General features: G+C 38.3%; 3 protein-coding genes across 3 annotated transcripts; 2 read left to right on the top strand and 1 right to left on the bottom strand.

The window, feature by feature from the left end:
* Positions 1 to 18,320: 18,320 nt before the first annotated feature.
* LOC124172160 (zinc finger protein 271-like) lies at positions 18,321 to 43,478 on the bottom strand. Its single transcript, XM_046551576.1, has 8 exons — positions 43,078 to 43,478; positions 42,821 to 42,958; positions 40,290 to 40,457; positions 29,096 to 29,215; positions 28,043 to 28,171; positions 23,717 to 23,848; positions 22,936 to 23,008; positions 18,321 to 20,208 (listed from the first exon to the last, which is right to left on the bottom strand). Exons 1-8 carry the CDS (start codon positions 43,243 to 43,245, stop codon positions 18,449 to 18,451), a joined length of 2,688 nt encoding a protein of 895 aa, XP_046407532.1. The 5' UTR covers positions 43,246 to 43,478; the 3' UTR covers positions 18,321 to 18,448.
* A 3,815-nt stretch (positions 43,479 to 47,293) lies between these two features.
* On the top strand, positions 47,294 to 59,155 carry LOC124172085. Its single transcript, XM_046551492.1, has 10 exons — positions 47,294 to 47,461; positions 47,576 to 47,713; positions 49,190 to 49,357; positions 50,069 to 50,188; positions 50,473 to 50,604; positions 52,145 to 52,270; positions 52,833 to 52,964; positions 54,736 to 54,861; positions 56,132 to 56,263; positions 58,919 to 59,155. The coding sequence occupies exons 1-10, from the start codon at positions 47,294 to 47,296 to the stop codon at positions 59,153 to 59,155; spliced, it is 1,479 nt and encodes a 492-aa protein (XP_046407448.1).
* On the top strand, positions 57,559 to 66,183 carry LOC124172164 (zinc finger protein 436-like). Its single transcript, XM_046551583.1, has 2 exons — positions 57,559 to 57,764; positions 64,371 to 66,183. The coding sequence occupies exon 2, from the start codon at positions 64,391 to 64,393 to the stop codon at positions 65,996 to 65,998; it is 1,608 nt and encodes a 535-aa protein (XP_046407539.1). The 5' UTR covers positions 57,559 to 57,764; positions 64,371 to 64,390; the 3' UTR covers positions 65,999 to 66,183.
* Positions 66,184 to 72,089: the final 5,906 nt, after the last annotated feature.

Genomic DNA, 72,089 nt, shown 5'->3' with positions numbered 1-72,089 from the left:
AGTTTTACATAAGTAGCCTTTTCGGGTACTTTTCGTCACAATTCCGCCGCTTTTCCAATCCTTACCACTCATCGCTACGGAATTGATGTGGACGATTGATGACCGCTGGCAGTAAAAACCTATAAACCCCCGGTAAACCCTCATACACCCCCCAAAAAATAAAATGTTGTATATAAGTCTACTTTTTGGGTACTTTTCGTGACTATTCCACCGCCCCCAACGACTCATCCCCACGGAATTTATGTAAATTGATGGTGACCGCTAGGAGTACACACATTTAAACCCCCGATATCCCCCTGAAATCCCTCCCAAATGTAAAATGTGTCATTTAGTCTCCTATTTGGGTACTTCTCGCAAACATTACACCACACTACCCGTCCCCTCTCAGCTCTAGATCCGGAATATTTGGTGAGGGCGAGCAACCGTAAACCATACGGGAAAAAATACCAGAAACTCCCGATCACCTCCTGGAACATCGCTGAAAAAAAAATTAATGAATTTTAAAGTCGCCTTTCCGAGTAGTTTTCGTCGCAATTTAACCGGTGCCCCTACCACTTATTAAAACCCCCGAAAACCCCGTGAAACGTCCCAAAACATTTCTAATAAATCGCCTCTCCAGGTAAAAGAATCGTCAGACCACTGTTCCGGACCCCTAGGACTTATCGGCACGGAATTTATGAGAACGATTTGTGACCACTGGTTTAACACAAGTATAAACCCCCGGTATTCCGTTGGAAACCCCGCAAAAAATGAAAAACTTGCCATCAAGTCTTCTTTTATGGGTACTTGTCGCCACTATTGCTCCGCATGGCACTACCCTTTACAATCATCGCTACGTGATCACTGTGGACGATTAGTGACCGCATGCATAACACATTAAAACCCCCGAATCCCCCTGGGCACCCCTCTCGGTGGAGAAGAGCATTAATGAAGACTAAGCGGAGCAGCCGCGGGGGGGCTCCTCGACCCCAAGGCGGCGAAGCCGCCCCACAACGAGGAACGGCGAAGCCGTTCCGAGGAGTGACTGGCGTAGGCGAGAGGGAGCTTCAGTAACCCTCGGGCGGCGAAGCCGCCCCGACGTTCAAGCGGCGCAGCCGCTGTAGACTCCACCCATCTCAACTCACACACAACCCCTGGGCGGCGAAGCCGCCCTCCAGCGAGGAACGGCGAAGCCGTTTCGAGGAATGAGTGGGGCGCCTCCCTACCCCCCTGGCCGGCGAAGGCGGCCCCTAGCTGAGGTGAGATTATTCTAACTTTAAAAGTCTTCGAGCGACCACAAATGTAGACGGCGAAGCCGGAACCGGGGTTTTTAAGGGGCGGAGCCCCTTAACGAGCGCGCGGAGCGTGCGAGTTTTTTTGTCTAAAGCTAAATGGTCCATAATGATCCCACGATTATCATTAAATATTCACTGCATAAAGTCATTCATGCAGTGAATATTTCATCAATAATTGACTGCTGGAGGCTAAAATTGAACACAATTTCTAACTATACCAGAATGTTTGACCATGGCTAGTTTCAAGAAAATCTGAGTCGGTGGGTGTCATGGCCTGGTTGATTGGAAATGGAATGACCCAGAGCCAAGTGTGTGGATTACCTTTCTAAGTTGATAAATGGTGAATTTAAATCCCCTACTTTCCTGAATACTATTGTCTAGTAAACACTAATTTTTGCCGGAAGACATCATGTCTTCATTCTTTGACACTGAAAAACCAACTGCAACATAAATAGCATCTTGCCAAGGGCTCACATAGAGGGAAAACGTTTATGGGATATTGGACCTATTACACTTTTCCGTATACTATGGACGAGGGCCTTTCATGTGCTCTTTTATTGTAGATTAACAAAATGTATGCTAAATTATCTTTTGACCGTTAATCGTGGTGCCTTTTTAGATAGCATTCGATTTAATGGCCACCGGTAGTTCTACAACATTATATTTCTCCAATTGTGTCACCAAGGCGTTAATCAACTAAAATATAGAGTTAATCTTCCCAACTTTATACCATAACTATTTCAGTCCACAAAATTTATCTTTCTTGATTCCTACTGTTGTCGACAAAAACCGAAGAGTGTCACCTTTAACTCTGCCATAACTATACTACGCAAGTCATCAAATACGAAAAAGTACTCACCCTGCAGCAATTACTGGGCAAACTTTTTCTAAGAACTGCGTGTGTTTCTAAACAAATCTTTTTGAAGACACTAAATTCCGTAAGTTTCTTCAAACACGGTGGACAAATGGTAGTGGGCAGCCCATCTCCCACAGCAATCTGAGATATTAATAAACAAATTATGCGTCAACAGAAGTCGTAATTATCTTAGAAAAAAACAAAATGCAGTAAGCACCATTGTAAAGAAAATCGATAACATTTAATGTGCCACTCACATGTAAGCCGACTAAGTCATGTAGGGCATCTTTTACAGGTATATTGCATGCTACATTCGAAGTGAATATGTTATAATAGTAATCATGATTCTTCCTACAAAGTCTGCAATTCCTTCCTGAAGATTCCGTGAAAATCCCGCAGGTGCGACTCATGTTTCCACTTCAAAATCTCATTCACTTTACACATAGGTCTATCGTCTAAGACTTAATCTACTCAATGACGAAGATCACAAAATCTCACAAATGCCTTGTTTCCACTACGAAGGGTCTACAGTGGTTAGGGGATGATGGGTAACCTGACCAGCGTTCCAACGGGAAGTTTGTCCGAATACTCTGCCGGGAACAGAAGTTTGGGGGAGGTAAATAGTTGAGTAACGAAATAGCGTGTGATGAAAATGTAGGTTCAAGTAGCTAGATTGTTGCCTTTGATCAACATTTATTTAATGCTGTGGCGAAATTGGATCCGCCTCCGGAACAAATGGAAGAAGAAATGCGCCGGAGGAGGAACCTGAGGGCCTATATTATAAATAGGTTACGAAGAAAACCCCGGCATTACATAAGAAGAAGTTGACGGTTTGTTAGCAGTCAGGGGTTTTGGGATGGAGATGTTCCCAAATGACCCGATGCATTCAAAAAACATATCGTATCCAGCGGGATACATTTCAAATGCTGTGCAATGGAATAAGGACTAGCATCGCTAAAATAAGTACGCGCACGCGAGAAGCTATTCTCGTCTCTTAAGGCGTTATGGTAGTGACGGCTGGGAGCCGCTCTGGGCGACCGATGCCGATCGTTTTTTCCTCTGCCGGAGTTCACATACCACTCAATTGCGGAAAAACTAGAAGATATAGAGACTTGCTGTTTTCTTTATTGTATTTAGGAGACGTGTATTCACATATAGGGAGGAAATAAATAGTAATATGTCCTCAGGTGATCGAGAAAATCAAGTTGGACTTTGGCTAGTTATAACTGGACTCCAAGCTAAAACATGAAATTTCTAAAACGAGTATTCTGTGGCTGCACCTTTCTTCCACAATCACCTTGAGACCCACAGTTCTATGTCAATTCGCTTGGCCTAAAATGGGTACACCGTGGAGTACTGCAGGCCCAAAACGGTGACGAAGGACGTGATTCGGGCCAATTCGAATTTCTTACCTCCCCTCGCCCCACTCCGCCCTCCCAACAACGGCAACGTCGCAGAAAATGGAATGGGGAGTGATACCCTCAGACTAAGGCCTCGCTTCCGCCCGTCTCGCTGACGCGTGGAGACGAAGCAAGTATCAGGTTACCTATCGTTTTAAGGTGAGGTGGTGAGGTCGAAGAGAAGCGAATGAAATTCGCTTGGCCTTTCTCGATTTGTGGGGTGTAATGGCTTCTGCATGAGAGGCTGTCTGGCCCGCCCTCCCACCCATGTTTGATGTCCGACTGCCGTGACTCCTCGGCTTCTTCGCTTTTCTCCACCTATCGTGAGAACCCGGTAAGAGAGAGCAGTCGCGTCTGTCAGTTGAATATCTGCTGTTTCAGAGGTTGTGTGTGTCTGAAAGTGAGCTGAAGATATGGCGAAAGGTAACGATAAGCGTCGCAGGAAAAAGAAAAGGAATATCGGAATACGGAAGTAAGTCACCGTATTATTCTGCATCCTCATTCCCTGCACAATTTTCCCCATAACAAAAATGAAGCTTAGGGACGGTAACATTTTTTGGTGGAAAATGCTGCTAATTAATTGCTGAATTTGTTCAAATAGGCAATAATTTATCATTATACAATCCAGGGCCGGCCTTAGGGTGGGGCGACCGCCCCGGGGCCCGCGTTCATGAAAAAATTAAAATATACTATAGTTTTGAAAACGCAATTTCAACTATTACTGTATTGTATTGTAAGGGCCCCGCATGAAGGTTCGCCCCTAGCCCCGCACCTGCTAGGGGCGGCCCAGATATAATCTTATCAACCTAATAGTTAGCTATGTATGATTTTACACTTTCCCGGCGAATAACTATAGAAAAATCTTCTCGGGATTGCGCGCGGGTTAGATTATTTAAGAGCGCCGACGTTTCGGGTACCGACTCGCTACCCATTCTCACGGCTACTGAGCCGTGAGAATGGGTAGCGAGTCGGTACCCGAAACGTCGGCGCTCTTAAATAATCTAACCCGCGCGCAATCCCGAGAAGATTTTTCTATAATAGTTAGCTGTTTAGCAGGTCAGGTTTCGTTGAATAACCTCCTGATAATCCTGTCTTGTGCATTCCCTTCATCCCCACTTACGATTGTCTCCTCTTCTAAATCAACCGTCCTTTTCTTTCGTTTTCTATCTCAGTTATTTCCACATGCTCCAGCCAGCTTTACTTCCTTGTTTTGGTTGTATTCATCAGTCATCTGTTTTACCCCTGCAGTATCGCTTAATATATCTCTCGTCTTCCCAACTGAAATATAATTATCTGCTCCACACCTACAAAACCCACAAATGCCTTCTTAATTTTTTATCTATTAGGGCTAAACAATACTCAGGTGATTTGTAACCATCCCGGCTATTTTTTAAATTTATAGAATACTAAGTCATCTTTTCCTACGTTTTAATCGCTCGATTTTTTACATTCCCTCATACCATTATTTCCGGGTCTTATACGTTTCTCTTCAAAATTCAATGTTTAGTTTATTACATGTCTTTTTACCTCTCTCTCTCTTTTATTTTTTTACATTTTCTTCTTCATCGCATTTTAGCCATCATTTCTAGTTAAATCCGTGGTTGCTTCTCTCGTCTTCCACTCCGATACCCAGCGTCTCCCTTTGTTTTTTTTTCCAGTGCCCGTTCACATTGATGCGATAAATACATCTTTCATTTCCTGTCTCCATTTATTTACAACTTCTACTTACTGTTAGTCAAACCTTTAGCTTAAAAGCTCATCTTCACCATAGTATGGCTCTTAATTCTCCTTAATCTTCAAATAATAACACATAATCACTAAAACTATCATCGTTCGGAAGCCGCCGAAAACTAATTCTGCTCACTTATTTCAATGACTCATCCCAAAATGGCCACATCCCTATCTTTTGTTCTTTGATAAACTTTCTATTTATCGAACATTTCCTCCACTTTTTCTCCTCTACTGACACTACCTGGCGTGTTCATGCATCTGGATGGCAAGTAGATTTTTAGTAAGTAAGTCTATTGAAATGTCTATCACTCTATCTATTTCCTAAAATACTTTATCAAATACAAAACTTCGTTTTTTATCATGATTCGCACTCACTGTCTTACTCTTTTATTCACATTGCCGTAATATTCATTACCTCTACATTCCTCTTTCTTCTGTCCCAGCCTGTTTCATTTACTCCAGTAGTATCCATATTGATTTTTGGAAACTCTCTTCTCACTGCATTGCAACTCTGTTCCTATCGTAAATCATATGGTGGGACAATTCCGGACAATTTTTGTATTCAAATAATTCCTGTTCCATCGCTGTTTTTCTAAACCTACTTTTGTCTTAGATCTTCACTGCGGGGTTTTTCCGTTGCCTGTATCGCATCCCCATGCTGCTGATCAGTGTACAGCTCATTTACGTCGAGGAGAGACTCAATGATCACCGCAGCTCTAAGACATCAGAGCACCATGACACTTCCACTCGCTTATTGTTAGCTAGAAGGATTCTACGTCTCTGCATCGTGTTGAAAACAAATGACGCACGACACACGGTTTTTCACGGAGTTTATTAGGATGTGAATGTTCACTCGCAAGTAATTAATGCAATGACTTAGCCAGCTGAAAACCCATTTCAATTCCGCATTAAAAATTATATTCAAATGAAATTGTGGCCATCTTGCGAGGCACTTCTTTCATCCATCTACGTTTTTATCGTTCTTTGCTGTCAGCGTCACCCGGATTGTAAAGCTAAAATAGTCGTCCAACATCGCTTTGCAAAAATTTGGTGTAAATATTTTCGCAGCAGTAACTGTTCGCTTCTTGAATGTACAACCCTGATATTGATTACCGTCGTCAATAAAAACTTGTATTGAGGAGAGGAGGCGAGGTAATCAGCAAAAAGAATCAAGTACCCAGTCCTCGAACCTCTCGCTCCCCTCCCCCCACCACCTGAGGCGGATACCTATATATATGAATTTAAATTACCATCTCTTCATAATCCCTCGAGAAAGCGACCAGCATCATTCGGGAAACGTTGGGGCCACCTAAGAATTGACGCGGCGATTAGCCCAAAAGCTTTTATTCAACATGACGAGTACCCGCGAAAGTTTTAACGAAGAATTACATAGGCACGTGTCCTATATTCTCCTCATACTATTTTAGAGGATGATTTCGCTGTCGCCATCAGATCTAAAACTGAATGTGTCATCTTCTGATGAAGGGTCTTTCAATCTTTTTGTTCCTTTGTCGGATTTTGGTCTAGGTTTTTTCATGGCGCCTTCACTTTCGCACCTTTTTCCTGACGGGTGCTGATTTCCACAGAGGCATTGGAAGAGAAGAAGTCGGGCACTCTTACACTTTATCCAGGTGACACTTGGAGTTCTTTTCTTCTAAGTAGGGTGAGGTGGAACAAACTCACCTCTCTTCTCTTGCAGTCATTGAAGAAATGCATTCTCAGTCATAGAAAATTCTGCATTTTCTCTAGATTTTTATTGATTTGGCAAATGGCTCGTAATCTGAATTTCGTCTATAGCCACTACTCCAGCTTTCTTTAGGCCTGCCTATGGGTTGCTTTATATATTTGCACCAATTTGATCTAAAACAAATGGAAACAGCGTCGGGAACTGATTCTTTGGAAGCACCGATCCTTTTACCAGCACCTTATTCTTTCCATCGGTCAAGAACGCCCTTCCACTTCATTTTGAGTGGCGAAAAATACACTACATCCAGTAGTTGAGTGAGGTAGGATGACTTAGGGGAGACAAACGAAGTATGCATCACAAAAATGAATAAAATTGATACTGAGGTGTGAAGTAAGATTGTATCCTGTTACCACCTTCTTCACTTCCTGTTTCTTAAAGAAGCTGGTAATTGGTGGCACAGTCCTTAAACATTAAAAGAGTGACTAAATTGTTGTGGGGAACTTGAGCCCAAACTCTGTATACACTCAAGAGCAAGAAAAGTAGCAGTGGGTTAGCAGGCTGGGCTCAAGTAGCCCGAATTTTTCGAACATGTGTACTAGTTGTACTTAACAACATACTGTACAGTTAATAGCTATTCAGGATAAAAAAAGGTCTCGATTTGCTTTAACAATACACCTGGTATGAAATATACGCACTTATCTCCAGTTTTAGTTATTCCTAATGTCTATACAGACGAAAGTTTGCTAAGTGAAATAATTAAAAACACGAGTGTAAGTTATATAACCAGTACTGCTCTCGGTGGTGACTTCCCTAACCTCCTAGACTCGATGTATTGTCTACCTACTGCCTAAACCTACCAGCAAATCACTGAATTGCGGTGCTATACTGATGTTGAGAGCACGCAAAGAACCAAACTTCATTTTTCAGTTTTGGGCTCAAGTTAGCCCGCAGGGCTCAAGTAGCCCGTTTTTACAGCATGCAAAGTTGCTTTCCACATCAATTCAATGCATGTAACAAAAATTTATCGATGACAAATTTTCGTATTATCAATAAATCGATGTAAAATTAACTATGCCCACCCAATCATCTGGTGTAAACAAAAACCGCTATATTTGTTCCGCGAAGGGGTCCCTCCGGGTTTTCACCCCACTTCATCTAACAAATATCTAAGGTCTTCACTGACAGACTGACTTTTTGCTGGCCAAATGATCTTAATGATAGAAAAGCAATAAGAACATTGAAGAAATTCTGTGTTCCGAAAGGAGGATGAAAGAGCAATTTAAAATGCAAAGAATAAAGGAAGACTATTTTTATGTATTCAGTGTGAGACTGACACCATTTCAAATGTTATTTATTGATTCTAGCTTGTGGCATGCTAATCATCGTAAAGTACAACAAGACAGAAATATTCCAAGAAACTGTCCTGTTCTGGCAAAGGACAGTGATGCTTCTGCTTCGGATTGTATTGAAATATCCACAAGGTAGGTTGAGAATATATATAGCGGTGGCCGGATGCGGCATTTATATCTCCTGTGAAAAGAATACTACTAGTCATTGCCATGTTAGGGCAACATGTTCTTATTTATTGAATATCGTTACATTTTTAAGCGTATCCAAGGATGAGGGACGAATAGAAACAGGAGGTAGGGGTTAATTCAAGCAGAAGATACCATCTTTCTTGCGAAGGCAAACTGCACCCCACGCCGCAAGACGTTTGAAATGGGAGAAGCTTCCACTCCTCGTCTAGGGAGACAATCCAACGTCGACGAATATGATATGGGCATACCGATGGACGTATCTCCTATCAAACCGTTTGAATCGCACCAAAGGTGATTATACTAGTACCATGAATAGTTGTTGGATACCTGCGTGAAGGAGGCGTTTACATTTTTTCTTTAAAATGTTTCTGCACGTCTCAAGCGTCAATCATTGAGAGTGAAGAATCAGGGCTGGATCCTCTTCATGACAGGAGCCGTAGTATAGTCCAGCATTTCTATATGTTTTCCCAGATATTTTCAGATAAACACCAGTTAGGATGCTCATTTATGGACTGTGAATACGTAGGCGAATGGATGACTGGTCTCCTCTGTCACTGGAAGTTTAAGTGTAAAATGTGCGGGAAGGAGACAGTGATCCACAGTCAGGATGATTCTGGCACTGTGATGGACGTGAACGATGCTGTAGTAACAGGGACAATTGCTGGTGGCGGCGGCTACTCAAATCTAAGCCCCCTTTGTGCAGCACTCAACATGCATTGCATGACCGCCAAAACATATGCAAAATATGAAGATAAGCTGGGATAAATAATATATAGTGTTGCATCGCAGGAGATGGCCACAGCAGGGCAGGAGGAAAGAAGAATTGCCTTAGAGGAGGGGTCATTTGACAAAGATGGTAGACCTGTAATCACGGTCATCGCTGATGGTATGTGGGGCAAGCGAAGTTATAAAACGAAGTATGACTCACTATCGGGGCAGGTAAGGAGTCAATATTAGGTACCTATAAATTATTTAATAAGTATGGGTTCTCAAATAGGCTAACCTATTTTTAATAAATTATAAGTAGTTACGCCTCGTGCAATTTTTAATCACTTTGAAAAATATTTCCGAGGTTGGCTACATAGGCAGATGATTTTCATGATGCTTATAAATTAGTGCACATACATTTTATATATAACGCGCAGGCAAAAATTCCCTGCTGGAAAAAAAATTAATCAGTAGAAAAGAGTAATGGTATTAATATCATTTTAAGATGAATGTTTCATTTTAGGCAGCCATAGTTGGTGCACGAACAAAAAAGGTGTTATTTCTGGCAGTAAGGAATAAGTACTGCAGTTATTGCGCTTTGAGGGAGGCACGAAGCGAACCTATAGACCCAGCTCACAAGGTTAATTGTGCTAAAAATTGGGATGGAAGCTCGACCAGCATGGAAGCTGACATAATTGCAGAAGGTTTCGCAAAGAGTGAATCGATGCATAATCTTATATTCCACCAATTAATAGGTTCGCTCCCTGTATTTGAATTCAATTGCTCAAAGGGAACGAGAGAATATTCCAAACAGTTCAAACACTTATCTTGTTTATAATAGGTGACGGAGACAGTAGTGTCCACAGACGCTTACTGGAGACCAGCCCATACGGAATTGCAATGCCCGTGAAAAAAATTGAATGCATAAGCCACCTTCTACGAAACTTCTGCAACAATATGCGCAAAATTAAGGATGACACGCAATACCCAGCCCACCTTCGTCATAAACTGGATGCAAACGTCATGAAGATTCGCACAGCTATTACCTGTGCTAGTATACACTGGAAAAATCAGAAAGGTATTAAAATTAGAGGTTATTCATGGCATATGAGACGAGAAAATACGTGTGATTAACCTTAATTTATTTTAACAGGTATCTCCATGCAAAACCGAATAATGGCACTTCGTAACGACATCATCAATTGTCCTAGCCATGTGTTCGGGCAGCATGATCGATGCGCCGATTACTTTTGTAAAGGGCCAGACGGGAAAGAGGATGAGGTTAACTTAGTGCCAGACTTCATAGCTGCTAATATGTGGACTCCAATACAGAAATTAGTTGAGAAGATGGCAAATAATTCAAGAAGTTTGATTTTTCGCGCTACTAATAGTATGTGCGAAACCTTGAACAGCGTAGCTTCGAAATATCTGAACGGAAAACGCATTAACTATGCTAAAAGTAAATCATTTGGAACCCGGTGTCATTCTGCAGTCGTATCCCCGAATTCCTCTTGCCATTTTCAAGGAAAGATTCACAAGGCAACAACGGTTGGTTACAGTCCTGGTAAGTAATTATCATAACCATCAAAATAATTTATGAATAGAGAGGAATGAAGGCATAGAAAAGTAGATTTAATTTTTTTGGAATGTTGACTGGGGATTCTTTGTGAAAAAAGTGTCAAGACGTTTTTATCTCAGGAAAATACACCAAAACATTTGAAGATAACAATATGAGGCAGACCAAGAGAATGCGGGAACGAAGAGCGCAAGGGCTGCAAAGTAAAAAGAAATTGAAAACAGGAGCAAAAAGAGCTGGGCCTGATAAAGATTACCGGATGGTGGATGATGATGCGCCAGAGCCATTAGAGTTATTGGAACGCATGAAGGGCGATTTCATTGAACAATTAAGCAGAATGACCGCAGAGGATAGATTAAAACTGCAGAAGTCTACAACGGTTCAAGTAGACAGAAGTATTTGGATGACGGAGCGTCGGAAAAGATTGTCCGCTTCCAATCACGGAGAGGTTTGCCATATGCGACCATACACCTCCTGTAAAAGGCTTGTGCATTCCATTCTATAAGTATCCGTATGCACTCCGGACATGATGAATGGAAGAAACATGGAGGAGATAGCGAAAGACCACTTGCGATGCATGGGGTACAAGGTGGAACCCAGCGGCTTATATGTTGATGAGGAGTTTCCATATCTTTCGGCTAGTCCAGGTAATATCAATGCTTTCTGTAAATCATTCAGACAAACCTCTTATATTACAATTTACCTAATGTAAACTCAGTCTATCCATTTAATTTTCTCTATTAGACGGTCTGATTGGAAGCGATACTGTGTTAGAAGTGAAGTGTCCTGGTGTCACCGCTGCCTCCTATCCAACATTTGAAGAAGCTTTTAATGCAAAAAGGTTATAAATAGTAGCATATGCAGCTAAATATATGAAATGTGTTTTTTCCATTTATTAATTTAACTAATTTATGCATTTAACAAATTTCCATTTATAGATTTGTAATTTCACTCATATTTTTTATTTAACGCGAGTCTACTTGCTTACCGAAAACTTATTTCGAAGGCCCCTTAATTTTGATTTTCTGCTGTTGATACTGCAAAATTTATCGAGCGTATATCACAACACGACACAGCGTTTTGAATATAACCAAATAGTATATGCAGTGAACTGATTCACCCAAATTATTTACAAAAATCATTATCATTACAGCTTCCCTATGTGCAGCTAAAAGAGGAAATATATCCTCAGAGAGACGCACAATTATTTTTATCAGGTGAAAAGTCAGCTAAGGATGACTAAAAGGGCCAGATGCCTTTTTTTGTGTACACGAAAGGTTGGAGCCGCGAATTAGAATTAATTTCGCCCAACAATGAATGGTGGATGAAGGAAGTGGAGCCAAAGCTCACAAAGTAATTTTTTTAAACTTTTACTGAATATCCAATAGAATTGAAATCTGGCACAATTACATCTAATTTTCTGTTATAGATTCTTCATGGAATGCTTGTTGCCAGAAATAGTCCTACCTAGGTACGGCAAAAGGCTTTGCCTTGAAGATATAAGAGAAGCTGCTCATATTAGCAAGGCGATAGTGGAAAAGGGAGCGAAGATATAATGTATCCCAAATGTAATTTAATAAAATATTTCACACAGCCATTTATGTCGTAATATTTTTAATCATTTGGGTTTCTGCTCCTTAATTTAAGATGTTTTATCCTATAGTATGTAAGAAAATATTTTTGATAAGTTCCTCTTCTCAATTTTATTTTCTCTTTTTACTCTTTCTAATCGTATCTCAACTTCCAAAATAAGTAACAAAAGTATTATTTATTTATTTTCACTCTAGCTGTCAGCGCAGTTTTTGTAACTGTAATTTTATATTTTGATTGTTTATAAAAAAAAGGCTATTCATCGTTCACCTCGATAATTTTCTCTTCCCATGCCAAGGTTGTCCAACTAAACCGTCCAAAATTCCTTCTCCTGCACTCGCAATCAATTCAATCATCACAATATTGCAAAACCACTGTATTTCGTTTTTTAAAAAACCCAGTATTTTATCCAACACTTCCTCCACTTAATATGGAAGACTTAATTTTGTGTTTTGAAAAGAATTGAAGAAGCTAGTTCTGAAGCTGCAACAATTAAACAAGCGCATGGTTAGAGGCTAATGATTTGACCATTACCGATTCTCCCAACGAAGTGAAACTTCAGAGGCACAAGACTTCACTCCGTGACACTTGGAAGTTTCCTACTAGAAGCGAAGTCGAAAATAATTTCTTTCTCTCCCTCTCCATGGCTTCACAGCTGGGTTTAAATGTCGAAGTTGACTCCTATAGCAGTCAACTAGGTATTACGCGCGACTAGTACGGGTAATCAGTGACTGAGAAGCATTGGGAAGACGGTAAGAATCGATTGAGGTCTTGATTCAACATATTAGTGATATTGAAGCACTTCAACTGGGAACGCAATAGGAGCCGATGGCTGTGTATGTATCGCAAGCGGAAAATGTTGATTTATCTACGACGGCAAATAATATAATTACATATTGCTAGTTATCAATTTACTTCTTGTGAGGGATCATTGGTTAGCCAAAATTTCATATAATTTTCTTATGAAGAAAAAGATGAAACTATTTATCCTGCGCAACTGTCAATTCTTTTGTTTTTCTATATGAAGCGTATTGGCACTCTTGAGACTCTTATTTGTTGAAATTAGCCGCGAATAATTCTTTTGGTGCTACTGCTAAAGCAGCCTGCTTCGACTTTTGAACCAAGCTTAGAGTACTAATCTGATACTCGTTAGTGAATCTCCCTGCGTTGACTGCGACTGGGGAGAGCTGGAAAGGTGGGCCTTCGTTTGAGGGGTCAAGGGGAGCGGTCCCCATTCCACTTTCTGCGACGTTGCCGTAGTTGGGAGGGCGGTGCGGGGTGAGGGGAAGTAAGAGATTCGAATTGGCCCGAATCACGTCCTTTGTCGCCGTTTTGGGCCTGCAGTACTCCAGGGTAGACATTTTAGGCCAAGCGAATTCACATAGAACTGTGGGTCTCAAGGTGGTTGTGGAAGAAAAGTGTAGCCACAGATAGACGGTTTAAAAATTCTTATGCTTTAGCTTGGAGGCAAGTTATAATTGACCAAAGTCCAACTTGATTTTCTCGATCACCTGAGGACATACTACTATTTATTTCCTTCTTATATGTGAATACGCGTCTCCTAAATACAATAAAGAAAACCGCAAGTCTCTATCTCTTCTAGTTGTTCCGCAATTGAGTGGTATGTGAACTCCGGCAGGGGGAAAAAACGATCGGCTTCGGTCGCCCAGAGCGGCTCCCAGCCGTCACTACCATAAAGCCTTAATGTATACTGACTTTGTGACAAGGAATCTTTTCCAGGTTAACTCACTTTTCGGTGCATGTTCTTCTAACTACTCGATGGGCACGTGAGCATTGGAGACTATATACTCATACCAACTCATTTCTTTCATTTTAACCGTCGCGAGTTATTACCTCCTTTTCCTATTACTAGAGGAACACTTGTAAAACTGGCCTACTATACGCAATAGAATAAAAGTACCTGAAATACAATCCGTTTTACAACGGAAAAGAGACGTTTGACGCTAAATCATTTTAAAGTTCACTTTAGGCAGAAAATTCTATTTATTCGTGATGGTACTTCATTTTGGGATCTGAAAGGGCATCCAAATGCAAATTTAATTTCCACACGGGTGCATCGAATTCACCGTGAAAATAGAATGGTGGAGTGCCTGATTAAATTTTGCAAAACCATGGGCATAAGACCGAGAGGAACATGAAAATAAGCATTTGATGAAGCTGTAGGTCTTTAATATTCTTCCATGGAATAATAACTCGGTTGTCTAGACAGCAATACAAGTGCTGCGCTTCCATTTGGCGCAGGGAAACGTTTAAGTAAAAAATTAAATACTTTCCACCGCCTCGAGTTATTGGGGAGTATAGTAAATAACTTGGAGTTGTGGACCTACACAAAATGCAAATTCAAATTAACGCAATAGAGTTCTGCGGAAAAAAGTCTTAATTTATCAGCATACTGGACTGCGTTTGCACGGAAGCCTGGAAAGAGTACAGGCTATGCAACGGAAGTAAATGTCACTGGTAGACTTCAAGTCGTATCTAGCAGGGACGCATCTAATAAGTGAAGCGAAGGAGTGAGTATATGACGTACCCCTATGCAATATACGTCCATAAACAGAAAGGCCATGTAATTCTTCGCGGATTCGTGAAGGAATAAATGACGAATTTAGCCAAAGACTTAATCTGCAATGGCAAAATTAATATCAATTAAAAAAGGTGAAATGCATGTCTCCTGTAAAAATATTCGCTACGACTCATTTCTTTCAAACCGTAAAGCATGCCTATTTTACAGAGAATTTAGGTTATATTGTACAACACATCATTAAAAACACGATATCGAACAATATTAGTTATCAAATATGACGTATAAGCCAGAAAATTGCCATAAAATAGCGTAGGATTATATTCGTCAATGAAAACGGCATATTCCCTCGACAGAGTATGTGGTATCAAAATATATGGCAATGCGATTTGCCCAACTGCGTATAGATACCAATTTCGCCAATGTTGCACATTTCTTTTCGACATTTCTTCTTTACCATAAGCAATTTTTTTGAAGGCCCATATTTTCAATTTACATTATTTAGCATATTATTAAGTTAAATAAGGAGAGAAAATTATATATATTTAGGTATATATTTACTCGGCCTTATGGGTTAATAAATACTGAGATATTTTGTCATAAAAACATGCATTTTTTTCCACAGTTTTAGATTATTAATTTCTGATATCATAAATATTTATTTTTTTAAATATCTTTTTGAAAAAATACTTGTATTTTTATGAAAAAATTAAATCACATTAAATTTTCTCACCGCTCTGATCCTGTGAACTCATTCTTCAATTATTAAAACAAAATGCAAAATAAATAATGAAACTTTGAAATTCTCTTCAATAAGAAACGAGAAAGTGTTCTGAAAGGCAACTCAAAGGAGGTCTCGAAGAAATATGATTCTTCCAATTTGCCTATCTGTGAACCTACCTAGTTTGGAAGGGCACTTTTGCTTGTAGTCTCATAACATGATTGTGGGATAAGGTGAGGTCAGCGACTGATCACTGTTACGACAGACACAGCGAGAAATGTCATTAATGCTCCTTGATTTTTGTCTCACAAGGGAGTAGGAATATTCTTGGCCTTCTTAAATATCCTATTTTTTATGATTTTCAGAATGCCAAATGCTGCTAGGAATAGGTCCAAGTTTGGTTGAATAGCCTTTCGTATAGATGAAATAAATTAATTTTAGTTCATTTTTTTCCTGTGAACCTAACTCAAATGCTATAGAATGCCCTACCCTTATACAGCTCCATTGGTGAAGTGGAGAAGATTATCTTATTCCATATATGGAGGCATAAAATGCTGCAGGAACGCTAGGGTGTGTTTGCTTGTGGTGATCAGCTTCCTCATCGTCATAGAACACAGCAATTTCATAATAGGGCATTCATAATCGTGCTGGCTATGGCAGTGAACAACTGAATGTGTAAATTGTATGAAGAAAACTTCTTTAAAAATAACATTTCCTAATTACCACATGCTGATGTTCCCTGTCACCACAAGCTTGAAAGTGTATGTCCTCGTATGAAATGGCTGTGTTCCATGGCAATTCAGGAGTTGACCACTAAAAGGAGAGGCCACATTAAATAGGGCACACTAGTGTTGCTATTGAATTTCATGCCTCCGTGTTCGTAATAAGACTTCAATATTATGTCAAATATAACTAAAAAATATTTCCCTGCCCATTAGTATCTGCTGCAACAGAAAATTTGAAAATGAATTAAATCTAGACTCCAAAAAATTGAATGCAAGTTTCTGGTAAGACCTCAACCCTTACTATATAATTTATGATGTAAAACTATAATTTGTTAATTCTCCTATTTTGATATTGGAGTCATGTGTGAGACTGATATTTTTCGTACTGTTCCTCGTGGGGGATCTATTATGCTTGAGGCTTTTACATAAGTATTGCTGTAATTCTATAATGTCCACTTGAAAATGATCATGCTATCTTCTGGTTAGCAATATGTTTTGTTTTGTATTGACGGAGACCTGTCTATTTCTTTCCATTTTGTGCTATGAACTATCCTGTAGCTCATTGTTTTTTCCAACTCTCATTTCCCCAGGTGGGGCTGTTTTGATTACAAAATTAATTTCTCTGTGGTGTGTTTGGTGCTTGTGATACCATTGCTGTTGTGACCTTTTAATACCGTTTGCTTGAATATATAATGGATTTTAATGTTTGCAGCGAAAATAAAAGTTTATTTTCCAAATTTTGTCAATGATTGATTTCTCTATTAAACCCAGACCTAGCAATTATTATTTGAATTTATCGGAATACCCCGCGGTGGTAGCAGTATCAACGTGATATAAAAAACCCGCAAGATGGCGCCACTGTCGCGTTGCTGCTCAGTTAGTTCTCGAAAGTACCGGTAGGTGTCCCTTGTGTCTGTGACGTCACCGAAAAGAAACTGTTGCCTTAACGTTGGCGACATTTAACGGTATTATTGCCCCTTCGTTGCCGTAATATTTATAGCAACGTATTCGGCCGTTTCTTTATCGTTGATGGAAAGTTGCCGTAATTTACGGGGCAACGTCCTGTTCTGTGCTAGCTGGGAAGGTACCAGGAATTCTACTGATTATGTAAATGGGGCCCTGGAAAATGAATACAATGTAAGTAAATACAAAGACGCTTATTGTGGGCAGGTACGGTTGTGGCAGATTAAAGTTGAGTTGCTTTCCCTCTTATGACTTTTTGCCTCTTCCAAAAGATTTCTGTGCAGCTGAAGTTAATGGCTTACTTCATTATAGTAAAGCGTTAAAAACTTAATGTTGCCTATATTTATAGCATTTAAAGTTTATTTTGAGGTTAGATTACTTAGGTATATGACTTACAAGACTTATGACTTAGGTATGTGAAAGGGCCATTTCACCATTAGGTTCGGGACATTTGTACTGATTTTTTCAACTCAACATCAAAATGTTATTTTCTCCTAATAATTTTTGTTTTCCGTTGAAAGGGTTATTAACTGTTAAGTGTTGGCCTAAACTTTTTCAAGATATAGTATTTGCTTTAACCATTTGTTGTTACTGATGCTAGAAAAAGAAGTGCCCGTTATGTACAGGACAAGCCGGGTCAACCACTTGTTTGACTCATGTTATGAAAAGTGGTATTTCAAATACATTTATCAGAAGGTTGATAGCAAATTTCAATATTAAAAGTGAGTATGTTTATAAGCATAATTGTCTTGAGCACTTATTTTTTATTAGCTGAGGTTAATTATAATACTCATAAGGTTTGGAAATATTAAAAGTTTCCTAAAATATTGTTACCATAGTATTTATGGAAAAGACAACAAGAAAGATTGAAGAGTTAATATTATTTAGTCCTAGAAAATGTAGTACAGTAAATTTACTTAAACATTAATGAAATTAGGTCGCACACCTAATGAATATTATTACATAATTTGCAACATTATATGACAGTTATTTCCCTTTCATTCAAGCATTACTCGTAACAACAAGAGTTATTTACCTTCATTGCTTATGAATACCAACTAATTAGACAACTAAAACCTAACCCTGTGTGTTTGAAAATGAAAGAAAAGGTGGATACATTAAGAGAAAGTCTTCTCACATTCATTGCAAGAATAAGCCTTCCTTCCGGTGCACCTGCATGTGTAAGACAAGGTTTCGTTTGGTAGTATAAGACTTTTCACATTCATTGCACGAATAAGGTTTCTCCTTCATATGAGTCGGAATGTGACAGACAAGGTGACACTTTTGAGAGAAAGACTTTTCACATTCATTGCAAGAATAAGGTTCCTCCTTCGTATGAGTTCGCTTGTGACGGATAAGGTGACTCTTTTGAGAGAAAGACTTATTACATTCACCGCAGGAATAAGGTTTCTCCTTTGTATGAATGCGCATGTGACAGACAAGACTGCTTCTTGCAGAGAACGACTTATCACATTCACTGCAAGAATAAGGTTTTTCCTTCGTATGAGTCCGAACGTGACTGACAAGGTTGCCCTTTTGAGAGAAAGACTTTTCACATTCATTGCAGGAATAAGTTTTTTTCTTCATATGAGTGCGAATGTGACAGGCAAGGATGCTTTTATTAGAGAAAGACTTATCACATTCATTGCAAGAATAAGGTTTCTCCTTCGTATGAGTCCGAATGTGACGGACAAGGTGACTCTTTACAGAGAAAGACTTACCACATTCGCCACAGGAATAGGGTTTCTCATTCGTATGAGTCCGAATGTGACTGACCAGGGTAGTCTTATGAGAGAAAGACTTATCACATACATTGCAGGAATAAGGTTTCTCCTTCGTATGAGTCCGAACGTGACAGACAAGGATGCTCTTTCGTGAGAAAGACTTATCACATTCATTGCAAGAAAAAGGTTTCTCCTTCGTATGAGTCCGAATGTGACGGACAAGGTAACCCTTTTGAGGGAAAGACTTTTCACATTCATTGCAAGAATAAGGTTTCTTCTTCGTATGAGTCCGAACGTGACAGACAAGGATGCTCTTTCGTGAGAAAGACTTATCACATTCATTGCACGAATAAGGTTTCTCCTTCGTATGAGTCCGAATGTGACGGACAAGGTTACCCTTTTGAGGGAAAGACTTTTCACACTGACTGCAGGAATAAGACGTCTTTACCGTGTGTGGAATAACTGTGCATGATTTCCCATCTACAATGAAGCTTCTCCTCACTTCCTCCACCCTTTTTTTATTCCTTGTTCCTCCGAAGTTATCCTTAAGAAGCCTATTTCCTTTTTGCCTCTCCCCTCGGCTTTTACAGTTCAGCTGATTTAAACTTTTGGAGAAGGGCTGACAAGAACTATTAGTTTCTCTTCTAGAAACAAAGGTTTTGAGGGACAAATCTTTTCTGATTGACAAATTTGAATCAATATCCAAATTACCAGAACCGAAATGAATCTCAAGGTGCTTAATTAGATCACATTTGGCATTGAATGAATCTCTGCAGTTGAAGCAATGATAAGATTTTTTCCTTGAACTGGCACGCTTCCCAGGATTTTTAATCATGCAAGTACTTTTCACTTTGCTTTCCAGTATGGCTGCCTCAGGGCCATTCTTCGCATTCTCATTGCTCCTGAAAAACTTTATGGTGTCCGCCTCATCACCACCATCTCTCTTCCCAGCAATAGCCATTGTCTTTCTATACTCTCTGAGTTTAGACTCATATATAGATTTCGAATGTAACCGACCATCATTAGGATTTGAGCACGTTATTTTGTCAGCACGCAAGGTATCACATTTTTTAGTGTCTTTATCCATCAATGTCTTTCCCTTCATTGAATGTGATGCTCTTATCTTTGGTTCAAGGACTGCAAACAAGGCTGAGGCTCTTTCAGGAGCTGGGGACTCTAGAAAAGAATTTCACATTAGAAATAAGTAAAGTCAGGCATGAAATCTATGATTCAATGAACTAATTTATAACAGTCATTAGACAGATATCAAGATAGCGACTTCAACCAATACTTCGTTTAGATGCTATACACATAACATGGTGTCAGTTAATTTTTACGGCGGTTTTTATAAATTTATTCACAAATGGAATGGTACTGCTCCTCAGAGAAATTGAGCAACATATTGCATACTAACATCAAGTATCTACTCCAGAAAACACCTCAATGTACAGAAGTAATCATAAATTGAATTTACAAATGGCATGCACACACACATAATATTGAATTGAAACAATTCTCATAATTTTTAAACGGAAATACTTTCTTGCAATGAAAGGCTAAAAATATGCAAAATAAAAATGGACAGGAACTATGGGGGTTAGAAGGTTTAAATTAAAGCTCACAAAAAATCATTGCTATCTCAATAAATCATTGAGCGAAAGATAAATGGGTATTAATATGGCATATTATAAGAACTTACTCTCAAGGACCACATTTATTAAAAAAGAAATATATGTGGTGCGTAAATAAGAACAACAATGGCAGCAAATGAATATCACATTCTCTGAGGGGCACACCTCTCTATTCTAAGGAAACTTTCGTGACCACTACACCTTGCATTATTTATAAAATTATTTCAAGTATAAAAGCATGGGGTATTAATGATCGCATACCTTATGTCATTATATATTATATAAGAATGGTCAGATTTGATGTCTCATGTCCAAATATCCACAGTTATTGCCCTTCATCGGATACATCGGATCCAAAGTTGGGGAAAGCATCAGATTAGGATCCAAAATTTTATACTATGGATTCAGTGAATTCACACCCCATATGAGAAGAGTGAAAGGGGTTCTTCCTCTCTCTTTGAATGTGCCCTCAAAGATCCACTAATATCTCTTTCTGCCGGTCTTAGTTTGAGTGCCTCGATGGTTCAGGATGTATTGGTATCAATAACCATGAGAACAGACCAGGTATGCAAAATGTTAGAATGACAAAAAACTTGTCGCATTTGCAAAATGCATCCAACATTTTAATAAAAGGCTTTGCATGCAATGACGAACTGAAATGGCAGACAGTACAATTTGTAACATATCAGTAACCTTCCCCCATGATACTTCCCGAGTCCGTCTTAGGGCCATCTACAGTCGTCTGGTTTCACAGGCTGACCCTCTATTCAGGGTTGAATTCACCATGGGTTAAGTCTTGCAAGCAATCACCATGAATACTGATCCATTGAAAAGTCTTAAAGAATATCTATTTCATTTCCTCACTTTGTCGATTCATAGACTTTATGTGAAAAAGCTGAAAATTGGCAAAAGATACCTGAATTCCAGGTTGCCCACATGCATCCATTTTTTAACTTCCCTAATAGTTTATCTATTTTCAGAAGCAATCATCACAATAATATTAATTTTGAGTACATTCAGAGTAAACTTTCATAAAACTCAAAGTACTTAAAATGTTAAGCAATGTACAAAATACTACTGGAACATCCTAATAAAAATAAACTTAGCTGTTATAAGTGAAATCAACATCCAAATAATTCAAACTTCTCATATGGACCATCAAAGATGGTGATGCCTTGTACTTTGCTGTACCACATTTAACAATTTGAATGAAGCTATAACATTGAAATCTTAGCTGACGAGAATAAGTAAGCATGGCCTAGTCACCCATTGTCATTACTCTGCAGAACTACAACTGCTGCACGCATGGTATTGAAATTGAGTTTAGCCTATTTTCAGCCAAATCAGTTTTTTCCCTTATCTCACTTTTCCATGAATAACAGTTAGGCCCATTTAAGCACAGTTGCCAAGAGCGCAAAGCAGTGAATTGGTTGGGGTGTCTTTCGAAGCAAAGTTTTACCATCATTTCAAAACTGAAAAAAACCACTTGAGCTCATTTCAATAAGTTCCATGTTAATTTTGTTTGTGGACACCACAATTGAATTGGTACATAAATGGAATCTTATGCTAATTATTCTTCACAAGTGATCTATTGGGATTTTTTTCTATTACCCAGCCTTAAAGACAAGATTTTTAGATGAAGTACATACACTGGAATTCCCATATGAATGCAGATGACTGCATATATTGCTGAATGTCAAAGAAGCATGACGAAAATTTAACTACACATTTGCCGACCTGATTATATTCTCAAGCAGAACTATAAATCATAAACTAAAGAAGTTTTAGGTGGACGACAAATACAAATACTACATCCTTCACAAGCAGTGTCTCCAAAAACCTGGTCTCGCAACTTAATCAATTTTTCTTGTGTTATACATAGTCCATTGGGAGCTGTTCTTGAATCAGCCACTATATGGGGTTATATAACCAAACAGTTTAAACTGAAATGCAGTTAAATATTTACAGGTCAAATATATTCAAGTGTAAGAGCTACTCTGCAAAAGGTGAGGGTTAGTCTAGTGGTTAAAGGGCCCAGTTGTCACGCCGAGGACCTGGGGTCGAGCCACATGTAAAAATAACATTTCCAATGAACTTAACGGAAATATTGATGAAAAACAAGCTTTTGTAAAATGAGAGTGTAGAAAGAAAGTACAAAAACAATCAAATTCAAAATTTTACTGAATTCTGAAATTCAGTTTTTCATCGCCTAGTCAGATTTATTTACAAGTAATTCTGTAAAGTGTCATTTTAAAACATAAATATCACTCACCCTCTGCCTCTGTCATAGACTCCATAGCATTTGTGTGATTCTGAACCAGCTCTCCAATCTCCGTAACAGTAGGCTGAAAGTAAGCAGATTTCAGATTTACAAATGACATGTCTAAGATAATAAAGAAATGAAACAAAAATCTTATATTTTTGTTAATCTCTGGCTTAAATGCAAAAATAATGAGGTGACAACACCAACGCTAATCCTAAACACTATCCAATATTGCACTGTCCTAAATACTATAATATACACTCCTTTCCGGGGAAAAAGTGTGGGCCAAAAGAATAAACAAAGGGCAAGGTACAAATATTGTGGGGCAACAGGTCCTCTTCAGAGTTAGTTCTTCTATTCTTGATTGTACAGGGGATTTCTTCGTGAATCTTCTTAACTGGGGGGATGTCATGTGGGATAACAGTTTTACTTATTGGCTCTCTGTCATGGATGGGGATTACCTCCTCGGTTGGCTCCTCCAGCATCTTCATTCACCATGGCATTTAAATTTTAATTCAAGGCGTCATCCGTTGACCTTATTCCTCTTAGCACAAATAATCACAAAGGATATTGAATTTTTTCTCCTTACCTTGTGAATGCTGATTCAAAGTTACCCATAAACCATGACTAGCGGCATTGTTCACAATGCATTGAGCCCAATTTTGAAAATAATGATATAGGTTTCAAAATCTGGGCTCAAGTGCCCCAGTTTAAAGTACTTGAAATTGAAGATTTCTCCCAAACATCACTTTCATCCATTTATTTAATTGAATGTGTATTTCATGCATACCTCAGAGGCATCTGTCCCCTCGGGAGATAGTTCGTTTTTGGCCAAAACCAACAGTGTGTCAAGGTCTATCACAATGGCCCTTGTGCCTTCAGCATCCACCTCTTTGCCTTGGGAAGATGTTGAGGCCTGTGCCTGCATATGAGTCCAAAATCAGCATATTTAAGACAGAGATACAGAAATATAGAAAAAGCTTAGTGAGTTCACAAAAATAATAATCCCTATTTATAGCATTGATAAATATCTACACACCACCTCAAAACATACACTTCTGTAATATTCACATCTTAACAGCTTTTGTTATGCATTTACATGCAATAAATTGTACAATTATCTACCATAGTACCTATTCGAAAAAGAAAAAATTCTCATGTTATCAAGAAAATGTGGGATTAGTCACAATTAAAAGGTCAATACTACTGTGTGAACCAATATTTGTCTAATGCCTCAATGTGTCTGAGATTTAGGTGTAATTAGAACTGCTTCAAGATATTGCTGCCTATATTACAGTTTACTTTGACTAATATTCTATGCAAGCAAAGTGTTTGTATTCAGTGGATTTTATTTACTAGATATTTTTACGACTCTCAAAGTTCTGACTAGTCTTTAAGAATATAGATATAACATTCAATTTTGGGAAAAATCACACAAAAGAGTACAGAAAAATAAAAGCATGCTTTGCTGAGACATGGATGAGATGTGGTTACTTACTTGACTATGGTGATTCATATTGTTAGTTCCTCCTATTGCAATGCCTGGACTAACTATAGAGCGTTCCACATTTAGTTGACAGTACGGGCCTTATGGATAACAGTGTTGCCAAGCTTCCGCTCCACAGGCAGGCATCCTAACAGCATATGCAACCACACATAATATGGCACCAAAATGATTTAGTTCAAAAAGGTGTTAGGGATCGCACGAAAGACGGCATAAATAAAGGAATTTTTTAGCGTAAATTACAATACCTTTGCTGCCTTATAAAACGAAGTCTTTTGTTATTTTATGTACGTACTTATTCAATGCACAAGCTGAATAATGAATAATCTGTAATGTAAAAAATAACAATAAATGGAAGGATAATAAAAATATTGCCACTCCTGAATGAGACAAAATTTCTATTCCTTCCATAATATGTAATATTTTTTGGCTCTGGCTAGTATTACATGAAAGGCGATGTTGTATAAGATGTCAACCTTTTATTTTTCAAAATTTTCCCGTACTTGGTTTATTGTAAATTAAATATCTTTTCAAGCTGACATCTTCAAAGCTAATTTCCTTAATGTTCTCTTTCCTCCACCTTATAGTAGGCAAGGATTCCAATTTCCTTGAGTAATAAGAGGCATTATCTACCACTATAATTGATCCTTCGGGTAAGTTTGCAAGAAGTGAGTGCTCAAACCATCTCTCATAACACTCGCCACCCACTTCTTCATGCTCATCCATTGAGTTTTTCGTACAGAAACACATGCGATGCTCCTTTTATGAACCCATTTTCCGTTCCTGTGTGTATAATTGCAAATCGTCCTCCTCAGGAAGTGGGGACCAAGCCCAGTATTTAGTCCAGCAAGGAAAGCTTGATGTGGATTTTCTAATTGTTTGTTTCGCAAACTAATGATTACTATTTGTCCAACATTAATCCAACTTTTGCCTGTGAATACATTTATCCTGTTTTCATGACCATATTTTTTTAGCTGCATTAACTAATTAATTGTGCCACCAACGAATAATATCATCCCATTCGATAAGGATGATTCTTTTCCCCCTGCGTTCGTACATGAAGCCTATGTCCAAAAGAAGACGATATTGTGTTGTCCTTTTGTAATCTGGGAGAATACTATCCATATTTACCAAGTTTAAGATGGGTGTTAAAGTCGGAGGAATATTTTACACGAAAGATTCATGTACCTTACTTCTAATTCCCGATCTCACCAAACCGTCGAAAATCACTGCTCTCGAATTTTTGTAAGGCTGTCTAATTTCTTTAGTTTTTGAAGGAGTTACCAATGGACCACGGGAGCTTTCCTTTCTCACTCTGTAAATAGTGAACTCCTAGCACCCAGTAGCCTTCGAAGCTTCTCGGCAGGCCTCACTTATGCTGAGAGATTTCCTTAAGTACGAGAAGACTTTGAGCACTAACTGTCTTTCGCGGCTTATGAGCTTCTCACCTTTTCTCCTCTTCTTTGTATCGGACATATTGATTACAGAGCGTGTATGACAGACATATCGATCACAGGGCATGTTACAGCAAAGGTAAGTGTAACACACACATCACAATTCTCAAATTCAGCAGACCACACAACACTTGTTCACTCCAAAAAAATGCAATGACAAACTGAACGCCTTCGTAAATTCTTCCCACGGCCCCTTCGACTAGGGTCGCTTTTGGTGCAGGTTTTATGGTACCCTATAAAAGGAACTCAGGAAAAAACCCAAGCCCCCATTTATAAAAGGGGTACACTGGATGGGGTAGTATTTCGCACAGATTATGAGATATTCTTTTTCTTCGTTTCCGCGATGTATTCAGATATAAACACTGCTGTTATGACGTATGAGTATTCTCTGTTTAGGATATCAAACGAATAGATAAATACATTTCATAGTATGCATTGACAAAAAACTCCTTTTCCTTCCCTCTGCGCGCAAGAAAAAGCAAGAAGCCCGGCACAGTGGCACCGTAATATTTTTCTTAAGATCAAAACCTTGTAACTCGCTTCAGAATTGATGTACGTTAATGATTTTTTCACCAGAAATAACCTTATAGTTTTCTTCACATTTGATACGCAGCATATAGGGACCTACGACGTAAGAAACGTAACTTAGTAAGCGACTACTTTTTACCTTGCAAAAATAATAATTTTCTTGTCCTAAAGGGTGTTACATCGGTGTAACAACATTTCAACTCAATATTTGTACAATTGGTGAAGACCTTCAAGGAGAAAATAATGTGAAGAAAATTTTGCAGAAGATTCAATTCAATACAGACAACGGTCAGGCAGAAATTGCGAGAAGAAGATAAAGTAAAAAAATACACGTTTCTGACGGATATTTAAGGAAATGTTTTTTATAGCTTTTGTTATAATTTTTATCGAAAAACTATTGGCAGCAATGAATGCATCATCTCTTTCTACATTAGAATGCAATTTTTAAGCAGTGCAAAATGCAACATTAATTTTCGTGCTGTTGTTGACAACACCGCGCTCCTGGCCTTATGAAGATTAACATGGGAAACTATTCTCCATAAGAGCCCATACTGTCAACTAAATGTGGAACGCTCTATACCAACCTTGGATTCCCATGGTAGCCTTATCAATTCTTCTGTGCTTTGCAGGTGATAATCAAAGTCCCTGCTTTTTTTACCCTACCATTCCTTCACCTACCAAGGTTACCACGCTGATCCAAGGGGTTATATTTCCATATGTCGGTAGAGCAGGTTTTATTCTGTAGTGAGCCAGGCAATGAATAGCTAAGGAGTATAAAGGAGCATTCATTGCATGCAAATAATGACTTCCAGTTTTACTCATTCCAATGCTTTCTAACCTAAAGTACAGAGGATATAAAACTCCTCTTTATGTACAAGGAGTAAGCCTTAAACGATTGTGAACATAATATCATTATAACATTTTCATTTTTGGTGCTTTTTAGGGGTGCATCGTGGGTAGTATCTGTATTAAATGTGCATTACTTTAAGCACGCCAATTTAACTTTTTAAGGCTATAATCTTAATAATTTTACTAAATTTAAAGTTTACCACGTCATGTGACTTATCGGCATGTGCAACCAGCTCTACACTAACTTATCTCTGTAAAAACTGATGTAAAATCCACAAAATCTGTTCTCATTATCTGGGTGTATAATATGATAATCAAGTCTCCTAGGAGCAACAAATTCAGAAGCTCCACAGAAATTGACATCGACCTTTTTTTGACTCTATCTGAAAAACTAGTTATTGATGCCTTAATGTCAATTTATAATAGTGAATTCTACTTGAATGTTGTCTAATATCCTTTTCTGTGGCCCTAGAACCAATTACAAAATAATCTTCAAAATTCATAGGAAGAAACAGAAGCTCATAGGTAAAATGTCTACTTAAACAGCATGACTCACTCTACTTCAAATACTGACTATATTACCTCACACTTGTGTGTTCATGCGTTCCGTAAATGTTTGTGCAAAAAAGTATATTTATAGTTGTGATGAATTTCTTCACATAAACATTTCTTTTCTTTCTTTCTTTGTGTTGCTTTTGTATCGTATATACTCCTTTACATGTCTCCTGTTGGTCCAAACAAAGCACTGGGTCAATTTAAATATTATTATTATGATGATTACCTGAATAGAGGCTTGGGCCACAAGGTCATTTGTGGCCCCATCAGAGCTATCATTGTGCACATATTCTCCTCCATCATCACTGGTCTCATCTGCTTTTACACAAGGGGACCCACATGCTCCCATGCCAATCTGATAGAAAGAGAATTAACAATTCATTTATGAGTTTTCACCAATTGGTAGGAAAAGCAAAAAGATCGCAACAAAAACATCAAATATAGGGTGAATGCACAAATTAAAAATTCCCTGAATTGCTACTCTAACCTCGGAGAGGAAGGCAGGATAAATTTATTGACCTACAAAATATGGGCCACCAAATAACTCCACCTTTTCAATTAGCCATGGGAAAATCTTCCAAAGAAGGAAGAACAAATTTATCAGCAATATTTTGAGACATGATGGTCTCATGACATCATTCATCAACAACTAAGAATCATTTTCTATATGTGCAGACGGAGTACAAGAATGTTAATTACATCCTTTAAAGGTAATCATTACATTTTACTTCAATCAAAGTTGAACATACAACATGCTCCATCAAAATAATTGATTCCTCTAAAAACCATCCTGGTTTGCCAACATTCAATACTATCTCCAAAGATGGCATCAGTTGCTCAGTGAGCAAAGGTGTGTGATCAGAGCAGCTTTATGCCCCTATTCTGGTCAGTACAATGACCCATTCATTTTGAATGACTTCTTCAAGAATAACATATCTCTTCGTTGCAAAAAAAAACTTTTGGCCCTATTGACTAAAAGTTTAGGAACTGTGATACCCTTGATCTTCCTTGAAAAAGCAACCAAAATAGACCAGGAAACATAGAGGCTAGACAAAAATTAGCACGTCAACATAGCAGAGAGGTTTTTCTTTCACCAACATGATGAAAAACAGTGAAAGTTCTAACTAAGACTGATGACACATCTAACATTTACTTATTCACATTTGATAAATGAAGGGAAAATGTATTGTTATTATTGTAAAATATATTGCATTATTCCATGGAGGACTGAATTTATGTAGTAGCAAAACTATGCTTAACAAAGCAAACGTGAACTTACCAAGTCATCAGTTGCCAGTGGGTCCAAAGCATTACTTGAAATTCCAGCTGGATCCAGAGTGTTCATCACAGGATATTTATCTTCACTGAGAGGGTCTTTGTTCTCGTCTTTCACAGTTACCTAGAAGATAATGATGGGTGCCAATCAATAGAGGCAAAATAAAAATGTGAATAATTATAAATAATAACAATAACCTCTCCTCTTTCATCTGAGATCACTCAAGCTGGCTGAAATCATGTTTGCACGAGATTTTATTGACAACCTAAAATGAAATTGCAGACATGACCAGTTTACTCTGCACACCTTGGTGTGGAATGCTTCTCAATGTGCTAGCCAAAGTAGAAGTGGGTTATTTCTACATCTTCCAACTCAGGAGGTTAAAGGTTCTAATCCCAAATGGGTGGCCTTCCTCCATCCAGGCCTTGGAATATTTGCCTGTCCTCAACTTGATTGTAGGAGAGGACTTTGAAGTCCTGAATTCAATCAATCAATAAAGATAAAGCCATTGTCATCATTTGTTTATATTTATTTGTTTCATCAACATTGCAGGTCCACCTGACCCTTGGAACATCATCAGCCTCAGCATAAACTGATCTTGACCTACGTGTGCCTTATCAAGCCTTTACAAGGCCATTTTTTAAACTAAACAGCTCATAAGGCTTGCATGCCTTACACCCTAAAAACACGGCCACTAATTGTCATTGTCATGACATTAACCCTTTCGAGACGGCGGAGTTTTCGTCTCAGCATGACTGATGTACAGAGCCCCAAGAGACTCTTCTTTCTCGTGGTACGGAGCATTTTTGGAGGACATTCGTCAAGAAGGGTCTCGCTGAACCATTTTTGACCCCTCCACGGTGGGACTCCGCATTATCTCGGACTCTGAGAGTAGTTGTGCTCCCTCCTTTCCGGGTTTACGACCATACCTGTTGCATTGGTTCGCAGTCAACTTATGTATTGCTTATATATATTTAGCAAATGGATAATTGTTGCTTGCACATAAATTACAGCCTTTGAATTGAATTCCTCATTTTTATCTGAGCATTATCAAATTTTAAACGAAGTTCTAAGGCCATTATTAACGCATTTAACGCAGCATCAATTTCCATGTAGATGTTTATACATAACTCGAGATGTAAGTTAATATTTGTCGTAGAATTTCAGTTAAAATTGTAAACGCTGCTCAAAAGACAAATAATCCATTCTTAGTGTATATTACTTGAGAAATGAACAAATATTTATTTCAAAAACTGACTGCATAAACCATTGAATGACCGCTGTCCCATACCGCTGAGAGGGGTTCTAAAAGACGAAGGGTCCGGGTATCTGCTCCCGGATCCCGAGGGTTAATCCTAAACCCCGAAGCGTTGGGTCCCGAGACAAAGATGTCGTGAACCCACGACCATCCTAAAAGGGGGGGAGCTAGAAAAACGTATACATACGGCTTTCGATCGCCTGGCCTGGAAAATCTCACACGTATATATATATATGCCCGTTGTCTCCCGGGTCAGGAGACGTCCACACGTATATGTACGTGTAAAGTAGGGAAAAGGTTAATAGCACATCGGAAATTCCAGTAATAAATACCATTTTGAAAAATTCTGGTTACCACTTTGAATGCAATGGAAGTTTAAGCAACATGATCTTAAAAAGCAGTGAAAATTTTCAGTTCCAGACTAGAGAGATCAACTGCAGATAGCCACTGTGGAGACCAGTCTATATGGGTTCACTTCATTTACACTTGTATGACTAAAACACTGAGCAATACAAAATCATACAGCACATCTCCCAAAAATTGAAATGGAGAAAAACACACCCTAATTTTTATGTTGATTTAGCCAAGTTCAAACCTTAAACTTCAAATTGATAACTACAATGACCGGCATAGGCGAATCTCACACTAAGTACCATCCAAAATTACTTTGATGCTTTATTCTTCTGTAAACTGACTTTTTGTGGACCAAGGTGATATTGAATGTGAGTCAGACATTAAAAACTAATCATTAAACATAAGTACAACAAAAATAGTATGATGAAATGCATAAATATTAAAAGTTTTTTTAGAATGAAATAAGCAGCAAATTAAGTTATGTTTTAGACCAAAAATTAGGTTATTCCCTATTGATAGAGTTTATTTCTTGCTCTACATGAATTTCGACAGATATTTCGATTTTTTTTAAATTATGAATAAATTATGGCTCAATATGTCTTTCTGGATGAATGGGTGATAAGTGTAGAGCCTTCATTTTTTCCCGAATTATGCAATAGGGTATATAGGATCACAATAATTAGCATTGACATGGTTTGAATTACATGGATTTTATTACCCCATCTAAAACTTTAGATGAAATGTCTCTTCATTGATAATTTTCCCATGAAACTTGTAATTCTCTACCATCACTGGCCCGAGTAGCAAATTTTGTGAAGCCATATCACACACTTCGCCTGAATCGACGACATCTGGATTTTAACAAGACATTCTTGAGATTATTGCATCATTAACGTGGACAGCTTTGTTTCCCCAAGCACAAAATGTCATCATTGCCATCAAAAAGTGATGATCGCAATGCTATTACTAAAAATAGTAACTTCGATTTACCAAAGGCTACTACCGTGAAGGAAGTTGTAAGTATAAGGTAGGCATCAATAATGACCACTTAGAGCAAATACCAGGGCAGATTGCTAGCAAGGTCTTTGTTAGGCACAAGTAACCATTACATGTGTGTAGTTAGGTGGAAAATTTATACATCTGTGAGCAAAGGAAGTAAATTTCACCACACTTTAAAATTACATAAAATGTATCTTAATATTTTTAACTTTTGGCACCTATGAGAGGTCATGAAAAGGGCTACCCTTTATTGATTTATGGCATGTAAATATATATACAGTAATAATGTCTGATCATATACAAGTCACATTACAAATTACCATGCTATCATCGAGACACTAGATGTACGTTGGAATCAAGGCAGTGACGACGTCTGCCTTGAACTTTCATTCCTACTCAAGTAATGAGAATGCAGCTAGGATGCTACCAATGGAGAGTGAAAACAGCATAATAGTCAACGTGATAACATTAAGGAGACACGATTCCATCCCATTGAAGTTTAATTCATTTTGTCATTTGTAGTGCATTATTGTTTGTTAAAAAAATGTCCACAGCACAACAATAGGTGCAGAGAGATTAGTGTTTTCTCATTATTTGCGATGGGGTGAAGTAAAATCCTCATTATCAGTGAATCCATCTTAAGATAGACAGAATTGCAAGAAGTCTTTCATTTCATTGTCACCTTAAGTCAGTTACTAAACAATTTCTAAACAATTACTTTAGTAATTTTTTCCTTATTATGAGCAAATCAAGATGTTCCATGAAAGAAAAATTATTTTCATCAAATATTTGTATATACTACAGGTATTTCTCACCGAAATCTATAGATATATAACAAAAAAATGATGTTACAGATATTTTATGACAGGATAGAAGAATATTCCAGGCAATAGAATTTCCATATTCTGGATCATAGACTGATTTTTCTCTGGGCTGTTTACATCTATGGGCATCAATGCAGTTGGCATGGCACAATGATGGAAAAATACAAGTGACGCAAGATTGAAAACATACAAAATCTTTAATAAGGCCGTTTTACACTAGGCACGGAATTGCTCAGGTTAGAATAGCATTTATTTCTAAAATGGCATGTATCTGCACGAATGCATTAACGGAATTAGAATAGGGACTATTTTGCCATCTCACATGCACACATTCTCGCATTTCCATCCTACACACGACACGAGTTTGCCTGCACCTTCGTACACACGTCAGATTGTGCTTGAGACAGGTAAAGCGAGATCTACAGCTTCAATCATGAAACATGAAAATAGCCGTCTACGGCCGTAACGTAAGGATCAAGTAGCAGGTCAAAACAAATACTTTGTTGGTTTGGTGGAATTGAAGAATCCATTGTAGTGACCAACCCGAGCCTCTAAACCGGAAACCCATTATAAGCACTCAGCCCAGAGGAAGCCTCTGCGATGGTTGAAGGTGCTTTGCTAGGGTTTCTTCTGTAGAGTTACAAGCACTCATACAACGCATATAAATTTTGTGATAGATAAAGGGACGTTGCAACAGTTTCTTTGGTTGAGAGAGACACACACTCACTCAACATAAAGGAAACGTGCTTCCATCATGTTTAAATTACTATTGAAGGCTATTTTAATGTTTTATCTATCTATCTTTTGTAGATTCATTTATGAAATGAATAATATGAATTTGGTTATTTATTGTACTTCCCTTACTTATAACAAATCTACATGAGGGTTCTGGCTTTTCCTATGATAAGTTCAAGCTGGCAGATTGATTGAAGAAAAATATACATAGTGTTCTTGATATTCAGCTATGCTGAAGCAAAGACAATGGGATAGAAAGGAGAATTGACACAGACCACCAATGGACTCCTCCATGGGATGTGTGACATTTCTTCCACAAGAAAGGTGGTGTAATAAACCTCAGATCGACGTATATACCTAAGTAGATTAAGGCCTTAATCTATTTAGGTATATACGAGGTATATCGTACGTCTATAGATTAAGGCAGTCAGCCTTTTTGCCTCATGTTGAGCAACTGATGGTCACACATAGGGTGACCAGACATTCGGATTGATCTGACATGTCAATTCGGACATGACCTCCATTTTAAAAAAATTTTCTACGAGAAAACTTTTATATCTTAACATTTTTATCATTGAATCTGCCTAAATATTTTGTTCATTGGTAAGCAATTCTTGATAGATTTTTTAATTCATTATTTAATGGCTTCATTAAATGTGTTATCTTTTTTCTATGTTCTTTCATCTGTAATGTTATATATAAGAATATCGTTAATGGGTTATCCCGTACATAAATGAAATGAAATAATGTATTGATGATGCCTTCATATAGGGGGACCATACTTTCAGGTTGGTCCAGACGTGATATCCTTTATAGATAGTCTTTATTGATTGTCTTGTCAGATTTTTTAAGAATGGGAAAAGTCCTCCTTTTTGAAAATCATGATTATAAATATATAAATCTGTTAATAGCCACTCAGAACTTTCAACAAAATTTCTGAATATTTCTTAAGCCAACCATGGGAAAAAACAACTGCAGAAAGGGTACTTTCTCTTATTTCAAACCCGTGGACCACCAAGAGAAACAAACTAAACATTGCCTCAGGCCGTGTTCCAATCTGTAGGGTGCACACCCAACCCTCTTGTGCTCTTAAACTCTTGCAGACTCTTTTGCTCTTTCCTGCTTGGATTGCAAGTGGTGCCACCACTGAGGAGTGGCGATTTTCAAACTGAAAAAAGTTGACTACTGAATATTCGCGGTAAGAGAATTTCATTGCTGTTGTTTATTAAGTGTTGCAATATTTTACTGCACTATATGGAATTGCGGAAGTGATAATGTATAAAATGCGGCAGAGGCAACGGGGAGTGGCTGCAATTGTAACCATTACACTCCACAATAAATTTATTAATTTTGGAAAACAAATATCGTACAGGATTAAGTTCAGACAAATTGAAGTGATTTAAAACTGATAAGAATTTAATAAATGTGTTGTTAAAATTAAAAATATAAACCACTGTGAAAAGATACCATCATAATAATTTAAATGCAGTAAGTTGAAAGAGTTAGGGTGTCTAGCCAACCAAAGCAAAAAAATTCTTCCACTATTTGTGATTTTTCCAGGGAATGTTTTCAGGTTGATGTTAGGTGATTACTGTGATAGATTAGAAATTTATAAGGCCAAAGAATGGATCAGTGAATACACACTTCATCATCAAATTTAATTTAATCATTTAAATTTATTCTATGCAAGCCAAGAAGCTACTTCAACCTCATAAGTAAATGCTGATATCATCTGTTCTATTCTTCAAGTTTTTGAATCTTACTTGAGACAAGTGCTAGGAATTTGGATTCCGTAGTTTTGTCTGACATTACGTTTCGATGCAGCTATAAAAATTCCACTCAGCTACTGCATTTATGATTACAACAAACACCTTTACGCCAGAAAATGGCCATTGAACTTGAAAAATTATGCCTGAAATGGATTTTAAATTTCAGGCTGGAGAATATTTTCATGATATTTAAAGCATTATTCTAGACACTTAACCTTTTCGTGCCGAACTCCTTTACGGGAAGTTGCTTTTGGCTATAGGATGGGTTTGAGAATTTTTTTTTCTCCCCGTATGGAGTTTTTTCTCAGCTTGGGACTGTCCAGGTAGTCGCTTTCTCCCCTTAATGACCTTTCCTAGCGGGGTGCCGGACCCTTTCCTAGGCAAGTGGGCAAATATAATCCTCGACCCTTTTCCCCGAAGGTAGCCCATCCCGGCATACTGTTAAGGTCAGTTTATTGTTACCAGTGCAATTTTATTTTTTTTTCATTGTTACTGTTGCATTAAATGGCAGTTCATCCATGTATTCCTTTCATTTTGCAATGCCTGTAGAACTTTTAAACGAAGTTCTACGGTTATTTTTAGGGTTTTCAGCAAAACGGCACTATATCGTAACCAAATGAGCTTTTCCGAGAAGAGTGAGGTTATCATCTTCCACGTACATGTTTCAGTAGGAGAATACTTACACCAATATACTCTTGGGTGTTCCATTTGGAGGGTAATAAGTTTTTCCAAGAAAACATTAACGCTCTAATGTGTCCCGAAATAAGCCCGTGAGGGGCACAGGGCAGACCACCTGGATCCTGACCAGAGAACCAAGATATGAGAGTAATTACCTGGGTAGAGCAGTTCTTATTCTTGCAATGGTATAGAATGCTTCTCACAACATGTGTATACGTAAAACATTCCCTATTGGTACATTAAATTTACGAATTTTTAGGATATGCATTAATCAGTATTTATAGCGAAATTCGTTTATAATACCTTTGTATTCAAAGGTTGCTAAGAGGCTATTAAAAAAGCCGCAGTAATTTTGGCTCACGACAAAGAACTAAGAGAATCATTTTTATTACATTACGAGGGCTTTTTTTACAGAAGTTAAATCGGATAGTCTATCGAATTTCACCGCAAATGTAAACTTAGAATGTAGCTAACAGAGAAACGTATATTTTAGATGTACATCATTACAATATCGCTCCTATAAACTTGCTAGTAAGTTATAAAAATAACAATAAACATCTAACCTTAGCGTCTCCAAAAATTGTTCTAGGTGATGATCAACTCCGTTAATATGAACGCTAGAATTCCGTTTAAAATTTGGAACCAATCAGCAGAACATACAGAATGTAATTTCTCGCATTGATTTTCAATAAATGCAACATTTACGTGTTTAGTTATTCCACCTTATAAACAAATAAGTGACCATGAGCACCTTCCTTGAGTGGGTCACTAAGTGCCGGAGTGGGCCGAGGTAATCCCCACATGGACAACAGGAAAGGGTCGGACCTCTCGCGCCGAGGAACCCTAAAGGCGGTTGGGACCCACTTGGCATTCTTGACCGCAAAATCGTGAAAACACGGCCTTTGCCCTTTTGCTTCGAAAAATTCAAGCCGTGAAAAGCCGGCCTTCATTCTTTAGCGTCAGAAAATTCAGGCGGTGAAATCACGCCCTGCGTAGGGAAGAGGTTAAAATTCATGCATAAATCCCGATTTTCCTGATGCTGTTGTGGTTGCTGGACACACTGAGATTCACATTTATTCTAGATTACTTTGGATTTGATATTCACTCGATTCATCATGAACAATTTAAATAACCAACTCACTGCCTCAAATCATATCCTATCGCTATTCACATAATGAACAGAAATTTCTACCTGTAAAGAGGAAGTAAGGGTGAATCCTCACCTTTCCTCTTGCTCTTCGACTATGCGCTCTTCAGAGGAGGACCAGAGTTGACTGGAATCGCACCAACTGACGTCACTTCCCAAATGTGACCATAAAAAAGTGCTGGTTAGAGCACAAGAATGCATTCATGGTGGATTTGAACATGACCTCAGTAAAAATTAAAAATTAGCACTGTCAGAAATGCTAAAAATTGCTTGAAAAGTTAGATCAACAAACAAAAAACAAAACCACAGTGCTAATTAACTTCTTTTGCTCTAAATTATGAATTTGCAATTACGTTTCAAGTGTCCTGCTTTTCCTCTATGCATCCTTTCAATTTAACCCTTTCTCACCAGATGTCGGGTGGAGACAACCGGCATTTTTATTCATAGAACTCTTGCCATTGGGTACAGTTGGAATGTTCCTCTGGCATCAGGTTGGATTTTTTATGAATGGGACATTTTCCTCCTCATTGAAAATCATGATTTTGAGTACAGTTAATCTATTACCAGCTACCTAGCTAGCTGTAAAAATTAGAGATGTGCGAATAGTATCCGCGAATACTCGAATACTAGAAAGTATTCGATATTCGAGGTTTCGAATAGTTATGCGAAAAGTACCGCCTCGAATACCTCGAATACTTTGAATTTCGCTTCATACACTGTCGCACGCACGTCGTTGGTAGTTGACTCAGAAAAATGTAGAGAACTGTAGTCATTTAGTGCTCGCAGCGCCGTTTTACGCTAGTTGACGAATTACATCAAATTCGTGGATTTTAGCGGTGAAAAGAGTTCGACGAGGGGAACCGAAAATGGTCGGGTGAAAAAAATCCGAAAATCCCCGATTCCCCCCACCAGGAGAACCTCAGTGCCGTGGGATAGCAACCTTAGGGCATTTCCCACGATCCGCTATCCCCCTACATTCAGCACTCACCTCACCCACTCTGACGCTTTCCTCTTCTCCGAAATCAAACAAAATGTCCCAGCTCGCGCAGGGATCGCATTACGAAGACCCCTGCTTCGAAAAAATATCGAGTTGCACCAGAACAATAAAAACGTGTTTCAAGCCCTCCCCCCTTTTCTCACCCACTGACCTTTTTCTGGCTACCTGCTTCGAAGTTCCCCATTTCTGGAGGTCAACTGCTGTTTGAGTACCGTGGGATACTTACATTAGCGCATTTCCCAAGATCCGGTATCCCTCTCCATTCAGCACTAGCCCCCCACTCTGAGGCTTTCCTCTTCTTCGAAATAAAAAAAGGTCACAGCTCGCGCAGGGATCATATTACGAAGACCTTAGCTTCGAAAAAATACCAAGTTACACGAGAACAATAGAAACGTGTTTCGGGCCCTCCCTTTTCTCCCGCACTGACCTTTTTTTCCTACCAGCTTCGAAGTTCCCCATTTCTGTGAAGGTCAACCGCTGCATGAGTCATCTATTAGCAGAAAAGGTGGTTAAGAATGACTTTCGTCAATTGATGTTACACCTTTATCGAATTGAAACATTAGTAATGTGCGCGTAATTTCAAAAAGAATAAGACCAAACACGACGAATTTCTGACTTTATTTAAGCATTTTATACAAAGAAATAAATGTCAAAATACGACGGAGACTTAGCATTCTGGCGAAACTCGATATGAGCAGCAGAGCTTCTCGGAAGTTGATGCGGTATTTTTTTCCGAAAACACATATCAAGTTACAATTTATGAGTGGTGCTATAAATCTTTATTGTTACAGTCCCAGAAAATGGGATATTTTCTCAGAATATTTGGTTTCTCCCTGATAGAAATTCCAATTCATCTTCTTATCTCGTGAGAACTCCCAAATATGGACTGAAAATAATTGAAGAAAATCCGGTGGAAAAGAGCTTGTATTTTGCAAAATGCCTCAGATTGTCAGCTAGCACTTGGCAGCAGGAGTGGGGGTAAAGCGATGTTAGTTGAATTAATTATATGCCCAATTGTTTCCATAAAATTAAAATATTCATTAATCAGCTAAATTTCTGTTTGAATCATTTGAAGGAAATCAAAATTACTCCCCAAAATCTAGTGTTGCCTGCTGCATAGCCAACCGAGTCAAACATTCCAACATCGTTTAGTATTCGAGGTATTTGAAATTCGAGGTATTCGAATATTCGAGCAATGATTTAATATTCGAATTCGACATTCGAATTCGAGAAATCTGCTATTCGACCCATCTCTAGTAAAAATGCAAACATTGCTTGAGAAAATATGTTCACAAAATGTTACAAAATCATAGGTCTTATTAATTTATATTGTTCTAAATCGTGAAATTGCCATTATTTTTCAAGTTGCTGACTTTCTTCGTATCTCATTTTTAACACATTCAGTGTGGAACATGTCAATTGACTTAGTCCCGTCCAAGTCAATTCTATGGAGCTGGTCAATACAAGTGCTCTGCCACTAGGGCCACAATACCATTCTTCGCCTCCATAAGTAACTAATATCCATTCCCAAGTTATTTGATCGTGCGTACGATCTCCAGCAAGGAATCTTTTTCGAACCATGTGCGCCTTTTGTAAATAGTGCGAAAGTTCCACAGAGAAAAAATTATTCGCCTGTATTCACATATATCCAGTGTGATGTAGTAATATTAACCAAAATTTACAATTCTATGTCTGGGCCTGCCCTCCGGCTGTGGTGCTGTGCGCCTGATTTGGACTGCTTGTGGCATCATATGCTCAGCAGTCCAGCAACATCTTGTCCGGTAGTGTCCAAAAATATCCACAGGGAAGAATGATGCCTCGGTAGCTTAACTCAACCGGAAATCGGGGGATCCGGGTTCGAATCCCGGTCAAGGCGAATGATTTTTTCTTTGTGGAACTTTCGCACGATCGTGCATTGTGGGTGACTCCCGTAAAAGTTATCACCGTGGCTAGTCCCGGTATACTTTTAACTTTTGTAAATAGCCTTGTTTGAACTGAAGGTATGTTGTGGAAAAATCCCTCTTCGTCTTTCTTATTTTATCGACCGATTCTGACGACCTTCATAAAAATCGCATCTGCATTGAATGTGTTAATAGCTAGCTAGCTAATACAAATACATAAATTGTTTAAGAAAAATAGATACACATAAAAGTATATAAAATCATACTGCAAATTAATTTTACAGTTCCAAACTATAAAATTGTCATTATTTTTCAATTGGCCTACTTTTCCTCTTATTGCTTATTTAATAGGGAGCTGTCCTGCATTTTTCACCTCATGCCATCTCGTCTCCCTATTCACACAAGCGAAGGTGACTTCCTGTAGAAATGCATTCATTTACGCTGCACAATGCCACTTACGTCAAACTACCGAGTAAATGTCAACAACTTAGGGTTATTTAACTCAGGTTTCACTGTGGATGAGAATAAAACTTACCAACATATTAGATCCGAGTTGTTGGGAGTCTTCCACAGGAATATATATTTCAGTCCTTTGGGGTGAGAAAGTAAGATGTGAGGTGCCTTCAATCACATCTCTAATGCAGCCATTTGTCTCAGCAGGAGTCTTCAACTCGTCATCAGCTGCCTCCTCTCCTTGGACACTCTGTGGAGAGAGTAACAGTGATTAAGAATCCATCCACTCGAAAGTCAACAAATGAAGCATACTCCAAATAATGATGAAATAGGATTTTCAATGTGATATCTAAGCTATTGTGTAAAAATTGAGATGTGTCTCTTAATCCATAACTTAAAAGCAAAATAGCTGCTAAAACTAAATTAGGCAGAAAAAAAACTTGGAAAAAAAGTACACATAGACAACATACTTCGGGCAATGAAGGATAGAAAATAAATATTTTCAACAGAAGTGTCTTAAAATGTGAATCTTTGATGTGGAATATGTTTTTGATTCATTTCTTGCAATTGAACTCCTGTTTCTATGTACTCAATTACCTACTCTGGGAGTTAATAGATAGATTTCATATTTTGGCCACTATCTGAGGCAGAAAGGTACTAAATCATCAGCCTAATATTGGATGGGAGACTTAATAAAAAGCAGTAAAGAGGAGAAAAAATTTTTCTAGGTCACAAAACATCATAGAAGAGACAGCAATTAGAGAGATATGGGACCAATTTCAAAAGGGCAACACAGCAATGCCTGAACAGCCAATGCACTGAATAGTGTACCGCATAGCAAAGAAGACAAACGAGAATCTAGGAAATTCTGACAATTCCACTTCAATAATCTGGTGGTCAAAACCTTACTAATTTAGGAGATTTTTATATTTTTAAATCTCATCACTTAGTAAAGTAAAAAGTAAATAGAGCTAACAAGATTTTTCAGCTCTAGATTCAGGTGAAAAAGTTCTTCCCCTAAGAAACCTGTACATATAGAGCTGAGAACTAATTAATTAAACAGAATTTACTTAGAAAGTGGAATAGCAATCCATTCCCTGTGCAGAGAATCACTAACAAAAAACTTCTCCGAAAAGGCAAATTTCTAACAAAATTACTTATCTGAAAAATATTGAAGTTAAAAAAAAGACCACAAAATTTATCATAATTACCAAAATACCCTGTGTAAATTTAACACAAAAAAATTTCCTCAACGACCCCAAAAAATTGAGAATATCATAAGGCATGCCACAATTGTGGAAACTGTTACATAGATTAACCATATCAATTAATAAAAAAATGGTATTTCACACTTAAGTCATCTTCCAATTCAAATAAACAGAGCACATCAGATTCAGTGATCATCTTAGATGGTATTCAAAGAAAAAAAAAACATTAGAATTTTAAAACACCAAAATTTAAAACGCAGAATGCAATTTCAACTTATATATTATTCAAAGACACTTTATCTGTACTCGATAACGATATTATATGTAATAGCCGAAGTGGCATAGATTGTTCTAGCAAATATAATGTACTCATATCAATATACATTTTTGCTAAAATAAAAATGTAAACATTATCCTGTAACAAAGTAACTACCCAACAAACTAAAAAAACTGATTCTTAAAAGATGCATCACATCCATTTTCTCATTGTGTTTAATTTTATGTATATAGTTTAAAACGTTAGAAATGACATTTTTGCAGCTTTCAACTTCAAAGCTTAAACTTAATTTTAAATACTGGGCCAGCTATGCATTCACTGTTCCTCTCATCTTTTCGTACAATAAGCCGTGAAAATTTAGAGAAGTTTTTGAAATATCAGCAGGTATGTTTTCTTATAAATAAAGAAAACCTCAAGAATCCACATTTTGAGTGTGTGCTCTTTAGCCTATGATTGGACACTAACTTACAGCTCAATTTAAGTTCAGAATAACAATTACCAGGAACCAGTAGGATTTTTATGTTCGTTTTAACATGCTTCGGTTACCCAAGTGAGCAAATATATTAAAAGGGATTGTTTCATTGCGTTGCGGGTGCATTGCCTTTAATGAGTTGCCGAACTTGTATGCCCAACTTTGTAAGCCATAATTATTTTACAAACACATACCTGAATCAGACAAAAAAAACGTCTTTACTTATCACCACCAAAAACACCAACTGCAAGGTAAATATCACTTTGCATGGAGATTGAGAAACAAAGCTTGCGGGAAACTGGGCTAGTTTCACTATTCCGTCAACCATGTACTACGGCCTCCGATATTATCAGTTAACAAAAATAATGATCTATTTATGTTTAATCTCTAATCAAAGCACTTTTTGAAACAAGGTTGGATCTACCACCTTCAAGAAGGCATACAACATTCTATTTCTCAAGTCGTGACATCAAGTGAATGATCAATCACAACTTTGAGTTAATCCAACCAAACAAGTGCTACAACAAGTTTATTCCAAAATTAATGATCCACCTGGATTTCTCACTGCTGTCGACACTAAACAAAGACTCTCACTTAACATTTTCCGAAACATACCATGCACCAGTCTTCTAAAGAGAATAAACGAAAGTACTCACCCTAAAGCAATTCACCCCAGAAAATTTTCTCAGCCTTGCGTCCGCTTCTAAACAAGTCATTTTGAAAACTCGGAATTCCGTGAGCTTTTTCAAACATAGTGAACACAGGGTGGTGGGCAAGCCATCTCCCACAGCAACCTAAGATAGCAATCAACACGCTATACATTGAAGAAGTGCGAAATGATGCTCATCACACGGAAAAACTAAAGCAATATGACAAAGAAAAATAGATAAGTTGTAGGTATCGAACCACTTACTTCTAAACCGAGCAAACAATTTATGGCATCCTTCACAGTCATTCTGCGAGCAACGTTGGAAGTGAATATGTTGCAGTAATAATCATTATTCTTCATGCATAGTCTGCACAAGGTATCCTCAGAATTCCTTTCTGAGGAAGTGGTGTAAATCCCGGCGGTACGATTCATGTTTTAACTTCAATCGCGCCTTCAATCTTTAAATACGGTCAATCGTCGATGAAATGATCAACACATAACAGAATGAGATCTTCAGATTCGTCACGGGAACTATATATATTTCGATGATATAACCTATGTTTAGAATGGTCACGGTGAAAGACAAGTTTGAATTTTAAAATTTAAATAACTCATAATCACCACAACGAAAAAATACACCACAGCAAAATGCATATGACGGTTAATCTTGCAGTTCTCAGTGACCAGTCAGTGACAACGATTTTATAAGATCATGCAAGAAAAGATGGTTTGTTTTCCCTGTGTTTTAGTTTACATTTTTGCCGCTAGAGGCACATACACATAGCAGGCCTCTAGTCAAGGCGCGTTCCGAAATTCATCGGCAGTAGTATCATTGCATTTTATTTGGCATAAAGTCAGTCTGTATAATGTCATTCAGATGGTATCTTTAATAATAAATAGGAAGTATGAAATATGAATGCTTCCTGTGTTTCATCCATAGACCATTCATAGATTTTTGCAATCGGTCAATGAATTTTCGACTCCTCAATACGAAAGTTTTCATCGCTACGGAAACATCTGCTAACAGTGAACTGGTTTGATCTTGTGCTCTCGCGATTTTTGGCGTTGTTTGTGTATAGTTTTGGATTCCATTTTTGGTTTATTTTCTTAGTATCAGGTTTTTAAGCCTGCGTATGATGTGTGAAGTGGTGGACCAACTTAGATTTTCGAAAAAGTGATCATCTAAAGTAGTCACGCATATTCAGCTCATCAATGCTCGTATAGTGATCTAAGTTTTTCGTACGAATTTTTTGTTTCAACAATAAATAATCTCACATTTAGTGCAGTGAAGTGCCTACTGGTAAAATAATTCTGTTTTTGATTCCTATCCCGCAATTTCGAAGACTGTGTGTGTGGTAGTGAGGATTAGCATCCACAAGCATAATACAAGAAATGAGCATTTGCTTTGCAGATTTGTTGATTTTAGTTGAATGATATCCCGCATAGTATCACTACGGCAACTCGCAAAGGAGTAAAAGAGAAATGTTTACTGGAGGGAAGGGTGAACGGCAGGGGAGGGTGCAAGTTTACGGCAAACTTCCGCCATATGCGCTGAAGTCCACAAATCGCGTCATCCACTACGATATCTACAAGATTTTGCAAGACTTTTTAAGACTGATTGGCTTATCAATGAGTTGTATATTACTTTAAGCCTCACATGGATTCTACGGGCCTTAGCGGCACTCGTGGTTTTAGAAATGGTGTACAAATTATCCATTCCAACAGTACATTTTGAAATTTTCAGTAGTCTATTTTTCCTTCTCTGGAAAAAGGTTGACTCTTTCTTTCGATTTGTTGGAATCTGATGCTGACTTTCCAAGGTTCTTACACTGCACTCCAAGTTACTCTTGTATGAACGGGAAATTAAGTGAGAAACATGAGTCCAATATTTCTTTAACATATATTTCACAAAAGGTTTCCCAAAAAAAGCCGTGTTCGTATTCAGTTAAATAAACTCAATAATATATCACTCATCATAAAGGAGGCAAGAATTCATAATTTTTCCACTACAGGCAATTTGCGTGCATGTTACTCTAGTGGAAAAAATTGTAGTTATAAAGCTGCAATCTAAACCAATCCTTGCTTACCTTGTCTGACATAACATAGAGAGGTATACTCTATAAAAAGGGATTGTGAAAAACTCACATTTAAATATCAGTTCAAAAAGAAATCAGACTGCAGCAGAATAGATCGAAAATACATGTTAATGATACCTTATAGTTTACATAATACCGGTCATACCAGTCAAGCAAAGATTAGTTACGATTGCAACCACTAGAGGCCCACATACACAACTGGGCTAGAGTAAAAATATGACGAATTATAACATTCGTAATAATGACTTATATAATACTGTACCTAATTTCGTGAGTCCTGATGTGGACATTTTTCAAAAGCAATATAATTTCACAAAAGAGAAATTCTGGAATCCCTTTACTGACTTCAAGGGAGCATCAGCAATGTATTCGATTAGAAGCTGAATTACGCCTTAAATTGCTTTTTTGCTAAATTTTATGCATAATCATGGACAAATATTTTTTATTCAAGCATTATTGAAAGGAAAATAGTTAAAGATCACATGAAATGTCTACTTATTTAATCGAATAGAAAGAAATTGGCCTAATCACGGATATGTGGCCTGTTTAGTTAGTGTGCTGTGTGCGTGCCACACGAGTCGTTAATGCATTTTTTAAAAGCTGATGAACGTAGGCACGTAATTAAGTAAATTTATTACTTTCTATTTGAGAAAGTTAAAGCTAAAATGGCGTCCAAAAATTGATTTTTCGAAAAAAATATCAAACTTTCCCCTCCCCTCGACTTAATTTAAGGTGTTGGATAACGAAAATGATTATTATATATGCTTATCACTTCGTCTACGAAATGTAGGTAACAATTTTCTTTCATCGTGCTTGGTTACTCAGAAAAAAATTAAAGTATTCCGAAAATCACCGAAAATTACGATTTCCAAAAGATTAACACAAGGTTTTGTCAATTTTTACCCGACTGATTTCTTTCAAACATTGTAGTTACATACAACTATGAATTGTCTTTCAGAAAACATAAACATCTATTAAATGATTTTATGGATTTAAACGCGAAAAAATAAAAATGGCGGGCACTACTCACTTTTTTCGGGGACTGGTTTCCTTTTTTTTGTATTACTCCTGAAATATGGAGTTCATAGGGCACACTACTGTTAGATATGACAGAAAATGAATGTGACCATATGGTATCGTCATATTTAAACCCCCCGAAACCCTCTAAAAATTAAAATTTGCATATAAGTAGCCTTTTCGGGTATTTTTCGTCACGATTCCGCCACTATCCCAAGCCTTGCCACTCATCACTACGGTATTGATGTCGACGACTGATGACCCCTGGTAGGACAAACCTATAAACCCCCGGTAAACCCACATTCACCCCACTAAAAATAAAATTTTGCATATTACTCTACTTTTCGGGTACTTTTCGTGAGTAAACCACCGCCCCCAACGATTCATCCCCGTGGAAATTATTTGAACGGATGGTGACCACCTGGAATACACACATAAACCCCCGGAATCCCCCTGAAATACCCCCCAAATGTAAAATGTGCCATTAAGTCTCCCATTTGGGAACTTCTCTCAAACATTACGCCGCACTTCCCGTCCCCTCTGAGCTCTAGATCCGGAATATTTGGTGAGGGCAAGCCACCGTAAACCATACGGGAAAAATACCAGAAAACCCCCGATCACCTCCTGGAACATCACCAAAAATAATCCTCAACCCCAAGGCGGCGAAGCCGCCCCAGAACGAGGAACGGCGAAGCCGTTCCGAGGAGTAACTGGCGTAGGCGAGGAGGAGCATCAGTAACCCTCGGGCGGCGAAGCCGCCCCGATGTTCAATCGGCGCAGAAGCTGTGGACTCCCCTCAAACGAAAAACGGTGAAACAGATCCGAAATGCCTTCGCCCTCTAGGCGGCTATGGCGACCTTAGACGAGGAACGGCGAAGCCGTTCCGAGTATTAAGCGGGGAAGCCCCGGGGGGGCACACTGAACCCCTGGGCGGCGAAGCCGCCCTTCAGCGAGGAACGGCGAAGCCGTTCCGAGGAATGAGTGGGGCGCCTCCCTACCCCCTGGCCGGCGAAGCCGGCCCCTAGCTGGGGTGAGATTATTCGAACTTAAAAAGTCTTCGAGCGAACACAAATATAGACGGCGAAGCCGGAACCGGGGTTTTTAAGGGGCGGAGCCCCTTAACGAGCGCGCGGAGCGTGCGAGTGTCTTTGATATTATTCTATGTCGATAATATTACATTGTGACATTTCTTTGAGGTGATTTATGGATTGATTTATTTTTTGTTCCTTCGTTTAGCATTCTCAAGTATTTTCATGTGTCATTAAGCTGTATGTAATTTCCTTGTTAGAGTTTGAGATCTTTGTCGGTGATGAGTGGGGGCTTTCCTTGACGATTGACCTGTTTGAATGAGATTTTCAAGTGTAAACATGACTTGTACCACCGAGAATTCCTCCGATTCTTCGGAAAGGAATACGGACAGTGCCCTTTGCAGACTTTGTAGGAAGAATCACGATTATCATTACAACATATTCACTTCGAATGTAACATGTGAAATAACTGTGAAGGATGCCCTGCATGATTTAGTTGGTTTACAAGTGAGTGGCATGTTACATATTATCGATTTTCCTTTACAATGGCGTTACTTCATCCTGTGTTTTCCTAGAAAATGTCGTTATCTATGAAGTATAACTTGTTTACTTATGCCTCAGGTTGCTTTGGGAGATGGCCTGCCCACTACCATGTGTCCACTGTGTCTGAAGAAACTTACGGAATTCAGTGTTTTCAAAAGGATTTGTTTAGAATCAAACGCAGTACTGAAAAAATTTTTTCCGATAAATTACTGCATGGTGAGTATTTTACGTTTATTCTTTTTGGAAGAGTGGTGCACTGTAAGTGTCGGTTACTTTAAAGTGACAGTCTTTAGTTTGTTTCTACAACAGTAAGAAATCTAGGAAGATAGCGGACAGAAATAGTTCTAACATAAATTCATAAGGATTTACTGAATGTGGTAATATATTAATTGCTTGGTGACATATGTGGGGAAATGCACTATACATCTGCATGAGACCAATAATACAGTACGAATTAATATAGTGGTGGCCTACTATTAAAAAATTAATTTTAAGGCGCAAAAATTATCCTAGAAAACATTTTAACAAATAATGTAAAATCAGAAACCAAATATGTGTTTTCTATAGCTTTAAGTTTAATTTATTTCGATGTTATATTCCAACATTTAACTACATTTTTTTACATTTGCGTCAACTACAATAAGTTCGTTCAAAAATATTTTACTAGTACCATTTATGTTAGTTCTGGTATTACAGTTATTTGTATATGTGCTTTCACAAGCTGTGTCTTTAAATCATTTTCAGATAAACTTTTGTTTTTAAAATTATGTTAAAAAATTGCAATTCTATGAATTGTGTGACTAAAAAGTTTAAAGGTTTCCTGTGTTGGGAAATACGTACTATTTTTAGGTATTGAGATGTTTATCCTACATAACAGCCTTCAAAATCATCGCAAAGTATATGATATGTGGAAGGTTACTCTGGAATTCCATCAGATCCAGTTCTCCAACTCTGTCTTGGCCGACGTTTTGATGAATGTGTTTTCCTTTGTCATCAGGTCATGCCCTGATGATGATGGACAACTGGTACGTTGAAACATCGGCTGAGATGGAGTTGTAGAACCTGACCCAGTGAAACTCCTGACTAACCTCCCACCATATTCTATACACAGGGAAAGCCTGCACTCATCCTTTATGTGAAATACATGCGTGGCAAGGTATACATTCTTAATTTTTTTGGGTTATCGACTTAAATAAGGTGTAATATTGTTTGTTAATCCCTTCCCTTCCAGAGTTTATATTTGAGTATTCGTAGGTCCTGAACATAATAAATACATTGAAAACATGTTTTACATGTTTTTTCCATGACTCCACTGGTGAGAAAAGAATTTTGGCCTTTTAAAAGCTACTACTCCAAAAATTATCATTGCAGAAGTTATTTGAGTATAAGGATAAGAAACTCAAGCATTTAGTTTTTTTAACTGCATAAATTTGAAGGGCCAGCTTCCATGGCCTCAAAGAAATTTATAAAGGACACAGTGTGAACTCGGAATATCAAGGATCTTCTTACTGATTTCGTTTTAGTCGGTGCTGTAACTTGTCAGTGATTGATTAACAGACGCGCAGACATCTCTGCATTTTTGTATGAAAGCAGAGACAATGTGTTTAATGTCCTTTTTCATAAAGGCTACGAGCATCCCTTGTATGTGTTATTAAGGAGATAGGTGTTTCGTCAGTGTAACTTTTTCTCCAGAGATTTGATGGAGGAGGGGCAGCTGATGACAGTTCGGGGCCTTCTGTGGAGACTAAGGGCTACATTCAAGATGTCATTGAAATCAATTCACAGCCCACATGCTCAGCCCAATTCACTGAAATATACATTCCTGTGCCAGACTGCCTACTGCCCAGGGGTGATAACTTGGTAAGATATATTCTCGCAGACAGTAAAACCAGAGTAGAACCACCTTCAGTTGTACAAATTTCTCGGTTGCATGAAGAAAGAGGGTGTGTTTGTCATAAATATAAGATACTAACAATTATGCTACTTTCAGTTGTTGCACTTGTCCAATAGTAACTTATGAGGCAAAAAGTCGAACCGAAAAAATCTTTTTTCATACAAGTCGATATCATTTGTACAACACTGCTAATCTTTTGAATGAAATGTCTCTTATCCCATTGAGTAGACTTTTGGATAACGTTGTCAAATCTCACTTCAAGCTATAAGTGTTGGCTTAAACTAGGCTGTGTCTCATATTAGCCCTCTATTTGCTCAAGCCATCTTCCTCCTCTATTTCGACTAAGTTACCAGCAAAAACTGTTGTGGCAACTCTTTATAAGCCTGAGTAAAGAAAATATGAAGACAATTCAATGTACAGTGGAACCTTGTTCTATCGTTCCAGCTGTTTTGCCTCTCCTGTAAGTGACCAAAACTCATTGAAACCACACGCTCTTTGTGACATAACTCCCCCTCCCTAGTTGGACATGGATACTCTGGAGTTTGATCTGTGAGTCGCAAGAATGTCATGAATATTTTCACCAACTTGGTTGGCTGCAAGGAAAAGAGGAGCTTTTATAATCAAACGAGTTTATTATTGATTTGCTTTTTTGAGTGATGCCCATTATTCTTCTATAGTTTCTTGTGAAAGTGGAGAAGGAAGATCACATCAGTGAAGGGAATAATCCTCCGCTGTACGCATCAGATCCAACAGGAATGCCAAGTGCTGTCTCAGACCCATTGGCAACTGATGAATTGGTGAGTGTACGCTGTTGCCCAGTGTAGTACTGTTTTGCTATGGCAATGTCATTCAGTTGTGGAATGTTCCCAACACCTCTCAACAGAAACCAACAGAATTTTTTTCTCGCCTGATCGTGAGCAACCATGGAAGTGCTTCCATGAATGAATTAATTAAAATGAATGTTTCATTGTAATGGACATATTTGGTGTATTTGTGTTTTTGGTGCTTTGGTCATGATCACTTTTGCTTTTTCGGCCAATGAATTTGTATCTGTAGCAATGGGCGTTCCTCTTTCCAATAGAGTGATCCAGTAACATACAAGTGCTCCTCTGCTAAAGATGATCAGATTAGCATAGATGAAGAAAGATATTGGCTTAATGACTGCATTGAAGGTGCCTCAAGGAAACTCATGCATCAAGATTCTTCTGATGAGGTAATGCTATTAATAAGTTTTTGTTGCATGTTGATCTTGAATTGCATATGAAATGTATCACGGTCATAAGTCAGCAATCCTAAAATTTGATTCACATAGTCCTTAATTTCTCTCCATCATAGGCATATCTTTTTTATGTTTATGGTCTTGAATTTTTTATATTCTTAATAATCTGACCAATGAAAGCATTCAGAGCCATTACTTCTCCTTCTTCCTGTCCACCCGTCCATTTCTTTGTCTGTCGATTGTCTCTATAAGGCCATCATATCTCATGACGTGGGTGATTAAGTTACGGTTTTAGGAAAACTTCTTTTCTCCCACTCTTCTTCATACTTCCTTGTTACTTTGAAAATTTTTTTATCGTCAACATTCTGCGGGAGCAACACATTTCCAACACTTTCATTGTTGACTTTTCTGCGGCTGTAAATTTTCAAGCCTGCCTACCATTTACAAATATTCTCCATATATAGTGCCTGAAAAATTGTTTCCTTCTGTATTTGTATTCTCAGTGTGAGTAGATTATTCTTTTTTGTAGAATGCTTCCTGTGCCTTTACTATTCTAATGTCTATTTCTTTCTTGCTTCATCCACCACTGGTTACTAATATTTCAGTCTATCTGCAAGGTAATTAGCTGTGAATATGACATACTATTTAGGCCATGGTCCGTAGTGTAGTTCTACTGTAAAGTGGTAAATTTATCAGTTGTTGTTTATATTTTATCATGGATATATTGCATTTACACCTGAAACAATGTCATATGCTTGAAATCACCGTTATATACCTTTTGAGCAAATCAGTTGTAAATAATTTAGTTATTTCTGGGCAAACTAATGACGTTCTACTTTAATATGGATTATAAATTTTATTTTGTCCCTGGATTTGAAAACACCACGTATCAGATGTCTGTGCAGAGCAATTGAACGTACATATTTTCCCATTGAAGTTATGCAACCTTTGTCCTATAAGGAGATTATCTACAGATTTCTCTTTTACGTTAACTCAGAATGGCCTTCCATTACATCTCGTCTGCGTAAGTTATTTTTATTGGTAAAAATTTTTACTCTATTTTGAAACTATTGTATTAATCTCTAAACTGCATTATAAACCAAAATTCTATATAAAACAAAATACACCAAATTTATCCTACATTATTGAACCTATTTATTTTCCATGAGAGTGTGTTATTACCGATAGGCTCTAGATTTTCATGCAAATTTCGACCATAGAATAAGTTTCTGTTATGAATAAGATTATAACTCAAGTTTTACATCTCCAGAATGTGTTACCCAGAAAATCGTTACATGGCTTTTGCAGGGATTTTGCAATGCAAATAAGAAGGACAAAGTGGTAAATTTAAAAACATAATTACAAATATTATTAATTCCTAACATTAATTACCTTAAGGCAGCTTGCAGGATAGTATGAAAAATTTATCCATATGAAACAAACTCTAATTTTATTCCAGTGACAAATTTTCAATATTTTTTCTATATTTCTCTATCTCAATCATGTTTGATGATGATTTGGCATTATGTTGCAGCCCATAACCTTAACTGCTTCCCAAAGTGAAAAGGTGGAAGCTCAGGGCACAGGAGCCATGGTGAAAGACGTGGACTGGACGCTGGAGGCGGCAAAGAAGGAACCATCTCCGGAGGAGATTGTCCAGGTATGTATGGAACTCTTTGAATTGAATTTCAATATTGGACGAAGGACTTTATAGGTAAAAATTTAAATCCAAAAGTATCAAATCCATATAGTGGGTAGCACTTTGCGTTCAGATGGCGAGAATTGTGGTCTTTTTTGTCCCGAACGTTCTGGACGGATGGCAAAGATTCTTGTCATTTAGGCGCATCAACCTAAATAATTTTTAAGTGTAAAATACCTATTCATTATTGTGTTTTCAGTTGTTGTTTGTTATTCAAATGAATTGATGCATCATAACGTTTGATTGGGTAAAGTTACATTCTAAACATTAACTTACCCCGGTACGCAACGTGTTAATACCTTTAAGTATGTAATACATTCAGAACTATTCTATTTTTTCTTTCTGTCCACCTGTCCTTCTCTTGGTCTGTTGATTTTTTTATCAGGCCATGATGATGTTGCCGATGAGGTGAGGTGTTTAGAAGACATCCTATGTTTATAATTCAAGCTTTGTTCATGATCACTTTTGCTTCTTGTACCAAATGATAAAGAAGTGTATACATGGGTGTTCCTCTTTCCAATAGGGTGATCTAGTGACACACAAGTGCTCTTCTGTGGAAGGAGATCAGATTAGTGATGGTGAAGAAGAATATGTAGTCAATGAGTGCACCGATGGTGCCTCAAGCAAACTCATACATCAAGACTATTTTGATGAGGTAATATTATTTATTTACTGTTTATTGTGCATTGTACTTGAATTGAATATGAACTATGTCATATTCATAAATTTACATTCCTAAATTTTGTTTCATACAGCCCTCAATTCCTGGCTATCATCTTATTATCTTTTCATGTTTGTGGTCTTCTTTTTTTATATCCTTCATAACCTGACCTATATAATACATTCAGAACTATTCTTTCTCTTCTTCCTGTCCACCTCTTCTTCTATTTTTCTGACTATTGTATTTATGAGGCATCATATCTTTTGAAGTGACCGATTAAGTGGAGGTTTTTAGAAAACTTCTCTTTTCACCCACTCTTCTTCATGATTTCTTGTAATGTTGTCAATTTTTTATCCTCTGCATTCTTCAGAAGCAATAAATTTTGAAAGATCCACTATTAAATTTTCTGCAGCTGTCAATTTAGAAGCCTTACTATCATTTATAAATATGTTCCATATGCAGTGTCCGATGCATTGTTTCCTTACTTCTGTATTTGTATTCTGGAAAGTGAGTAGACCCCTCTTTCTTGATAGTGAGTGACCCCTTTTTTGTGGAATGCTCTTTGTAGCCATGCTATTCTAGTGACTATGTATTTCTTTCTTGATTGCCCTATTGGAAATATTCAATTCTGTTCAATTGAAAAGTGGCAAATTTTAATTGAATCTATTGGAATTCAGTTGAATTTCAAAAGATTTAATTGAAATCTATGGAAATTCAACTGAATGAAAATGACATTCAATTGAATTTCCACATATTCAATTGAAATTTGTCACTTTTCAGTTGAACAAAATTGAATATTTCTAATAGGGTGGTCCATTACTCATTGCTCTGCTTCCTGTTGTTTAATATATTGGTCTGATTGTGAGGTCATGAGATGTGAAAATGACAATGTTAAAACCATGGTCAATAGTGGGGTTATGCATTCAAGTATGGAAGTTATCATTTGTTGTTTATATATTTTATCATGCATGTATTGCATTTACACTTACAACAATTTCATATGATTAAAAGCAATGTCGTTAAACTTTTGAGCGAATAAGTTGTAAAGGATTCAGTTATTTCTGGGCAAAATAATGAGGTTCTCCTTAAATATAAATTGTAAACATTTTTTTAGTCCCTGAATGTAAAAGCACCACAAATATGCACCACTTATCAACTGTTCATGCAGAGAAAAACAAACCTTCATATTTTTCCATTAAAGTTATGCAACTTTTGTCCAATAAGGAATTAATGTACACATTTCTCATTTTCGTTAACTAAGAATCGCCTTCTGTTTTATCTTACCTGAGTAAGTCATTTTCATTTTTCAAAATTTTGATGTCTCTAAACTGAATTATAAACCAAAATATATACTTAACTTATTCTCTGCTATCACCCCTATTTATTTTCCTTGAATGTATGTTATTATTTACGCGCTCTGGATTCTCATGCAAAGTACTGTTAAATAAGTTTCTGTAATGAATAGCATGAATTCTGGAGTTTAATATCTCCAGATACAATTGCCCTGAGGATCATCACGTGGTTTTTACAGGGCTTTTGTTATGTAAATATGAGGTATTAGGTATATAGTTGAGAGAATATTAAGAAACATAATTATAATTATTATGAATTCCTGACATTAATTACATTCAGGTAGCTCGCAGGTTATTATGGTGAATATATCCATTTGAAACTTAAATTTTATACATGTGACAAATTTGGCAAAGCATTTCTATATTTCGAGTATCTCAATCATTAATGATTATTGTTTGGAATCATGTTACAGCTCAATACCTTCACTGATTTGCAAGGTGAAAAGGGGGAAGCTGAGGGCACAGGAGCCATGGTGGCAGACCCAGACTGGACACTGATTGAGGCAAAGAAGGAACCATCACTGGAGGAGGATGCCCAGGTATGTATGGAATTCTTGTAATCAAATTTAATTAATGAACGAAGGAAATAATTGGTAGAAATCTAAATTAATACCATTGTTAATGATAGGACATTGTCCTTTCTACTCGGATTTAATGGTAACCCATTCCATTCTAAGATACTAATAATTGCTACAAGTTTTCTCACGTCAAAGTAAGATATTTTTCCATTTTATATTGTACATTTGGACTGTAATTTACATGCCTTATATTTTACTTTAAAAAATCATAGGACTGATAAATTATACCTTAATAGTCCTTTATTGGGCACTTGGGGCACCCCAATAGCCCATTTTGTTTCATGTGTGTGCTGTTAGTCATTTGCTGACGTAAAATACCAGTAATTCAGAAGCTAACCATTATTTAGGTGTCAAAATCCTCAAATAGATGCTTGTTATTAACCGGCTCATGGTTTGCATTACATAGTGCACGAAAGGAGGTCAGCTTATATGGGCCATCAGCAAACATTGTTTGGCATGGTAATGCTAGTTTTATTGGTACTTCAGCAAGTGGCCTAGTTTCATGCCTCCACTGCAAGGGAGTGGGGTCAGTGTGCAAAGGACCTAAAGCTCTAGCCTTACAAGTGACCTAGCTCAACTTTTTCCCCATCATGCTTAACCACATTTAAACATCATGCTTTGCTGGCCTCGGTGGCAGCGGGGTAAAGTCCTTGCCTGCCAAACATGAGGTTGTGGGTTCGAATCCCGCCTGGGTAAGTTCCCCTTATCCAGGGCATGGTTGTTCGTGTACGTTTCATTGTTGAATTTGTTGAATACCCCATTTTAAAATGGCCTAAGAGAGCAGTATTTGGAGGTTTGGGAATAAAATAAAAAATCAGATAAAACAAATAGCCGTTAATGAAGGAGCGTGAAATCCCAGGGGTACTGTTTATTGGAAAGACAGAGACTCTTCTTCAGGATTCTTTTTCTCTTTGCTCCTATTTGGAAATTAATTATAATGAAACGGGTAGACCATAAATTTAAGACCTTTTCATTCTCAAAATTTTCTCCATGAAGTTTTTTCTTCTTAATAAGGATATTATTAGATTGCATGTGAAGGAATAAGAACTTTAATGGTGGAATATTGTTTTTTTATTAAATTAATATGTTTTCTACAAAGAGACCAGAATCGTTCATCAGGAATAATTTATTTTTACAGACACCATGTAATTCAAGCTTTGATTGCGATCACTTTCATTTCTTGTACCAATTCATTTAAATGTGTATCAATGAAACTTCCTCTCTCCAATAGAGTGATCCGGTGACATACAAGTGCTCTTCTGTTAAAGAAGATGAGATTAGCAATGATGAAGAAGGATATGTACATAATGATTGCACTGATGGTGTCACAGGCGAACTAATGTATGGAGCTTCTTCTGACCAGGTAATGCATATTATGAACTTTATATTGTCTATTAAATTGAGTTCCATATAAGCTGTATCATCATCATAAGTCCACAATCTTAATGTTGGTTTGAAACAGGCCTCCATTCCTCTCTCCTATCTATTTATCTTTTCATATTTATTTTCATTTTTTTACACCCTTAATAATCTGACCTATGAGACAAATTTACAAGCATTGCTCTCCCCTATTCCTGAAGTATTTGGAAGATTTCTCTTTTCTCCTACTTCTATCTGTACTTCCTTAGTAGTTACTTGTTTGATTCATTGGATCTTCATCTCGTTCATTAGGAGCAGCACATTTTCAATGCTTCCACTTTTGACTTGTATGCAGCTTTTGATTTTAAAAGCATTTATAAATACGCTCCGAATGTAGTGTCAAATGTATTGCTTCCTCATTTTTGTATTAGTATCTCAGCTCTGAGTAGATTATTCCTTTTTGTGTTGTGCTATTCTACTGACTGTTTCTTCCTTGATTTATCCATAACTGGTAACTTGGCTTCCTGTTGCTCAACATACCAGACTGACTTTATGAATATGAGACCTTGAAAATGACATAGAGTGTTAACCTTGATCAGTGGTGGAGTTATGTATTTAAGTGTGGGAATAATCATTTGTTATTTATATTTTGTTATGGATGTATCACATGTACACTTGAAACAATTTTACATGCTTGAAGGCACTGTCTCATACCTCTTGAGTAAATAAATTTAAAAGGGTTCAATTACTTTAGGGCAAACTAATGACTTTCTACTGAAGTGCATGTTAAGGAGTTAGTTTTCAGTCCCAGGATGTAACAAAACCTCAAGTAAGCCAACTTATCAATTCTCCTAGCAGTGTTAAATGAACCTGCATATTTTCCCGTTGAAGTACTGCAACTTTTGTCCTATAACGAGTTATTCTACAGATTTCTCATTTCCATTAACTCAGAAAGCCCTTCCATTATATCATGTCATTATATTATATATTTCAAAGTTTTGGATGCTCTTAAACTGAATTATAATCCAAAATACCCTAAATTAATTTTCCAATATTGAACATATTTCTTTTCCTTGAATGTGTCTCTTTGCCCATGGGCTCTGAAATCTTCTGCAAAGTACTCCCTCAAATAAATTTCTGTTACAAATAAGATTATGTCTGGAGTTTCAAATCACCAGCATCTATTGCTCTGAGGATCATCACATTGATTTTGCTGGGATTTCGGTGTGCATAAAATAGGTAGTTTGAATATAGATAAGTCATATATTTAAAAACCTAACTTTAAACTATTTAAATTCCTGACATTATTTTCCTTGATGCAGCGTAGTATGAAGAACATATCAATCGAAACATGAATTTTAGTAAATGCTTTCCAAAATAAGTTCTGAATCTGCTGTCCACACATTAGTCTTATTTTGATGCCTACTTCTAGCCTTCTTCACGTGAGAATGGGGACCCAATTGAGAGTTCGAATGTAGCCCAGGATTCTGCTGCAAAGGCATTTGGTGAGTACTGGATTGCAAATGACTCTGTAAATTAAGGACTTGTTGTCAATAATAGGGTGTTCTCCTATTTTTTCTTATTGTATAAATTGAAAGATTATAACTTCTGGAGTACGTATTTCACACTTTTAGATTTTTAAATGCCAATATTATTTTTTCAATTTAACAAAAAGTGAAAGTTTTCAAGCTTGTGAAAACACAATGGCTAAGCATGAATGCTGGGAAATGCCCGTGTGACGTCTGGCCACTGCTGTGTGAATCCACTTGGGTATGAGGCTATGATTGCTGCTAAAATGCAGGTTGCTTGTTGCTGAGCATGTCGGTAGTGTAGAGTACCCTGCTAGCAGGTAGCACTTGGCTTAAATAAGGATTATTAATACCCTATCATGCGAAGGAAGTTTTCCGACCATAGGCAGTTTTAACAGGTGATTATTAAGAGATATTTCCCTGAGTTCTGTGCCTCATGCATGCATTGGTAATCTCAGGTGATGTAAAACTCCTATCAACTTGTATAGAATCTAGGTTCGTGTGACGTCATGTGGAGTGGCATCAAATGGGCGTCATTCGGCCTTTTTCAAATGACGTTAAAATTGACCATTAACATTAATCTGAACTGGGATTTCTAAAACCAAATACTTACATAATTTGTATATTATGAATACACTAATGGTGGGTAACGAATCGCAATTAATGCCTTTCGTTTTCTTTGATGAAGGAAACTACCCTCTTTTGGAGGATGTACATGTTGGTACTTTTATATAGCCAACATTTCATGTGAATAGAGAACTGATTGAGAATTTGACAATGGCCCATCATTCCACAGCGTAAGCAGTGGAAACAAGACTCCAGACCGGGTTCGTGGGGTTACACTCCTGGGGAAGAGTCTGTAAGCGCTAGCTTTTCACCTCTGCACCACAGAAGAGGGAGTTTAGGCAGGAAAAAGGAGGGAGGCACCGCCACGATAGGAGCCGCATGGCACCACCTGGAATAGGATAGGATTGGAAGGATAGGGAGGGGGAATCCCACACCGTCACTTTAAGTGGGTGGGTCCTACTACTACTAGTGAAACCATAATTTAACGTTTCTACGGAAAGGAACAAATTTCTTGTGTGGGGGGAATTTTCTACGATTTTCCATGGATACCACAATGTGAGCAGAGGATACGAAACCCTAGGGTGGGCTCGCGGGGTTGTTCTCCTGGGCTGAGGTCTGCAAGCGATAGCATATTACCTCTGCACCTCAAAAGGGGGAGGAGGAAGGAGAAGAAGAAGGAGAAAGGAAAGAGGTGCCGTCGTGATAGGAGTCCAACGATGCCTCCTGGGACGGGTTGGAGAAGGAAGGGATGGGACAAGGAATCCCGCACCGTCAGAAAGGCGGGCGGGTCTTACTATTAGCGAAACCGGGAAAAACCATTACAGTGCCAGCGATTTTAGAGGGCTGTCCTTTGAGGAATAATAATCCAACGATCAAATCGTTAGATTCTACTATGTTAGCAGTGGGAACGAAACCCTTAGGACGGGCTTGCTGGATACACTCCTGGAGCAGGGACTATAAGCGATCAGCTTTTCTCCTCTGCCACCAGAAGGGGAAGGACGGGAAGGAACAAGGAAAGGAGGCGCCGCCGCGATGGGAGCCCGACGACGCCTCCAGGGGAAGGACGAGGAAGAAAGGGAGGGGACGAGGAGTTCTGCACCGTCACAAGGCGGGCAGGTCCTACCATCAGCGAAACCAAGCTTACGCAATTAATATGCTACCAATTTTAGTAGATTTTCCTATGAGGAAGAAAAATCTATCGATCAAATCGGTAGATTCTACTATGTTAGCAGTGGGTGGGTGCTGTTAAGGGCTACGAGTAGCTGAATCCAGATAAGGCTTAGGCTGCTTTTATAAGGGACGCCTTTTCACTGGCCGCCATCTACGGCATGGTGCCATGCTTTCAAATAACCATATGTCTCTATGGATGCCTTTAACCAAGTCAAATCATGTCCTATTTCAATCCAGCCCAGCACTGTGCGATCTACGGCGCAAAGTATTTGCTTCCCCGTAGCTGATTGTGAAGGATGAAGAATCTGAGTTAGTCATCCATCCATATTGTTTGATTTCTTTAGTTATAGTGCCAATTGATAAAGGCAGTTATATTTACTTACATTTTGCAGTCATCTGTATCTTTTTTAATGGTCTTCACATACAAAAATTTTTGTTGTACCAAAACTTTTGAATATTTCCCTGCTTAGACCATTGGCTTGCAAAATTTTAATAATTTTCTCCTTGTGGCATTTTAGACGGTTACAAATTCATAGTCACGTCCTGTCAAGCTTTTGAGTCCAGTTCATTGAGAAAAATTAGTGACAAATCACCAGAACGTAGCACTTTGTGTGAGAATTTAGTATCTAAAATGTATTTTTCAGGGCTTATAGAAAATGTGAACGTGGAACTTAGTCAAATAATAAATGCAAAAATTAGCTTTGCTTTTGGTCCATTTTTATCAGTGGGAAAATTAATTTTTTTTAAATGAGTGAATTCCTTTTCACCCTTTTTCCCTAGGACTTGCAATGGTGCTTTGTTAGATTTTACTGAGAGTCAAGCATGAAGCTTACACGGAGTATAAAATATCGTGGATATAATATAGACTTGAGAGGAATGGTCCAGAAATGAAATTGGTGATAAATAAGAACAGCTAGACTTCATTTCAATTCCATAATTTTAGGAGTTAGGTATTATAGGTCTGCATTATAATGATAGTGGGTATACATGCTAATTTTGTCTAGTTAGATATTTCTAGCTGTTGGTTTTATCAACCATGCCACTGGAGGTAAGTTCAGCCTTTCATCAGTTTGAGTATTCAGAGATTTTGAGAATTAAGTCTGAGACCTAGGTTAGTGAGAAGTAAGTGCCACTCCTTGGCAATTTAGCCCAACCATCCCACTAATTTATGATTTTCCTCTCTGCAGTACTCCATCACAAAGTGGTTATATTGTCAATCGTTTGGCAATGATGTATTTTATTGCATGATACAATATTTAATAGTTTGAAATGAATTTTACCTTTTTTCTGTGCGTACACAATTTGTAAACGAAATTATATTGCTAAAAATAATGGATTTCTGGACGTATATTAAGTACCTAGTGTTCTCTACCTTTGTTATTGACAACGCTTGATCTCCGTTTAAAACTCCACAGTGATTAAAAATGTTGGAAATTCTTTTTGAAGAGTAAATTGTTAAAATTCAAATGCAAAATTTGGTTAAACAAAAGATCAAGGGTAACTTCTTCCTCAAAGAAGAGATCCGCTCAGAGGTTTAAAATTTATTCTTATGTTACTGTGGCGGACGGGATCGCGTTCCACTAATTTAGAGCAAGAAATATCTCGGGTCGCGGACGACGTAGGAACGAGTAGGTCAGGGCACGAAACGACGGAACAATTGGGGATTTGGGGCTGGGTTCGGAGGAAAACACACGTACTCGTGGGTTGCATTAAACAAATAAACCATTTATTCTCAAAAGCATGAGAAAATAACATGAAGCACACAAAATATGAGATACATCACTCGGGAAAAAGGGACGTTAGTGGGGATGGAATGGGGCGACTTAAAACTAATTGACATGGAAATAGCACTTACAAGGAATCAAAAAGCAACTTGACAAAAATTAAAATAAATCAGAGTTGAACTGCGTTCAACAAACTGCAGGGTTTAAGAGTCCACTGCGACACAATATGACTTTATGGTTCACTGACTGTTCCAGCGCAATCTTGAGGAGGAAAATAGGGGATGAATGGGGTAAAAAACGTGGTTGTTTCAGTTTCACACGGGGAAAGTGGTGGAGGGCACGGCTTTACTGCACCTTAATCTGGGAAACTCGCTGTGCGAGAGAAGTGACGATGTCGTCCGGCGTCTCGTCAATTCGCGATGTTTTCCCGTTGGGTGTGGAGCCGTGTCTATCCCCGGGATGATTTCCCACGGTGGTTGGCAGAGGCTGATGGGGTTGCAGGCCACGGGATGCGTCTACATCGGGCTGTTGGCTAGGAAGTTTCCACGCGCCGTAGCTCCTGACGCAATAGTGGCTCAATCGCTCAGCTGTTGAGCAGGCAGAAGTTGAACCGCCTTCCCCGATCATCTGCCGTGTTCTTCCACTTCCTTGACCCACTTTCTTCCACGTAAACTTCGTAAGAGGGGAAGGGAGGGGAGGGCGGTGGCCAGTAGTACACTTTATTCTCTAAAGGCGGAGCACTTTTCGCTGTGCGCGAGATTTAAATATGGCACACGCACGCGCACACATAGCATAAAATAAGATGAACCTTCACAAAACAAAAATAAATGAAACAAAACAAAAGGGAAGGGAAGAAAAAAGGAAGAGTGCTTCTCAATATAAGGGTGAATAGAAACTTATCAGGTGCTGCCGTTACATTACTTATAGCATGAAAACATTTTCCTATCGTAGGCGCCGGCTTGGATGGGTTTAGGTGACTGCCCATAATTATGCATATAAACCCATAACCCATCAGTAGGCACAGGGGCCACATAATGTTTCATGTGGTTTCATAATGTTTCAATGTTGGTAATAATGTTTAATCTGTGTGCCGGTTATTGTATGACGGCTTGTTATACACATGATTATCAGTAGCTGTGTATTCTCAAGTTTCTAAATCCTCACACAGTTACATGTTAGTAATTAGCTCATGGTTAGCGTTGAATACAGCACGACAGGAAGTGGGCATTACTAGGCCACATGTTTGGCCTTTTGATGTAATGGCCTGTGGTATAACATTTTTCTCTCAGCATCAACGTTCAACATTTATTTGTTACAGTAATAGGTACTTCAGCTTTTGTACTTTCTTGCCTCCTCCACCTGGGAGAGGGGTGGGTGTGCAAGCGACCAGATGCTCAAGTTTTACGAGCAACAAAGCTCAACCCATTTCCCAGCAGTGAGTTACAAAGAGCAGCACTCGTACAATGCCGGAACGCCAATTACCAGTAGTTCCAGTATTTTAAGTACCCTTCTTCAGGGATCCTTTCCTCTTAGCGTGGCTGATGCATGAGTATTTATAGGGGGTGTCAGTTGCCTGTAGCATTTAGACACATGCAAATCTTCTTGTTAGCAGCATTGCTTATTAGTCAACGGAATAGGAATTTTTCTGTATTTTCTACAATTAACTGTAAATAAGCAGTCCCGATTGTGCAACAGCTTTTCATAGTAAGTTTTGTCTTTATAGTACTTATTTTATTTTTACAACCCGAAATCTATACTACAGTAGTAATTTTATCTGAACATATTGGAATAGTTTCTTGAAAAAGTTGTGGGTACTCGCAGGAACATTACAGGTGATAACTGGCTCATTATTCATTATTTCTTCCCAGGCCAAAATTTTCTGGAAGAAAAAGGCTTACGTACGCTGGAACGGTTAAAAAGAAATAAGGGATTAATTGGGAAAGAATTTTTAGCCAGCGAGAGTAAAGCAGGAAATTCATCTCTCATGAGCCTCCAAACCAATTTTAATATCCTGTCATACTGCCCAAAAATTTGAAATCTGTACTCTTTTTTTTCTAAAATGCGTCATGATTCTGCCATTGATGCTGATAGTGGTAGCCAAAATAAATTCGATATGCTTTCATCCCGCAGCAGAACTAAATTTGGTATCGATCTACTGTATCAACTCTGGGCAAAATACAATGTAGCACGTAACACAAGATGGTGGCCGATGTAAATGTATATATATGATTTATTGAGAATTTCTGCTTTCATTGCCCTAAGCGTTTTCAAGGTTCCTTGAATATCTTCTCAAGTTATAAGATGCGCTTTTCTGCGGAAGAAAGCTTGGGAAATTTTTTAAACGAAAATTACGAGACAGAGTGGAATTACTAATAACCCAACGCAAATATAAGACCTCAGGTTTGCATGCATTGCTTGGAATACGGGACCCCGCTACCCCTCCAAATACTCGTTTATTTCATGACAGTTAAGGACATTTATCTCTGGGAAATTCTTGTGGATTTTGATGATTTTCTCTTTAAAAGTTAATCAAGTTTTATGTAAAGTAATTCAGGAAAAATTCAAAATATTTCTTCTAGATACTATCACCTTGAATGCCGAAAAATTTACGATTGCGACTGTAAGGAACCTTTTTAATTTACAAAATACTTGCCAATCATAAAATATCAGATAGGAAAGTAAATTATTCTCCATTTTAAAAATATCTACTTTGGGGCAATACAAGATAAAACAAAATTGTTGAAATCCCAATCTGTAATGTAAAGGACGATTCTTGAAGGGACATGACTTCATTATTCTTCATCAATCATAAGCCAGATGTGTGAAGTGTATGTACGCTTGCCTTTATAGTCAAATATACCATTTTACCCTGCTACTAGCAATTTTTTCATTGTGTACAGCCCTGTTGACCTCGTCCTGTTTACGTTTTGTGTCACTTTCTCTTCTTTTCCTCTCTATTCATTTATCTCGAGTGTCTCTAGGCTCAAGTCCAAGTCAGGCTAAATATGAGCCATCTGTTCTATTGCTTCATCCATTCAGTCAACCAAATTTGAATTGTAGGTTTAGTAGTCTTAGATTGCATGTTTGACTGTAATAGCCACAATTTGAAATTCTATTTTAGGCATCCAGACAGCCGATGGAATGCCCATTGAAACAACATCAACTTCATACCTGCCTGCGGAAGGAAGTGTAAGGAATCACTCAACGCATGAATTCATTGGTCCCACATCTTCAGTGACACAAATTGGTCCCAAGACTGGAGCATCTCATGTGGGGATAGGAAGAAATATGATGGATAAAGACTTGGAAAAATGTGGTAATCTTGGTACTGCTAAGTTATCACCGTGCTCAATTCCTGATGAATGGCAATTTAAAACAAAAGACATCGAATCACTTAAAAGCATAGGAGGCGGAGCTTCAGTGACTGTTACTGGGAAGGGTGGTTGTGATGCACCAAATACCACGGATAACCTTAGACTTATCAGAATCAGTGGAAATGACAGAAGTGGTTGTGAGACCATCATGGGAGACAATGAGAAGAAACTTAATTGCTTGATCAATAATCCAGGGAACAGTTACAGATCAAACGAAAACGAAAAGTGCAGAGATAGGTTCAAGAACAAAATTGAGCTAATGGAACACATAAAAAATCATTCTGTTGCTCATAATTTTGATGCTGTAGCAGAATCTTCAATCGTAGGTGTGTCTCTGGAAGCACTTCCGTCGTGCGGATATAGCAGTTCTGGCGAGCCTACCTCCTCCAAGACATTACGTGGGCTAGAGAGACTAGAGACGAGTCGAAAAAGAAATGACTTTCCCAAGGAAACCAGTGGCGGAAAAGGGGACAAAAAAGATGTAAGACGAGTGTCGACAAGTTTCCCCGTAGAAGAGAAATCAACTTCACAGAGTTTATCCTCAAAGTCACCTTGCACGAGAAACCTTCGCAATCGCGTGGGTGCGAGAGAGAGAGGGAGACCGTATTCGTGTAGCGTGTGCGCCAAGTGCTTCACTCACAAAGGTAGCTTCGACAGACACGTCCGGACACACACGGGCGAGAGACCTTTTCCTTGTGACGCGTGTGAAAAGTCTTTCGCGACTAAGAGCACCTTAGTGACGCATATTCGCACGCACACCGGGGAGAAACCTTACTCGTGCTACGAGTGCAAAAAGTCTTTCTCGAACAGGAGCCACTTAGTCTCTCACGTGCGCACGCACTTGGGATACAGGCCCTTTTCGTGCACAATCTGCGAAAAATCTTTCACTCGATCGGATTGTCTCAAACTTCATTTCCGAACACACACGGGCGAAAAGCCTTATATCTGCAAGTTGTGCGGCAAGTCCTTCTCTAGGAGAGACATTCTCGTTTCCCACATGCCCACCCACACTGGAAAGAAACTTTATTCCTGTAGAATTTGCGGCAAAACTTTCGCTCAGAGAGGCAACCTCAGTACACACATCCGTAACCACACGGGACAGAATCTTTACTCTTGCAACGAATGTGAAAGGTCTTACTCAAACAAGAACCACTTAGTCACGCATATTCGCACGCACACCGGGGAGAAACCTTATTCATGCTGCGAGTGTGAAAAGTCTTTCTCGAGTAAGAGCAACTTAAATACTCATATTCGTACACACGCGAGAGAGAAGCCTTATTCTTGTAACGAGTGTGAAAACTCTTTCACGAATAAGAGCCACTTCGTCAGACATGTACGCACGCATTCGGAAAAGAAGCCTTCTTCATCTACATAGAATGAGGAAAGAATGGCGTTCTAAATCTCTCTGCTTTATAGTCTATTTCTTTTATTTTCTTCTCGTGATCACGTCATAGTACGTCGGTAAATGTAAGATTAGTTAAACATGGTCTGAGAAAACATTTTCTCTGAATTTACTAATAAAAGTTTGCATATCTACATATACGTAATACCCTGCGAGCCACCTCTTGGGTATACAAGAATTGCCATGAGGAAAACTTCCCCTGAACGGGGAATTGAGCCACGGACCTTTGGCTTTCCGTGTGTGTGGTATATTTCACCGCCGTTCACGTGGCTGGTTTAGAAATATTTCACACCTCTAGGGTGTTTGGCAGGTGGTGATCAACACCAGGATGCAGCATGAAATTGGACTCTCACATCCACACCACTCAGTCCAAAAAAACGTCCCGTATACTAACTAATTATACTTCTATATGCGGTTAGAAATAATAATATAATTAAGAATCATGCATTAGGTGTTACATAGGTTAGTAGGATACACTACAAGTCATGGAATCTATTTACGAGTTCTATCGCTGCCGGTAAAATCTCTTATTGATCGTGGAATACATGACTTTCGGAATCTGTCTGTTCTACAATCTATATCTCTTATCTTATTTATATGATCTGATCTTCCGCAGTATGTTGGCATCCGTAAGATATCGTTAACTTCGTTAGCAAAGACACTGCTCTTAAGTTTATCTAAAAGGATTAGTCTATTTTTCAATCTACGGTCCGGCAGAGATTCCCATCCGAGTTTATCTAAGAGGTCAGTTACACTAACAAGACTATCGTAACGACCTTTCACATACCTGGCAGCTTATGCAGAATCGGCGAAAAATTTTTCGCTCTGAAGTGTACTCTCAAAAGTCACGTACAAACGCACACGAAAGAGAAGCATTATATCCGCAACGTGTTCAGCTAGACCTTTAGGCGGAGGAACGGCCTTGTTTCCCAAAAGCGTTCACACGCGGTTGAAAGACCTTATTTATGCAACGAACGTGAAATCAATCTCGGGAAAGCGGCGACTTAGTGATAGATTTTCGTGCACGCTCTGGAGAGAAGCCTTAAGGCTGGGACACAATCAACGCTAATGTGAGACGGTAAACGGAATCCGGGAGAACGTGAGACGGGGAACGCCACCGTGCGGTCACAAATGACGTTCCCGTGGCCGGAAAGAAAATAAACTAACGCCCGCGCAGTGGTTATGTTTGTGGTGTTCAGTCTTTTCGTTTGTGTGTGTTGGAAGGGTTTTAAAGAATGTTCGAAATCGACGAGGATAGTTTGCACGTAAATAAAATTAAGTAATGTCTTACCTTAACTAACTTCTTTCAGCTCACGTTGCACGACAACAGCAACTGCTGTATTCAGCAATGGGCGCCAAAAATGCTGTATCGCTGCGATTGGCTTTCCGTGTACGGGACACGGGAAGAGATGAAAGTTGCCCATCTCTCGCGCCTACGTACTCTCCGTAGACGGCGGTTGTGTCCCTTCCATAAGCTTTCCCTTCCACCATATTTTTACGGACTCCCGTTAACGACTCGCGTCTCACGTTATCGTTCATTATGTCCCGGACTTTAGTCGTGTAGAATGTGCGAAATGTGTGTATTTGTAGAAGAAATCATCTAGACACAACGAACGCGCACCGGAGAGGAACCTTTCTTCTCCGGAATCGTCAAAAAAACTTTCTCTCTCATAGTTGTTCTCTTATGAGCCACTTGCGAAACCACATTGGGGAGAAACCTTATTCGTGCGACGTATTTGAAAGTCCCTCTCGATAGAGAGCTCCTTACAAGAAGACATCACGAGAGTGATGTTCGGGATCTGGATGCGGATTTTATTTTCTGAAACTATATGGGTAAGGTAGAAAAAGTGTCACAGATTTTTTCCACATAGGCCCGGTTTTGTGAGATATTCGCATGTAAAGAATTAGTGCACCTAAACTTGCCTTCAGTAGTCGCTACGGTAGTGGTCCAACTGTCTAGGGCGCTGGTGTAGTGACTTTTGCTGCGTTCGTCCCAAAATCGGACATTTTCGTCCTCGTATTATTTTTTAAATCAGTGTTACAACTCATCCTCATTCGTTTTATTTGATAACTTGGCGTTTTTTTTTTTCATTTTCATATTAATTTATGGAGTGAATTATGATTAAATGGAACTTCAATTTGTCCCTTACCACGCGAATTACAGGACGTGTAAAATTACTTATCCGAGAATTTCCGAGTAATAAGCTCATCTGCGCTGGGGGTATAATTTTATGAATCTACTAGGTCTAAAAAATTTCCCTTTTATATTAGGTTTAAGAACCATTTGCAATAAAACTCCATACAATTAAGTTATGAGTTTGACAGATGCTGAGAACACCTTAGTCACATTTTGATGCTTTGGCTCCACTGTTCTCACAGTTTCCATCATACGAGGACCAAATTTAAGTGCTGGCTCTCTCAAAAACAGAAACACTCTTGGCAGTATTTTCCCGGTTGAAGGTATTGCATACTGCACCGTGTAGGAATGGGTGAGTTTTGCATACTCCCAACCTCCGTACGTACAGAATTTTTCCCTACAGAGGGTAGCGTTCTCTTCATGTCTACTTTATATGATCACCTTGTTTGATCAGTGATGACGAAATAGCAATTATACTTAGTCATTAAAATTTTCGTCTGAAATTGAAAAATCTACGCAGATTTTAATACATACTTTAGTAACCAATGTCTTTTTAATTCATAATAATTATTATTTAATTTTAAAATGTCGATATTACTGAGGGTACCCACCCTAAACGAAAAAATCGGGGAAATATGCTGATCGACCGTCGAAAGTGCCCACTATTATTATTATTATTATTATTATTACATAAATTGTTACAAGTCGACCATAATGTCGGGTGGTAACATAAAATCAGGAAGCACATAATACAGAGAAAAAGAACCAGAATATATATCCATGATAAAAATAACACCCTAATTCTAATCACATACAACTAAGAATTTAACATTATCCCAATAAAACAATTTTAAAACAATCCATTAAATACATTAATTCTAATATAATACAACTAAAAAATAAGCATTGACCCAACTTCAAACTCTCTTTTTTAACCATTATGTACTAAATCAATAGGTCAGTGCTTCACACTTCTTCCTAAAAATTTTGGCATTTGAAGGGAAGATCTTAAAAATCACTTCAGGTAGGTCATTCCACTCTTTAATTCCTCTATGCAGGAAGGATTTTCTCAAAATGTCTGTTTTCTGTTTTTTCAATTGAATTTTAAATTTATGGTCTTTCCTTCCTATGTAGCAGGGTGAGCCCAGCTTTAGACCTAATTATTTCCAACCCTGCTCTTTTGTGAATGCTTTGTATACCCCGCATAGCCTATTAATGGTTCTTCTCACTTTTAGAGGTTTCCATCCTAAGCTCCCTAGCATTGCTGATACACTTTCCCCTCTTCCATGTTTTCCTAGAGTGTACCTGGCTGCCTTTCGCTGAACTCTTTCAAGCTTAGAAGATTCATTGTTAAAGTGGGGATTATTGCGAGGTCCTCATCGGAAGCGATTCACACCTTTGCCTCGAATCCATTAAACGATTGTGCAACCATTCACAGTGTGCCTCCCCTTTCAATGTCATTCTTCCATTACTGAAGCACCGGTATATTTCGTCTTCAACGTTTTTTATTCAAAATATTCTTTCCACTTCCCCTCCATTCGATTATTTCCACAGCCCAACCACTGTCTTCCCAACAAATCTCGATCCCAACAACAGAATATCCTTCCAGTCACCATATCTCTCTTTTGTCCTGCCTTCTAGCGTCCTTCAAACACTTCCGTCCCAACAACCCTCCCTCCACAGCTAACCCTCGATAATCCCTGAATGAGGTGCCGAGCCCCAACTTCTTGAAAACGGGTGCAAAAGCTAAACGAAAGAGACCTCTAAAATGGCTTGAGTAGGCTGCTGGAAAGCAGGGTTATTGAACCTCAAGGGCCTAAAAGGGTAAGAGGGGAAAACGGCTAGGGTCAGTTAGTAAATGTGAGGATAGCCAACTGCGTGTATTTTAGGAGAATAAAGACTTTTAAAGATTACAAATATACGAAAATTCTGTGGGAGCAATGACGGGCGAGAAAGAGCAAATTACCAGGAAATTCACGAGTAAGTAATTATATACGTCCTCTGATTCGCGTTGTGAGGCACAATTCGGAGTTTCATTCAAAATCCAGAAATGAATATGAAAATTTAAAAAATCGTGAAGTAATTGAGTAAAACGGATGGGGATGAGTTGTACCAGTGATTTGAATGAATATGAGGGAGAAATATATTTGCCGAAATCGGAACTCAAACCCGGGATGAACGCGGTAGGAATCATTGGACCAGCGCCCTTGACTTCCCCACCACCGCCATTTTAGAGAGAGAGAGCGATCACTCAGGGGAGGTGCTGTTTCGCGAAATCCTTACATGCCATTATCTCTCGAACCCGGGTCTATGTGGAAACATCCAGATCCCGAACATTACTCTCGCGACGTATCTTTGTTATTCCCATTTTTCCGAACTGAAGGCAGCTGGATGGTAGAGAGCTAGTAGCCAATCAGAAGCCCTGCTCATTCCACCTCGCCGTTTCTCCCCACCTCCTTCCTTTTTCCTATCAATTCGGCAGCCCAGGGTTGCCAGCCCGTGGAAATAACTGTACGCGAGGCAATGCGATCACGATCTTCACAGGTTAAGTTTTGAAAATCGGCGAGCTGAAGAGCGATGCTCAGTGCACGAAAGTCGGAGAGAGATTGCATTCTCGTTCGCACTTTCACCTGCCGCCTTCTGTGATTGGCTGGAAGAGTGGGTGGGCCTCTGGCGCATTAAAGGTCAACAATCACCAGTTAGGAAAGAGGGTATAGTATACATCTACATCTACATAATACCCTGCGAGCCACCTCTAGGGTGTTTGGCAGGGGGTGACCAATCACCAGCATGCAGCATGCATTTGGACTCCCACATGCACACCACACCGTCCAAAAACGTCCCGTATAATAACAAAATATACTACTATATGCTGTTAGAAATAGAATATAGAATAGAAATTCAGAAACATGCAGTAAGTTTTACATAGGTTAGTAGGCTACACTACAAGTCATGCAATCTATTTACGAGGTCTATTGCTGCCGTTATAATCTCTTATTGATCGAGGAAAAAATGACATTCGGAATCTGTCTGTTCTGCAATCTATCTCTCTTATTTTATTTATATGATCTGATCTTCCGTAGTACGTTGGCGTCCGCAAGATATGGTTAACTTCGTCAGAAAAGACACTGCTCTTGAATTTATCTAAAAGTTTTAGTCTATTTTTCAATCTACGGTCCGACAGAGATTCCCATCCGAGTTTATCTAAGAGGTCAGTTACACTAACAAGACTATCGTAACGACCTTTCACATACCTGGCAGCTCTTCTTTGCACGCGTTCTAACTCCGTTATTAAGCCTTTTTCATGAGGGTCCCAAACACTGGCAGCGTATTCCAAATGTGGTCTGACGAGGGAAAAGTAGCTAATTTCTCTCACTTTGTCGTCGCACTTTCCTAATATTCTTTTAACAAAACCCATTTTACGATTAGCTTGACCGGTTATTTCTCGAATATGTTTATTCCACGATAGATCATTATTGAGTCTAACCCCTAGATATTTCACGGATTCAACTGCCTTTAACTGGGTGCCCCGAATGATATAGTTACGCTGTAGGGAGTTATTCTTCTTCCAGAAATTCATTACGACGCATTTTTCCAAATTTAATTCTAACTGCCAAGCATCGCACCACGCTTGGATAGCAGCAAGGTCATTCGTTAGTTCATCTATATCTTTGCTGGAACGGATTTCTCTGTAAACTACAGCGTCGTCTGCAAATAATCGTAACTTACTCTGAACTACTTCGCCAATGTCGTTTATATAAAGAAGGAATAGGAGTGGGCCAATGACACTACCCTGAGGAACGCCAGAAGTGACTCTAACCTCATTGGAGACTGCACCGTCTAATACTACTCTTTGGACGCGGTCGCTCAAAAATTCTCTAATCTAGGGAATGACATCTTCGTCTAGACCATAAGATTTCAGTTTTA

This window comes from Ischnura elegans (assembly GCF_921293095.1).
Source record: "Ischnura elegans chromosome 13 unlocalized genomic scaffold, ioIscEleg1.1 SUPER_13_unloc_1, whole genome shotgun sequence".
In the NCBI taxonomy this organism is placed as follows: Eukaryota; Metazoa; Arthropoda; class Insecta; order Odonata; family Coenagrionidae; genus Ischnura; species Ischnura elegans.
Note: the sequence above shows the minus strand (reverse complement) of the source record. Positions and strands in the feature narration are given on the sequence as shown.

Excerpts from the sequence above, each read along its gene's own strand:
- LOC124172085 (XM_046551492.1), top strand. The coding sequence starts at position 47,294 with ATGACTTGTACCACCGAGAATTCCTCCGATTCTTCGGAAAGGAATACG. Across the intron at positions 54,862-56,131 it reads CACTGGAGGAGGATGCCCAG|AGTGATCCGGTGACATACAA; the intron begins GTATGTATGGAA and ends TCTCTCCAATAG. Across the intron at positions 56,264-58,918 it reads ATGGAGCTTCTTCTGACCAG|AGGATACGAAACCCTAGGGT; the intron begins GTAATGCATATT and ends CAATGTGAGCAG.
- LOC124172164 (XM_046551583.1), top strand. The coding sequence starts at position 64,391 with ATGCCCATTGAAACAACATCAACTTCATACCTGCCTGCGGAAGGAAGT.
- LOC124172160 (XM_046551576.1), bottom strand. The coding sequence starts at position 43,245 with ATGAATCGTACCGCCGGGATTTACACCACTTCCTCAGAAAGGAATTCT. Across the intron at positions 40,458-42,820 it reads CTGGGGTGAATTGCTTTAGG|AGTGTCCAAGGAGAGGAGGC; the intron begins GTGAGTACTTTC and ends CTCTCTCCACAG. Across the intron at positions 28,172-29,095 it reads CACTGGCAACTGATGACTTG|ATTGGCATGGGAGCATGTGG; the intron begins GTAAGTTCACGT and ends TCTTTCTATCAG.